The sequence below is a fragment of the Poecilia mexicana genome, unplaced genomic scaffold (genome assembly GCF_051168715.1).
Source record: "Poecilia mexicana isolate PSO_F unplaced genomic scaffold, ASM5116871v1 scaffold_3, whole genome shotgun sequence".
Taxonomy (NCBI): domain Eukaryota; kingdom Metazoa; phylum Chordata; class Actinopteri; order Cyprinodontiformes; family Poeciliidae; genus Poecilia; species Poecilia mexicana.
This window is the reverse complement of record NW_028263372.1, coordinates 10,010,914-10,082,633: the sequence shown is the minus strand read 5'-3', so window position 1 is coordinate 10,082,633 and position 71,720 is coordinate 10,010,914. Positions and strand designations below refer to the sequence as shown.

At 40.1% G+C, this 71,720-nt stretch overlaps 3 protein-coding genes across 4 annotated transcripts; 2 read left to right on the top strand and 1 right to left on the bottom strand.

The window, feature by feature from the left end:
• The first annotated feature begins 32,263 nt into the window (after window positions 1-32,263).
• Window positions 32,264-53,320, top strand: LOC106931418 (uncharacterized). Its single transcript, XM_088004139.1, has 5 exons — window positions 32,264-32,458; window positions 47,148-48,725; window positions 50,191-50,382; window positions 50,545-50,716; window positions 52,257-53,320. Exons 2-5 carry the CDS (start codon window positions 47,190-47,192, stop codon window positions 52,436-52,438), a joined length of 2,082 nt encoding a protein of 693 aa, XP_087860265.1. The 5' UTR covers window positions 32,264-32,458; window positions 47,148-47,189; the 3' UTR covers window positions 52,439-53,320.
• Window positions 53,321-55,555: 2,235 nt separating this feature from the next.
• Window positions 55,556-62,285, bottom strand: LOC106931419 (isocitrate dehydrogenase [NADP], mitochondrial-like). Its single transcript, XM_015009545.2, has 12 exons — window positions 62,198-62,285; window positions 61,340-61,617; window positions 59,373-59,464; window positions 59,085-59,250; window positions 58,398-58,558; window positions 58,138-58,281; window positions 57,902-58,038; window positions 57,626-57,777; window positions 57,422-57,534; window positions 56,235-56,332; window positions 56,062-56,154; window positions 55,556-55,973 (listed from the first exon to the last, which is right to left on the bottom strand). Exons 2-12 carry the CDS (start codon window positions 61,458-61,460, stop codon window positions 55,889-55,891), a joined length of 1,362 nt encoding a protein of 453 aa, XP_014865031.2. The 5' UTR covers window positions 61,461-61,617; window positions 62,198-62,285; the 3' UTR covers window positions 55,556-55,888.
• Window positions 62,286-62,988: 703 nt separating this feature from the next.
• mrpl46 (mitochondrial ribosomal protein L46) lies at window positions 62,989-67,911 on the top strand. 2 transcript variants are annotated; one of them, XM_088004138.1, is made up of 4 exons: window positions 62,989-63,279; window positions 63,548-63,743; window positions 64,020-64,181; window positions 67,556-67,911. In XM_088004138.1, the coding sequence occupies exons 1-4, from the start codon at window positions 63,019-63,021 to the stop codon at window positions 67,801-67,803; spliced, it is 867 nt and encodes a 288-aa protein (XP_087860264.1). In that variant the 5' UTR covers window positions 62,989-63,018; the 3' UTR covers window positions 67,804-67,911. The 2 variants fall into 2 exon arrangements, with proteins under 2 accessions (XP_087860264.1, XP_014865033.2); XM_015009547.2 differs by having other exon boundaries at window positions 62,992-63,279; window positions 64,011-64,181.
• The last annotated feature ends 3,809 nt before the right edge of the window (window positions 67,912-71,720 follow it).

The window sequence follows — 71,720 nt, the reverse complement described above, 5'->3', positions numbered from 1 at the left end:
TCATGTTCGGTTATCCCGGAGTGTTTTCCTTCAAGGTCCTTGGTTCCTGTAACTAATCATCCCCTCTTCTTCACGCAGAAAGCGGTCTCAGTGGAAGACTTCAGAGCAAATAAAGCATCCTCGTTTCACTGTTATGGCAGCACAGTGGGTCAGATTTGATGATGGAACCAACTGTTTGTTCTTCCAGCTTGTAGGAAAGGTCCAAAAATAAAATAAATACTCACTATTATCTGAGGAATCAATGATTCTGACGATGAATCGATTAATCGGATGGAAAAAAAATTTGGCTTTTTTAATACAAGATTAGAAACTCATTAAAATACGCCAACATACAATTAATTCAATTCCATTTCTTAATAAGAAAATAAAAATCTTATTACCTGAAATGCAAAAACATAGCATTGCAGAGTGGATGAAGCTAAAACTGTAGCATTTCAGGAGTTCTGGGTAAAACATATTTACAGACAAAGATGTTTTTATCTTTAAATGCAATGAATCTGCACAGTTTTGGGTTAACTGCGGCTCCAACTGTGTTGGTTTGTTTCAGCTAATTGCTTTTTATTTTGAGACTGTATGCTCAATTATTATTTCAATAATAGATTTGTGATGATCAATCCGATTAATTGTGTCAGTCTTAAAAAAAGTACCCAGCATCAATGTTCGAACGGGGAAGATAAGAATCAGAAAAAAACAAAAACAAGCAGGTGTCTGTAGATTATCCAGCTTCTCCTTCTGAGGTCAGGAATCAGTAAAACAAGCACGAGGAAACACTGACATGCAGCAAGACGGACTTCTGCACACCTCTTCGTCTCCCCTGATGAATGAAAGGCTCTCTGTTCTGGGGGAAGGGCTGAGATGTGGTGATGATGTGAACTCTGCAAGCGGTTATGAGATTAATGCGGCTAAATCTGGTCCCATTTTCCCCCCTGAGAGTTTGGCGGTGACGTCTGACGGCCCGCGCCGCTTAAATGAAGACGTTTGTCAGTGGTGTGTTTGCACAGACAATGTTGTTCACCAGTGTCTTTCTTTATGTTTTTTTTTTTTTTTTTGAAGACGGGAGGCTGTGGGCTACCCAGCAGGAGACCATAGGTGAAGGTCCGACACAGCTGCAGAGCAGGAGGAGGGGGAGGAGGGCTTTGAGGAAACGCCTCAGGCGGCGAGGAGGAAATAATGAATTTAGCCCTTTCCAGTGCAAATAAACTCAGTTAATCCACATATTGAGCAGTGCAGAGCGTCAAAAGAAAGAGTGCATCAAACTGAATGCACTCTATGAACGCATTCTTGCCTTTGAATTTCTTGCAAGCCGTTGCAGTTCTTTGCAACGGCCCTGAAAATCAGAACCTGTTGGGTTCCACTTGAAGGTCAGTTTGTGGATCAGAAACAGAATGGCGGTTATTCTTAGCTCCTCGTCTCTTACATGCACTCAGATCCCTGCCTCTGCTCCCAAAACACAGAGTTATTCATCTGCTACGACAGAATGGATTCCTAAAGCTCACGTACAGTTACAATAAATGAATAAATTATTCAACAATATGACATATAAATAGCGATTCAGAGCTTTTTTCTTTCTCGGACACATCTTTTGTTTGTACAGACATGATGCTGACATGGTGCATTAAACATTTTCAGCTGTGCTAAAGGAAGAAAAAGAAAGCTGGCGAGCTATAATCTGACTTTTTATAGGTGTTCTAGTTCGGTTTAGCTAGTTTTAACTCTACAAAAAAAGCCTCCTTGTCTTAATCTGGATTTGAGCATATTTACAGACTTTTATTAATAAATATCTATGAAACTTTGTGCAGATTTTGAGAGTATTATGAAAAAAATCATCATGTTTTAATGTTATTCCCTCATCAAAACACACCTGGAGCACTGCTTTAATTCTTTCATGCATATCCATGGCAACCGTTCAGCTACACAAAACACCTGAGTAGAACTAACTCAGCCTTCAAGACACAGCTCCGCCTCTGAGCCGCCATTTCCAAGCTTCTGCCTCACAGAGCAGCCCTCCACCACATCTCCCTCACTCAGCTCCTTCAGACTAGCCAGGAGAAATTAGCAAACACCTGGTGGAACACCTGAGCTCATTATAGGAGCCACTTCTCGGTGAAACGCTGGTAAAAACGTTGTTGAAGGGTTAATAGAGGAGCCATGCTGTGATGACTTCCTGAAGGTGGAGTTTCAGAAAAAGCAGACATTTTTAAAAAGACAGAGGCCCAATTTCAAGGAATTAAATTGGGAAGTAAGATTTCTTTTAAGTTATATTTGATTTTTATAACAACTTAGGGTAACATAATTACATGATTATGCTATAAAATGGCCCTAATAGTCCCCCATTAAAATAGTTTATTAAAGGCTGTTTAGTAATTTATAATTCCAAAACAGAAACTGAAATTGGCTAAAATGGGTATCGGCTTCACAAAATCTGCAATTAGCTCATCCAAAGTTAAATGTGATGTAATTTAAATAAAAAATAAAAATAAAAAAAAAGAACTCAGCGCACTTGAATGTGGTGGAGATATTTTTTTCCCTTTGACAGTATTTTATGAAAACAAAGATGAATGAGCTTTGGAGAAAAAGGACTTTTTATAGAACGCCACTTGGGAATGGAAGCACCAGGCAAACGCAGAGGCCTCGCAATCTCTGCACGTTCTTTTCTCTTGGAGACGTTCTGATGAGGGTCAGAGCCGAGGTCAGGTGGAAGGAAGCGATTAAATCTTTAGATAAAATGAGGAGAAATAAGCAGCTGATATGGAAGAAGAGCCTGCACAGACTGGGTCCTGATTTGAAATATAATCTGTCTTTTCCATTTGTAAGTCTGTCAAGACTTCATTGCGAGTCTGTTCATGTTCATTTAAACAAAAAACAAAACAAAACATGGCTCTTACATCACTTCAGGGCAGACCCAATCATTTCATTTAGCAAGAGACGGGTACCAAACGCAGCCCTGCAGACACGAGACTCAGATTTTATGTAAAATCAAGTAAACCAACAGCAAATGAGTTTAACATGAGATTCTGGAGTCACTTTTAAAGGTTTGTGGGGCGGAAAGGCGACACTGCTGTCTGTTGTCAGATGTAATGAGGTTGAAACAGCAAGAAATCAATAAACTATCTTAGTATGACCACTCGCTATCCCTCTAAAATGCCCAAGCGCTGCCCAAACAGCCAATTGGAGCTGAAGATGTAGCTCCTCTTCCTCATTGCCTGTTGCTTTATTAGCTTTTGTTTTGTTGAGGCCACAATCATAATTATTCTCCATTTACGGCCACAGAGTCCATTTCAGAGTTAAATAGCCTCCAGGAAGAGTCTTTTCGTGTGCTAGTCATTGATTTGGAAAAAAAAAAAAAATCAACACACATATTTGCTCACACAGTTTCATGAGGGGCCTTATTCAAATCAGGCCCGCTGAGTCTGAAGACCTCTAATTAAGGGGGGTGGGGATGCCGGACGGTTATAACAGCTGTCCCAATAAATAACGAGTTTGTTGAAAGGCATAGCAGAGCTGATTGGTTTATTGAGTAATGAAAGAAATGGCACGCAGATGATGGAGGGTGAGATGTGTGTTTGCTTTTGTGCCGCCTGCAGCCAGTGAGTTGGTGGCGTCTCGTGGATTCGCGCTGCTGCCGTTCATGGCTTTGTTTATTTGTTGTTTCAGCGATTACAAATCTAGAACGTGTGGTGTGCATACATATTCAGGACCTTGACTGTGATGCCCCTGAATAATGTGAGGTGAAATGATGTTTTCACTTCATATTGTGCTGTGGGGATAGATTTAATGGCATATGGAGCGACCTAAATACAGCACAATCCTGAAGGAAAAGCTGTTTTGTTTCAAGGCCGCGCAAAACGTGCGTTCCAACAGGACGATCTACGACGTAGACGTGGAGACATGAACTCAACCCTGGTCCTCAGTGATCCCTGTCCTAGATGTTTGTGTGTTTTCCTGCGGCTCGACACCTGACAGAGCTTCGAATGAGGCGTGATGGACACAACCAAAACCAGAACCAGCCGGGTTTAGATCAAAGCGTATTTATGTGTCCAATCAAAGTCCAGAATCAAACAACTGAGAATCTGGGTCAAATCTTACACTTGCAGAACAATCCCATGAATTTCACATGTGAAAACCGTGTGCTTGCATGTGGATTTGAAACGAAAATAAAAAGAAAGCAAAGAAAAAAAACGTGTTATTCCCATGTTTCACATGGCCATGTTCGCAAATGTGCATCGCATACACCTCCACGTCTGCACATGTAATCACAGGTCGGATGGAAAATGGAAGACATGAACAAAATACCTGATCATGTGTGAGAAATGGGAACCACGTTCGAAAACGTGAATTTTATGGGATTTTTTATGTTGGGGTAAAAATCGCTGTTTCACATAAGCATTCCATCAAATCTGACTATTTTGCAATCAAAATAATCAGCAAGTTTAGTCTGTAGACGTGAATCCATGACTGCAGAGAATTACAGTACATTGACATTTAGACAAACGCTTCGGTTGGCACGAAGGAATGAATTATTAGTTCAAACAGTCTGGCAGATCGCTCATAATCTTCAAAATCTATTGATTTAACGACTTGATATAACCCAACTATATTAAAATATCTTACTAGATATGGCTTTATGAATTTTCTATGAGTTTGTTTGCTAAACTTGCAACTGTAAATGAAATCATATAAAAATATCCCCCAAGCACGTGAAGCCCTGGGCTAAATATCTCTGAAAGCCCTTTTTAAAGTCTGGCCCAGTGCAGAAGAACTGAGAGCAAATTCAAGTCACACTTTTCAAACTTTAATTTGTAAAAAAAAAAAAAAAAAAAAAAAAAAGAAAAGAAAAAGAAAAGTATCAAAACAGACAGAAGTTTGCGTTTGTAACATGAATCCATGCAAACAGCTTTCATGTATAAATAATCTTGCAAAGCACTTCTAAGCAGGACTTTAAAACAAATCTAATCAAAGAAAATGGAAACGCATTACAATGAAATCATTAAGGGAGCTTCCAAATGTCAAGTGAAGTAGCGTAGAGCCACCGTTTTAAAATATTAACATTTCATCGCACAAATGTTTCAAATTGGTCAGAATGAGCAGAGAGAGAAAGAGCGAGAGAGGGAGAGAAATGGACCAGTGATTTCCTTTCGCCCACTTCCATTATCATTAATGTGTCATTCAGCAGTGAAAAGCCGAGGCGATAATAGAATTACTTTTCCTATTATGCTCAGTGTCACCGAGTCCCACAGTAAAAGAGCGGAGCGCACATAATAAGAAAAGAAGAGAGAGAGAGAGAGAGAGAGAGAGAGAGAGAGAGAGAGAGCCGCGGGAGAGACCAAATGTCACCGGTTCACACCACATGTACACACCCTGTTTCTTAAGGCAACGTAACGGGACTGTCAGACATTTATCCGAGCCGGTCCAAAAAACACACTGCAGCAAGCAACTTCACGCCGCCGCAGCTCTTTTCTTCCCCTCCTTACCTCTACAGCAAGGTGACTGACACCTCACTCAACACCCTGGAGGACATTGTAGCTTCCCATTTCGGCCGGAATGTGCAAAGCAGTTTCTCACCTCACGCACGTGCACCCCGGCGTTCCTTTCCTGCTCGGATACATCCGCGGAGCCGTACAACCCCGAGCAACGCACTGCCACGGCACAGAGCGCCGAGATGACCGGTATCTGTAGTAACTGAGCGGCTTCCCCCCAACCTCCCTCCACCTCACGCCAATTCGTAACTCCTAGGATGCAGCAGCCGCGATGAAAAAAATCAGCATCTTCTCATCGTTTTTCTTTTCGTCTTTTACTGAGAACCACAATCACCTGCTGTCTGAAAGGGAAGAAGGATGCACTCACCGTGTTTTTTTTTTTTTTTCTTCTGCGAGAGCCAGGTGGAGACTTGAGCAGAGGCTGCAGTGGCGGAGGAATCCCCCGTTTGCTAGTGTATGTGTAAATGTGTGTGTGCGTGTGCAAAGGAGTCAGAGCTGATCCAGCAGATGCAGACGAAAGCAACCAATCGAAAGAAGGGGAAGGAAGGAGAGGAGAGGAGTGTGTGAAAGATGGAGGGAGAGGATGGGGGTGTGTGCTAGCATTACATCATGGACCTGGGAATGGCAGGTTTTGCAGAGGGTGAGCTACGGGTGGGGGAAGGTGAGTGTGTGTGTCCCTATGCAGCAGACCACCGGATGAATTCAGATCCGCACACCTATAAACTACGAATATTGCACAGAAAAAAAATAAAGAAGAAAAAACTACCAGGGTATACGTGTTGTGCACCTAAACCATAAGGTCTCTCTATGAATAAGTTCTCATACATCTTTCAAGTGCAAAGATGATAGAAGACGCACTCAAAACATCACAAGCCCAACCATTTTCATCCCATTACACACACTCTGAGCTGGGCTAATGGCTCCCCTGTCACTTTGAAAACTCAGTGATGGACAGCCTGTTAGGACATTACAGGTGAGTTATCCCAAACACTTTCTGCTGGCTTTTCAGAAAAAAACAAAACAAAAATTGAAGATGTGGTACCTGCACTTATGGTTAAAAATAAATAAATAAAAATCACCCAATGTATGCTGCCCGACATCCCTGAGGACGAACAAGGAGGGAGAGGGAAGGAGTTTGCAGGAAAACAATGACAGCTCGGGGTCATATCCTCACATCACTGGTCTGTGCGTACCAACCCGGGCGAGAGGAAACAAGGCAGCAGGGAAAATGATGTCGGGAATACAAGGATGAAGGAGACTCCTTTGTGACCTCGCTTGGTTACATTTCAGAAGTTAAGCTAGTCTCCAGCTCTTCAGTGTGTTTGTTTCTGTCGCTAACCTCCTCGTATTTACTGTCATGGTAAGTGTGGGGGTGTTGGATCGGCCAATAACAGACTCTGCCTGGCCAGAAGGCGGAATGGCGAATTCTGACAAGTTGGACTCTAAACCTTGTAGTTTATTTTGCAGCATGTCCAAGCATACGTCAAAATCCACGTAAGAATAACATCTTAACATGACAATACAAGCTTTAGCTAGGACTTTAGTTAGGACACAATGCCATATAGCTAGATCAAATTCAGTCATTGGGTTCATCTGTGGACAAAAGATATTCTCCCAAGTTGATCTGGAGTACAATGTGTCACCAAGTCAAGATGTGGGCTGCCAATAGACTCCTGCTAAAGCAAACTGAGGGCGTTCAGTTACATCTTAGGGTGCATTCACACCAGCCCAGCTTAGTCCGTTTTAGTTTAACTTTAGTCCGTTTGCCTAGAAAGTCTGACTCGTTTGGGGATGTGTGAATGCTCAACCAAACTCTGATGCCCAAAAAAATTTTACTCTGGTCCTTTACAAACCAAGGTCTCAGTTCGGGTTGAACTGAACTCTTGCACGGTTTGAATACGGATGCCAACCTAACCGGAGACTGCTCCTAATGCATGAAGCAGATCAAAGCATTCTGGGTAAATACAACCAAAACAAACTCTTTTGTTAGTGCTAAAATCTGTTGTTGTTTTTTTTACAGTTGTTTACATTTTGCAAAGAAGGAAGTTGGGCTCATGTCTTTTTCAGAGGTTTTGGTGTAGTTTCCTTCAGTCATTCTTGGTGTGGCGCCACTCCAGGCGAGGGGAGGAACAGGTTTTTCAAAGAGTTTGGTTTGTTTGACACAGTGCCGTGTGAAAGAGAACTGCAGCAGCTGGAAATTAACATATGTTGCGATTTTGGTCCCAAATCAAACCGAGTCTACCGGACTGTCAGGTGTGAAAACACCCTTAGTTGAAATGTGTTATGCGACCCAGTTACTGCACTTTTAAATTTTCCAGTGTGACAGCTTTGCTTTTTTCAGTTGGACGGATGCAACATATATTGATATCACCAAATCCTGGCATTTTAACATCATTATGAATCAGAATCAGAAGAATTTAATTGTCATTGTCAGAAAGACAACAAAATTGCAGTTCCAGTACTCTTTGCTCTTTATTTACCATTTCCTATTTCATTGGGACCTTAAAGTTTTTGTCAAAGTGTTAATTCTACTCAGAGAAGCCTAAAATGAAGCATTTCCTCATTTTTTAAAACATATCTTGTTTTGCTGAAATGCATGAATCATTGATTTAGCACTTCCTACTCTGTTACCTTTCCTTAATTGCTGTGATCTTTCACTTGTCAGAAACCACAATAAATCATTTCATAACGGAATATGAAATGTGATAAAGATAAACGGTCCTGTCGAGTTGGATGATTTAGGAAGCAAAATGTTCTGATCCACTTCCTGTTCTGGTGCCTTAAGAATGAAAGTGACATCAAATTCGTTATTGCAACATTACAAATGAGAGATGGGGGGAGGGGGGGTGGAGGAGATGATGCAATCAGAGTGCAAGTATCAGGATATCAGCCTGCTGGATCAGACGTACGGGACGTATCGGCACAGCAGTTTACTTAGTGTTTTGGATCTTTGTGGAGCGTCTAGTGAAGCTAATTGAACCTTCAGGACATATTGAGTCCTAAAGGCTGAAACACAAATCAGCAGGACATTGCGGAAGATCTGATGGAAAACCAAGGACAGCGCCTTGAAATATTGAGGTCATATAAACTTTTTTCCACTTTTTTTTTTATGGTATAACAAGAAAGTTTGAAGTCCGAACAACAACCCCAAACTTGAACCGAGAGCACATTGGTGTGCTAAGATGGTCGAGTCAATCTCCAGGCGTTGGTCCAATTGAGAATCTGTGGCAAAACATGTAGACTGGTTGACGTCCGCAGACGTCCGCCATCGAATCAGTAGAAAAGAGACGGAGAAAATGTCAGCGTCTCTGTAAAACTGTTGGGAGATCAGGCGCAGACGTTAGCTCCACAAATAGTTGAATAATGAGGGGCAAAAACAATTTTACACACACACACACACACACACACACACACACACACGCACACACACACACACACACACACAAAATAAAAATCTGGATATATAACTATCCACTAGGCTGTTTTGGTCTATCACATAACACCCTAATGAGGTACATGGAAGTTTGCAGACGTAGCACAACAAAAAGCTGAAGGATGTGAATACTCACGTGTGTCGCCACAGCAAATAAAAACACAGTTTTAGAAGAACAGCGCTTATTGGCTCGTCCAAACAAAAGCAGAAAAGAGAAAGCTACAGGAAGCGTTTCGCCTGGGACAATGGTTGCAGAATAAAAGCAAAGCTGAAGTACTGGTTTTTACAAAAGGTGCAAAAATAGCTACAGAACTAATAGCTTGAATCAGAAAATAAAAGTACTGCACGAGAACAAGCTCTTTCCTTTTGTACTAAACAATCTTCGTGAGATTTACCTTTACATTTTCAATACAAAGACAAGTAGAAAGCCCGCAAAACATCTCCTGTGACTGCGTCTGATTTTTTTTTGTTTTGTTTTTAAGCAGTTTAACTTTCTCTCAGCCCATAAACCCACAATATTAGGTGCAGTTTTGAGACCAAGAATTTCCTCCATAAAAGAAGAAATACATGTGTATATGAAAACAACTAAAACAGCAGCCGGAAGCTGTTTCTGCTGCTTCACTTGCCTTAACTCTGTCTGACCAGCACGTTGCCACCAAGTCCCAGTGGAGCTGCTTCTTCCACGCAGCCGTGCTCCGACGGGAAGCGACCGCATCTAAAGTCAACATGGCGGCCGCGTTCCCAGGCTGTGGAAATTAAAGGAGTAATTAGGACTGCTGACATCAGATGGCCGAGCTGCAGGACGGAATATCAATATGGCAGCGTGGTATGTACTAATTAGAAAAAGTCCCACTGGCTTTAATAAGTGTTACAGATATGTTTGCGGCCTTGTGTTTTTTTCTCGTTTCTAATTAAATCCGTAATTATGGGAAATGTTTGTTGTGATTGTGGTTGAATCTGAAAGAGAAACAAGAATTTGTCCTCGAAATGTAACGTACCGTGTTGCCTTGACTTTTGCGTTCTGGTTCTTGTGTTGTTGTTGTTTTATTTAGTTCCATTCATTTATTTTTAGTTGTACTAATTCATTTTATGTTTATTATTATTATCCCGAGTCGGTATGTGTTGTTGTAATTGCTCTCTGTCATTCATCCATAAATATGCATATGCTTTGATCATGTCTCACATCTGCCATTTATTCTGTTAATTTACTCGCCCAGTTTCCACTCCTCCCTGGTGCTGAAGCACTAGAAGTTTTGATCATTCATTTTAAATCTTTTTTTTTTATTTCATTCACTCAATAAATATGAGTAGCTCATGTAAAGGCCAAATAAATAATTTATGAAAAGGAGCAGAAAGAATCTTAGAACATCTCTATCCATATAAAGAGAATATTAGCTGTTCAACTCAGAAGCCTGGATCTGCTGTTCATTCTTGGTGAAAAACCTGCTCAGATTGACTTTTTGAAGTTTTCTCACAGACTGGCCTGGATTGAGGTCTGAACTTTGACTGGGCCTTTAAATATGCATATGCTTTTATCAGGGTGTCTTTTTTCATTTCAAATCAAAATTATGTATCATATTTGTTGCACTTTTTGTAGAACTTTGTGTTGGTCTAGAAAACGTGTCAAACTAAAGGCCCAGGGGCCAAATCTGGCCCCCCAGTGCTTTTTATGTGGCCACCTAGAGTCCGGAGGCCCACATAACAAGAGCCTATTGTGTGCTTAAATACTATTTTATCAATCAAATCAAATCAGTTTTTATCTGTATACTGCCAAATTACATCAATGTGAAAGATGTTCAATATTATTTCATTTTAAAGGGGCAGTATTATGTGAAATTGGCTTTTTTGAACTTTGTGTCACATTATAATGTTATTCCTTAGTCTGGATTGTTGCTTCGATTCTTTCATGCATGTTTGAGAAATCCTTTAGTCTCCCATGGCAACCATTCAGCTCTGAAAAACACTTGGTTCAACTGAGTGCCAAGACAAAGCTCCTCCTCTGAGCTATGATTTCCTCCATTCAGCTCCTTCAGACTAGCCAGCATCAATTAGCAAACACCCGGTGGAACTGCAGACCTGCTGAGCTCATTATAGGAGCTACTTCTCAGTGGAAAATGTTGTTAAAGGGCAAATAGAGGAGTCATGTGCTGACTTCCTGAAGGTTTCAGAAAGAGGGGGAGCTCTTTAAAGTGACAGAGGCGTTAAATTATAAAGTCAAATTTCTTTTGAGTAATACTTAATATATGCAGCATTTTTATAGCAACTGAACGTCACATAGTTATTGATTGTGCTATAAAATTGCACTATGTGCCTGGAAAACACATAACACTGGCCCTTTAAGATGTACTTATTGAATGCAGCAGCTATTTATTCATATTTTAAGTTTGTTAATGGGTTATATCAATACTTTCTGGCACAACTGGCCCTTTGAGAACATTAAATGTCTTGGTTCGGCCTAATCCAAACTGAAAACGAGTTAGACACCCCTGGTTTAGAAAATCCCTGCGAAACATGTTTGAGTTTGCAACAAGACTTGATTTTGGGAGGAAACAAGGGGACGGATGTGTTTTGACAAAGCGCTGTAGTTGGTATCTTTTTCAGCTTTTCCTTTCAAGCACCATGTTAAACAGGAAACAGACGTCTCCGACGGGCTGCACAAAGACGGCGCTTTTGGTCCCCTGGAAAGAGAAAAATCAGCTGATCTATTTATTTATTTCTTTTCAGCTGCTGGTTGCAGGTGCTCCCTGTGGACTCGTTGTCAAAGAAATGGGGCCTTATGTATCTCCGCTTAGTTCCTCCGCATTCCCCATCCAGCACCACTTTCAGGGATCCTCTCGCCCTTGACACACATTCATCCTCGCGTTCATTCATCTTTCTTAAAATGCACTTTACCATTTGGGCATGTTTTCCCCAGGTCGTAACATGCCATGCAGAAAGAAAGAAGAAAAAAAAAAAACCAAGAAACCATCAAAGAAGCCATTTATTGCTGTTTGGCCACTGTAAAAACATTTTGACGCTCCCATGATGTGGTGTCCCTTAAAGAAAGAGAGCGTTAATTGTGGTTTGATTTAGTGTTTTGCTATCTTTTTTTCTTTTTTTCCCCCCCTCCTTCAAACTGGAGCGTTTGTATCTTAATTCACAAAAGGTGTCCGCTGGCGTCTCCGTTATCCCAATCAGCCAAGACCAACCCCTCCGCTCTGCTGCCACCACAAAGCCTCCCCTCTTTTTTCACAACTATGCCTGCAATGTTCACTGTTGCTGTGGCAACCTTACGGCCAGCCAGGCATCTCTCTCGCTCGCTGCCTCGCTCTCTGGGATACACAGTGACTTCTGTCCCCACCTCACGCAGCTGATGGAGGATTCACTGCTAGGTGCTGCAGAGTAGAAAGGTGCATGCACACGCACCCCCCACTTTTCTTTTCTCTTTTAACTTTCCTACCCCAGCAGTGATCCACTCGCACTGACAGGAAAGTAGCTGCACTCTCCAACAGAGAAGAAGCTGTGCTGACCTCACTCTGCATGCAGAGTAGGAGGTGAAAACAGAACTCTGTGGAGGTTCAACTGGGTTTTTTTTTTTTTGGTCTGAAAGAGAAAATCATGCCCAACAACAAGAGGGCTTTTTTTAAATGGAAGTAGCTGTGTCCTGTGTTGAGTGCAATAGGTTGCCAGCACAGTGTGACAATGCAGCTCCAGTCAGCGACGTTAGTCGTTTTCTGGGATGAACGATCTGGTCCGGTCCGGTACTGCAAACCAGGTGGAATTTATAGGCTGAGGAGGATAGATTTAGTTTCTGTTGTAATATACTTACTTCTAATGTTGTTCAGACATTTCTGTTTCCAGTAGATTGAGAAAATGAGCTGGAATTAACTGGAAAATGAACTGATAATTATTCCACCCTGGGATTCCAGAGTGGAATAATTGCTTTTGACAAGTTAAACATTTGTTTCTTACATTTTAATTAAAAAAAAAAAAAAAAAAAAATATATATATATTATAAATCATCAGCTAAACAAACACAATAAGGTTTGATTATGATTTTAATAGTTTGTCTCCTGTAGTTTGTACTTCATAAAGGATGTGCAGTCTACAATGTGAGGATCGTCTCAGGTGGGTTAGATTGGACTTTTTCTACCCTTTTAATAAATGAAACATTTGTTTAAAAATCTGCATTGTTTTTCCTTCATTTGACGATCCACAGCATTTAAGAGTGCAGAGGAAAACAGGAGGACTCTGTGGAGAATGCTCTGGTATTTTGGGAAGGTTTGCATAACAAAATGCAACTGCATTATCTTCTTCGCTCAATCTGCAGCCGCTGTCGGTGCTTCGCAGGCAGGAGAAGCTGAGTGTTTGGGTTCGGTGAAAATACATTTAACCTAGTTTATCCCCCCCCACCCCCTACACGGGCTGCAGCACCTTCTATTCCTGTGAGCGTTTTTATTCTGCGTGAAGCTGAACCTCTGAGCGAGTGTTTATCAGTGAAGGTGAGGGAGCAGATAACCCCTTGCTAGTTTTTCATTCGTCTTGAGGCTTCAGTCGCCTAAGACTGAGATTACTTCTCTTTGAAAAAACAAACAAAACATGATGCTGGGCAAAATCTCTGAAACTGTAACATTACCGTACATGAATCACGTCTGTTAGAAATATGGATCTCGTTTACGTCAGACTGGTGAACAAATGAGATTTAGTTTATTTGTGCAGCGCGTCTCAGCGACAAGGCAGCTCAGAATGTTTTAGACCATAACAACATCATACAGTCACCAACTGTGAAACCAGCGATAAACGTTACATTTTGTCAAAATCAACATATTTGATGTATCAAATATCCCCCCATCCATTTTCTGTACACGCTTCTCCCTAGTGGGGTCGGGAGGTGCTATTGCCTATCTCCAGCTAACGTTTCAGGCGAGAGGCGGGGTACACACTGGGCAGGTCGCCAGTCTGTCGCAGGGCAACATAGAGACAAACAGGACATACAACCATGCACACACACACTCACACCTAGGGACAATTTAGAGAGACCAATTAATCTAACAGTCATGTTTTTGGACTGTGGGTGGAAGCCGGAGTACCCGGAGAGAACCCACCATGCACAGGGAGAACATGCAAACTCCATGCAGAAAGACCCCAGACCGGGAATCGAACCCAGAACCTTCTTGCTGCAAGGCAACTGCGCCACTGTGCAGCCCTGTAGCATATATATCATGTTTGGACCTGAGAGGTCTGGAAGGTTGCATCAACAACAGCAGCATCTTTAACTAAGCCGTTCAGTGATTTATAAACTAACAAAAGTATTTTAAAGTCTGTTCTCTGAGCTACAGGGAGCCAGTGGAAGGACTTTAGAACTGGGTGATCTGGTCTATCTGCCTGGTTTTAGTGAGAACATGACCTACTGCAGTAATCAATGTGATTAAAGATAAACACATGAACGAGTTTCTCTAGATCTTACTGAGACATTTCATTCCTGGAAATGTTCTTCAGGTGACAGAAGACTGACTTTGTATCTGTCTTTATGTGACTGAATGTTCAGGTCTGAGTCTGCATGCAGATTTTGGGCCCGATCTCTAGTTTCTAACCCTATACCTAACATAATTACATGCTGGCACAGATTTTTTAATTTTTATTTTTTACTGTCCTAAACCACAAAAAATAAAAAAATAAAAAAACAGGGAGTTTGAAGGGTCAAAGAGATATTTATGCACACTGATTTTGAAATTCATCCGGTTTTTTGGTAACACTTTATTTGAAGGGGTTTGCATAAGATGACATGACATGACATAACAGTCATGAACATGACAAAGTCTTTATGAATGTCTATGACTGTTCTCATGAAGTGTCATTTGGTTAATAATGACACTTTTAAAGCAAAGTTGCACTGAAAGTTGCATTAAAAGTCCATTAAAAGTGTCAACTTTGTGTTAAAAATGTTATTTACCAAATGACACTTAATGACAACAGTCATAAATATTAATGAGAACTCCTTCACGTTCATAACAGGTGTTATGTTTTTGACAGTGTCTGTCTTATGCACACGCCCCTTCAAATAAGGTGTTACTGGTTTTTCTGATTATCAAGCTCTTCGCTGGTACTCAGACGTTGACAAAATTTATTAGCAGTGCTGTCACAGATGTGCAAAAAAATCCGTAAAATGAATATATTTTATTCTGGCAGCCCAATTTAGAATCAACCAGGATGCAACGAGGAGCTCCATCATTTGGGGAAATGGCGATATTACACCTATAACTATACGTGTAATTATAACGCACTTATAAATGCATTATAGTTACACATAAAACTGATTACATGTTACGTTGTACAGCACAGCTGTACAACACACCCATATTATGACAAACAGATATTATTACCTGTTATAAGGTGTTCATAACTCATAATTCCTCCATCAGAAGTGGCAGGAATCAAGAGGGAAAAAAAGCGAGTTTTGTTAGCTTTGAAGCAAATGTGTTTTTATCTCCACAGCTGTTGTTTGGGGCTCCTTGTTCCCATTCACCTTTAACATCAACACACTGATGATGCGACCAGACCAAGAGGGCCTGCTATCTCACGCTCTGCTTTAATCACAGCGCGGGGGAAGCGGTCATCACTTTGTCACGTCGGCTGAAGCTCATCAGCTTTAATTGCCCGGTTCTGTCTTACAGGAGACGGTTCTCAGAGCGCAAATGTTTGGCTTTCACTTTGCCGGGACGAAATGTTCCGTTCCTTAACGAGATCTCCTTGACTCTCCGGTCAAGGGCCTCTTCAGACTTGCAGGAGGAAGAAGAATAAGAAAAAGCAGGTGCAGTCTGAAGTTCTTGCTTCTCGGGAAACAAACAGCTTAGTGCTGAAAGGGGTTTGTAATAAACTTCGACTACGAACATTTTTTCTGATTAATCGCTTTTCAAAACTGGTGCTGTTTGGAGATTGACATGAAGATTATTTTGTTTGTTTAAATCACCACTGATAAAGGAGACTGAACTACGGGGAAACGTTGGTTTTGCATTCCAGACACAAATCATCCTGACAGCCAAATAAAAACAGCTATTTAATCATAATTCAGAAAAAGTGCTTCATTTAGGTTTTATGAGGACAGGGAAATCTTCTCCCTCGGGTCTTCTTTCGTCCGCTTCCATCTGGCTGACAGATCTTTTAAAAACAACAGAAGCCTCTCCACGCTTTAAAAAGTCTACAGGTGACGAGTCAATGCTACTTGCGAGGGATTCCTGTTTAAGTCAAAGTCTCGTAAACAGAAGCTTTGCAGATATTTATACTGCATGTATTTATTTACTTTATTTTTCCTCTTACATCATTGAAATTCAGCGTTTTATTGGGATTTGACATGAATACAAAAATAAGTGTGTAGCAACTGGAAAGTGAGAGGAAACAAACAATGCAGTGTTGTAGATAAAAATCTTTTTTTTTCTCTTTTTTTTTTATCGTGTCCCGGCAGTGTGGGACACGATTTGGCATCAGAATTGTCGTCTGCAAGTCAAGACGACTCTTGACGGCGAAAGCCATGACGCTCAAATTTAATATCTGTATGAGACTTTACTAGGAATTGGTTCAGCTTTTCTTTCAAATGCAATTCACACAGAGGCAAAAAAGAAAGGGGAAAAGGTTTAAATGGAAAGGAGACAAATCTGCAAAGAGATAGTCAACAGCCTAGAGGTCTGCCTCTAAACCTGCAGAAAGAGAGAAAACTAAACAAAACAGAGAAACCACAAACGACATATGCCTGTATAATAATAATAACAGCTATAATAATATCATTGAAAAGTACACGGTAATACAAGATGGATTTAGCGAACTTAACTACACACCCCTACGACCTGTTAGACTCACAGATACAAATTATCTTCATGGAAAAACCAAATGTTTATCAGCATATTTGCCTAAAGCTACAGTTTGTTTTACACTTTTTTTCTGGGCATTTATTCATCAACAACAGTTCCACGTCAAATTTCATTTCAAAACCGCGAACACGTAGATCTCCATTTTCCAGGAGACATATGGAAGACGAGCAAGGTGCAGAATGCCTCGTTATTTAAGACGCTCGTCGACGCAACGGCCTAAATCAATCCGCGAACACACCGGCCGGCCGATCACCTGGGTCAGAGGTCAGCTAAACAGTACATTCATTCCTGAAGCGACAGCGAGTGCAGCCTGCGCCGTCCCTCTTCAGAAAGCACTCCGGCCAGCCAACCAACCAGCCAATTAATCAGCTTGGCAGCCCGCCATTCGCAAGACTGATGGCATGATGGGAACATAAGGGAAACGGGGGCTGTTGGGGGGAAAAGCTGACGAAAGCATTCCTTTCGGTGACAGCTAATATTGTCGTAGACGCGGAGCACTTTACACAGTTCAGCAGGGCTGCAGAGGGGCACGAATCGACCGCTTTTAAATCAGAGTGACTGAACGAATCAATTTTGAGTGCTGATTAATTCCTCTTTGGTTAAAAAGTGCCGGAAAATCTGAACTCATTTTCCCTTCTGTGGATTTTCTTCCTCTTTACTGACAAACAAGAAGAAGGATGCTAGTCAACCACCACGAAGAATTCACTGTTCTCCTCATTTCGTTGATGGTTAGGGGTTTTTCTCTTATCGGGCTGGGCCTTTAAAGGTGCAGTGTGTAACTTTTACAAAAATATGTTTTTTTCCCACGTTTGTTAAAACTGTTACCATGTCATAGGAGTACGGCATGAGGCAGATAATCAGTGGAAAGAATGTGTTAGCACCTGTTTTTTGCAAGGCACCGTCAAGCTTTATGTATCAGATCGGGGGAAGATCGCCTCCCTGCACACACACACACACACACGCACACATGTTTGTTTTGCTATCTTTGTGGGGACTTTCCATTGACTTCCATTCATTTCTACAGCCTAAACCTTACCTTTACCCTTTTCCTAACCCTAATCATCACATACCTAACCCTAACCAAAACTCAATTCATACCTTAGCCCTAACTCTGACCCCTGACCCATAAACAGGGTTTCCCCTCGTGGGGACCAGGCTCCGGTCCCCACAACGTAGTATATGTCAGGAAAATCGTCCCCACAAGGTATTACAAACAAACGCACACACACACACACACACACACACACACACACACACACACACACACACACACACACGCACACGCACACACACACACATGCACACTAGCCACACACTAGCAAAGGGAGGGGGTGACGAAGCTTTTTCCAGGGTCATCGTTAGTGCCACGGATGGCATCCCTGTGATGTCAGCCATCTTTTCTTTGATGAGGCCAGCTTCCTGGGAACAGATTGTGAACATTGTTGCTGTTCTAGATTGCATGTGCTCAGGCAAAGTTTTTACAATCAGTATTTATGTTCTGTTCTGTTTCAAAAAAAAAAAATACTCAAAGAGTTTGACCCTGGAGACATATTATTTCTCAATATGTCTCAATATGAATTTGTGTTTGACAGGAAGTGGATGTTCTTTGAGCTGTTCTCATTATTTCCACGTTAAAAAACAAGTCTTTCTGCAAACCTGAACACATGAAGAACACAGTTTATCTGGCATCGGCCTTTGATAGCAGGGAATTTTTACAACCGTGTTCCTCAAGATGCTCCAACAATGTTTTAAATGATAAAAAGGAAACCTATTTGTGAGCTTAAACAGAGTATAATTTTTTTAAGGTACAGGAATAGAGAGGCTGAATTGTGATTTTATTAATGGGAAGGGATTTTCACTCAAGGTTCAGCTCGAGAAACCTGGAATTTTGACAGAAAGTCAAACTGTGTAGGGTTTTATTCATCTCCAGATCTTTGTTGTTGGTATATTTTTGAAGTTATTTAAAGGAATCTGCAGAAAGGTTTTGGGTAGTCAGTATCTCAATATGTGATAACTTGGCCAGTGTCTTTACCTCAATGTAACATGAAAAAACTCCATGGATGATCAGACTTTCCATCACTATAGAAAAACTATTTCTATATTGTGCCACATTCTTTCCATTGTTGGATGAGAGATCGAACAACAATTATAATGTTGTAATTTTACCAAATACGAAAAAGTTCAAAGGGCATGAAGGCTCCATATTTTGATGTCATACTTTTTTTTTTTTTTTTTTTTTTCAAATTTTCGTCAAACAGTAAGGCAGAAAAACAAAAGCAAACACAAAACATATTACACTCAGGCATCAGGCATTGCAACATTTTAGGCAACTTATAAAATCAGCTGCAACATTGTCCGCTGGGACTCTGCAGATTGTAAAACTGGCCGACATGAGAGTCGGAGCGATCCTTTTGGACGCATTTCACCTCCTTTCCCACAACTCCCTGAGAAGAACCACACTCTGAAGCTAAAGGTGGAACATGAATTGAAAACAGCATATCGGAAGAACATGTGCTGTGGGAGCGTGAAGCTGTGCTGCAGTGATTCACTTATCTGTTTGGCTTACAAGTTTCTGAGAACTGAGAGCGGCCCCAGGAGAACGTTTCCTCCCAACCGGGAGGATCGGGTCATTTTTCCAGGAAGCGTTGGATTCAGGACCACCGGCTGCTTAGAGCTCTGATGCGTCTTGTGATGAGTTCCAGAAAGGAAAGTCACATTTTTAATTCTACGTCATTCTTGAGAAAGCTTCATTCTTCTATAATTATCTTGACTTTCAAGTTTGTTGAGTGTATTTCTTTTTCATCGGGAATTGGAGTGACTTAAACAAAATTAGAGTTGTGTTTAATAGTAAGGCAATTTAATAAAACTACAATAAAACTACCTCACCACACATGAGGTAGTCGAGGTACAAATCCTTTCAAAGGCAGCCTTCTCGGAGCTGCAGTTTCCAAGTTTCTGAGCTTCCGCCTGACAGAGCAGCCCTCCACTTTCCCCCTCAGCTCCTTCAGACTAGCCAGCAGCAATTAGCAAACACCTGGTGGGACTGAGCATCTGCTGAACTCATGATATGAGCTACTTCTCAGTGCAATGCTGGTAGAAATGTTAAAGGGTTGATAGAGGAGCCATGTTGTGCTGACTTCCTGAAGGTGGAGTTTCAGAAACAGCAGGAGTTTTAAAGAGACAGAGGCCCGATTTCAAGGCATTATCTTGCAAAGTCAAAATTTAAAAGTCATATTTGATGTATATATCATTTTTACAATAACTGAAGGTAAAATAGTTACTTGCTAGTGCTATAAAATTACACTATGTGGCTGGAAAATACATAATTCTGCTCCTTTAAGTATTTATACATGTATACCAAATTTTTTTTTCATATTTTAATTTGTTAAAAACATGTAAAAAAAAAAAAAGAGAAGAGGTTCTATTCCTTCCACTTCAAAATCCTGTGTTCATCCATCACTTAAATTTGTAAATGCAGAAACATTTCCAGGGGTGTGAATACTTCAGAGGAAACTGTAGTGTCACATTCAGATTTTCATAGAATGAAATTTAAATTTCCCAGAGCTCAGACATTTCGTAATGACAATCTTTCGTCATTTCAGACTAAAACATTTTACTGTCTGCTGTCCTATAAACGATTTCTTTGTTGCTTCTTTGGACTCAAAGGTTACAGTCCGATCCAGAATCTGTGCTGGTGTCTATGCAGACCCATGCAGATCTGTTGTGCTTGAAGGAGAAAAACTTTCTGCAAGCATAATCTCCGCTTCAAACCAAGAGCCAAGGCCAAACAAGCGGAGAGATGCCGCGGCTAAGCCGGTGCCGAGGGTATATGGACCCGCTCGTTTTCCATGATGTGTCACCGTGGGCACTGAGTGTTAGCGGAAAAGCTCTGAGGTCTGTTGCTAAGGAAGATAAACGTATTTATGCAGTCTTCCCTCACCTTTGGCTTTCAGAAAACGCTGATCCATTGGTAGCAGTGAAATGCAGTTTTGCTTGTTTGGGAAGATGCATAATTGTGCCCGTTGAGGCTGCTGCTCCCACGTCGACAATAGACAATGGAGGGCGAGAGCAGATGCAGCTTCTGCAGTACAATGGGCCCTGACAACATGGAATTACAGCCTCTGCAGCTAAAAAGTAGCTTTTTTATTCCCGTGCTCCGGGGAACGGCAATAAAGGGTGGGGCACGCCGAATGAAAGCACCGATTCTCATACAAAATAGCATCTGGACTGATCTGTCACTCCGAAACCTTCCCTCTACCCGTAACAAAAGACACAAGCATACAGAGGAAGAAATTTAGTAGAAAGAAAAACACTGGATGCAGATGAAACAGGTTTTGGACTTTAAGAAAAACAACAAAACAGAAAAACCACACAGCTCCAACGTCACAAGACCGCGAGCGGGCCTGGTGCCGAGCTCGCCGAGCAGCTGTGAGACAGGCTGCAGGTGAAAGATGAGTCAAGTCCTGCGGGGAAGACATCAATCATTGATGGACTGACGCATCCGAGAGGGGAGAAGCAGGAGGAGAGCCAGGAGAGAGGAGACAACAAATGCACCCTCCCACCGCTGAGTCCTGACCTTGCTGAGAAGTGACAGAGTCATCAGCGCCGGGCCGGCCCGGCTCAGCCCGGCCCAACCCGGCCCATGAAGGATATGAGGGAATTCATGACATTAAGCACACTCTTTGTCCAGAGACATTGATTACATCCTGTCTTCTGCAGTCACTTCCCTCCACTTTCATTTCTGACAACTCCTGCTCTCTACGGAGAATCAGAGCGAAGATTTAGCGGCCGCAGCGTTTCTCCTTTTGCCCGTTTACCATCACCAAAGCAAGCAAGATGTCATCAAATATGCCATAAAAAAGACATTTGGAGGGTTTAAAATATTACCCATTACAATTATTTTTTATTTAAATCCAGCATGGTTTTAAGTATAGCTTTCAATAATGGCTAAATTCTAGCATTTTTTTCTTTTGTCCATTTTTTGTTCTGTAACATGGCTTATATTAGCTGTATTATGACTGAAATGATTAAGTTAGTAAAAAATTAATAAAAGTTTCACCGTTATAACGAAAATTTACATTTCTTTTGTCCCATTTTCACTGGATTAGTGACAGCACTGACGCTACCATAAAACGGGCTAGCTAGATGAGCTTTGTGATGCTAACGTGGTAAATATTGCCCATTGTATTACATTTTGAAACAGCCAAATAGTCGTAAATGTGTGCAGAGCTCACCTAAAGCAGAGCCTGAACAGCAGCGCTCCCATTAGACCAGCAAATTCCCCTTCAGCTAAAGTGACTTTTAAAGAACTGTGACCTCACACAGCCTCTCAGATCAAATGCTCGTCTCACTTCTCCTACAACCACTTCTCCTAAAAAAAAAAAAGAAAGAAAAAAAACCTCAGAGCACCTTTGAGGGAAGAGTGATAGCCTAACAAGTAGACACAGTAAAGTCGGAGAATTGTGACCAACAAGGCCTGGAGGACTTGTTTTTCTCCCTTTTGTTTTACTTCTCTCTCATGATGCACTACAATCAGGTCTTTGAGAGTTTAAGTGACTTTGTGGTAGCAGGATGTGTGGAAGAACACGGGATAAGAGGAAACCTTCAACTGGCTGGATTTAATTGGTGCATGAAAGCATGTGGGAAACTACATGGCAGACATGTTTCGCAGTCATATACTATATGAGTGAGAGCGTGACTCGTGTGACTCTCGTGAGTTTCCGTCTTGTTCTGACTTATTACATATTAAAGACTGAGAAGGAAATCCACTCTCAGTACTTGGTAAGTGGAGCTTTACGGACACTTTACCACCAAGATGCAGTCTTTTACTGTTATTTCTTTTCACACCACTGAAAAGAATAAATGCACGTTTTTTGTGTTGTCCAAACTGTTTTCCAGGTATGTGAGAAAGAGACAAGGATGTGAGGTCATGGATATCATGTTGTCAAAATGTATTTGCCCCTTATGGATTTTTTTTCTGTCACTCAGTTATAAGCGGAGGAAATGCAAAATGTAGTATTTAAAATGTGATTTAACGTCTTAAAGGGGCAGTATTATGTATTTTTCAGGCTCATTGTGCCATTTAATAGCACAATCAAGGAACTATGTTACCTTCAGTTGTTGTAAAAATGTATTTATATACTGCATTTATCAAATATGATTCAAAAGAAATTTGACTTCGTAATTTAACACCATGACAGTGTCACTTTTAGAAACTCCTGCTCTTTCTGAGGGCTGCACAGTGGTGCAGTTGGTAGAGCTGTTGCCTTGCAACAAGAAGGTTCTGGGTTCAATTCCCAGTCTGGGGTCTTTCTGCATGGAGTTTGCATGTTCTCCCTGTGCATGTGTGGGTTTTCTCCAGGTACTCTGGTTTCCTCCCACAGTCCAAAAACATGACTGTCAGGTTAATTGGTGTGTGTGTGTACATGGTTGTCTGTCTCTGTGTTGCCCTGCAACAGACTGGTGACCTGTCCAGGGTGACCCTGCCTCTCACCCAGAACATTAGCTGGAGATGGGCACCAGCAACTCTCCCAACCCCACCAAGGGACAAGGGTGTAAAGAAAATGGATGGATGCTCTTTCTGAAACTCTGCCTTCATGACATGGCTCCTCTATTAATAGAGGAGCCATGTCATGGTGATTTCCTGATGGTGGATTTTCAGAAAAAGCAGGAGCTTTTGAAGAGCCAGAGGCCCAATTTCAAGATATTAAATCAGGACGTAATAATTATTTCAAGTCATATTTGGTACGAAAAGCACTTTTACAGCAACTGAAGGTGACATGGTTTTTTGATTGAACTAAAAAAAAATGGCACTATGTGACTGAAAAACACATTACAGTTCACCTTTAAATTTAGCTTAGAGTGCATGTGAAAAATAAATTTTTCATGCTGTAATCAAACCCAATTGCCGTTTTGACCAAGAGGGACTTCTAATCCATGAGCTCTGAGCAACTCTAATTCATAGTCGCTAAGGACAGCCTCGGGTTAACATCCTCGCTTTAAAGTTCAAGTCTCCATCTTCTCTGTCATGTGCCAAACCTTCATCCTTTATGTCTGCTAGGGGGGAAAAAACCACACTGTAGATTCAAAGAAGTGGGGGAGTTTTAGAAAAAATGCAGGATGGATACAGGTGGGTGGATTTTCCCCGTGTTGGAGCATCTACATCAAACACAGCCAGCACCTGTGCTGGCCTCTTCACCCCGAGGCAACAAAATGCCCCATTTCAGGGTAGGACAGAGAAAGTCCGAACAGGTGCATCCCTCACATTCTTCCTTCTACTGGATCTACAAGCTTTTACAGAGTTTTTTCCTTTTTTTTAACCAAATGCAGAGGTGTAGTCTTCTCATCCCCCGTCTGAAAATGGAAAGATGACGGAGCTCCTGCATACACACCCAGACATGGCCGCCCACCTACTCTGACAGCCTTCACAGCCCTGGAGTCATTTTTACCTTTGATCCAGGTGAACAAAAACAAAAGCAACGTAAAATGAATGAGCTTATCTGAGCAACAAACAAATAATTTAGGATATTTGCTTTGAATTAGACACTGCAAAAACACAAAGTCTTACCGACTATTTTTAGGCTATAGTTTCTACTGCACTTATCGTGGTACACTTAAAATAAGACCAAACTAACTCACAAGTAACTTTTCAGCAAAAATTAGGTTTTGTTTTAAGTCAGTAATCCCCAATGTTGATGAAAAAGCACTAGTTTCACTGGGAGATTATTTCACCGATAACATCCGGAAAATGTCTTGGTATAAGTTATACAATTCACCAGTGGAACTAGTACTTTTTTCTTGTCAATATTAAGGAATTATTTACTTTAAAAAGGTCATTTTTCTTGCTATAAACGTACCTGTAAGTTAGTTTTGTGTTGTTTCAAGTGTGTTAAGATGTTTGTATTAAAAACTCGACCAAAAATTAAGATTTTTGTGTTTTTTCTATGTAACTTGAAAAACAATTTTATTTCTGTTTAAAGGCTTTAAAATCAAGAGAACCACCAAACGTTTCACATAAAGAGGATGAATACATTTTCTTCAAAGGTACATTCCATTTTTGATGGACAGTGATATAAAAAAAAAACTTTTCTATTTTAATTTAACGGCCACTATTTTTGTAGAGTCCAGTTTTCACTTTAAGATTAAAGATGTTATCTTTTATTATTATTTTTGTTTATTTCCAAAAAGCCAAATTTAGTTGATTGTGATTGATTTGTCATTGCATTAAAAAGACTAAAACATCCAAGTTGGAGTTTTTTTGGGGCACTATAGATAAAGCCTGTTTTTACTTGTTTAATGTTTTTGTCTCTCAATATAACTGTAAGTTACAGTTGATGAAATAGATCACCAAAACGTATGCACAACAGGACAGGACTTGATGTAAACAAATAAGAAAGAAAGAGACGAAGAAATGAAGAAAGGAAGAAGAAAAGAAAGAAAATGAAAGTTTCTCAGTTCATATTTTCAACAGGAGCAGATAAAAAAAAAAAAACAAGATTTCATTTCATCTACACTCTGTATTATTTAGATATGAAACAAACAGGATCCATCTAAATGGAGATAACCTGAAAATGAAAGAAGAACATGAAACAGTCACAAAAAGAAAAAGCTTCAGCGGCCAGCCGGTGTCTGGTCTGTCAGGTGTAGCACTCCTGCACCGTGACGCTCAGCCAGCGTCCGTTACTGTGTGTTTGTAAAGATATTAATCTTAACTCCCAAACAAGCAGAAAACTGGATGTGCCACAAAAACTTTGAAAAGCATTGAGAAATACAATTGAGAAACACAACCTGGTGAGTCATGGGTGTCTGAAAACGTACAGCTTGCAGAAAAACCCAACCAGTAGGTTGTTAAAGTTCAGCTCTGTTTTTCTGTCGGCTCACAGGTCCGGACCTGTGCTGTTTAGCAATTCATGAGAATCATCAGATTGATTTATTTTTTTTCTTTTTGAACAATAAACCCTCAGCATTAGGTTTGCTGCAGGATTGTTCATGATCCACATGGGTTGAACTCTTGGCCCAGTTTGACCGCAGAGGGTTTGGTATCCAACAGTTTCTGTTTTTCTTTTCAAGCTTCCATTCCAGTGACATTCGAGTGTTGTTTGTTTAGTAATCGATGAAGATGTCCAAATTGTGAAATATTTGCAATGCTGAGCAAAACCTCACCATCATCACCTGTCCTGATATAGACAGAGTTCTGGCCCAGTGGACAGTGACGATGATTACAGCTTTTTGAAATACCTTGCAGGTGTGGGAACATTTTCCTGTTTGTTTGTGTCCCAAACACAAAACTTGATTTATTACGATGACGTATTATGACCACCGTGTTTCACATTAGGGATAATGCGTTGGTGGCTGATGGGCAGTTTTTGTTATTCTCCACACATATTGTTTTGCGTGAAGTCCCAAAAGTCTCATCTCTGTTTGCTCATTTCTTGTAACTGGACATTTTTCATATTCTTTTTTTTTTTTTTTGTGCACAAGTTCTTACATAACTCTTAGTGTTTTTGAGAAGGGACATGTGAAGATCATAACTCCAGACACACCCTGCTCGTGCATCCCTGGAAAGCCGGCCTTTGGAGAACAGATGAAGTAATACAGTTACACCCCAGCAGAAAAATGAGCAAAAACAAACAGGAAATAATAATAATAATTTAAAAAAAAAAAAGACAATGGAGTGTAACTCTGTCTGGAGTGAGCAGCAAATTAAAAACCCTTCCTCGTAACAAACGGCGAGAACTTGTGAAATAAAAACGACTGCGGATCATTTAATCAACGCCGACTTCTTCTAAATGCTCACGGAGACGGATGGCGTCTCTAACGCGATTCCAGCTAATGGGATACTAACAACAACATTAAAAAAACTGCAATGCTGACTCCAATTCATGTTTCTCCTCTTTATTTTCTCTCTCTCTCTCTCCTGGATTTGTTACGCAAGTCTCACTGATGACCTCAGCGCTGGCTCTGCGTGCAGATTCAGAACCAAATTGTACTTGATTACAGAACAAGTCCCTGCCAGCTGAGGCCAATTCTTCCCCAGATGTAAGTTTTTTTTTTTTGTTTCTCCATTTAAAAGATTGCCTGTTTCACATTATAGTCATTGTGTAATCCATCTCTCTCATCCTGAGAAACAAAGAAGTGGTCATAAACTCTGAACTCATCACAGGGCTCTTCCATTTGTCTGTAGGGTAATGGGCATGATAAACACTGTATTAGTCATGATTGCCCCATGAGAACGGGAGGAGGGTAATAGATCTTTTTTTTTTATTAGGATTTTGTGTGGCCGTTTATGTGAGGCAGAGAGAGAGAGATAGAGACAGAGATGCAAACAGTGGACGGTCCTGAACGATGAAGAAGATGGTAATCACAGTCTGAGCGGAGCGAGGAGATGGTGGACCTTGCTAGCTAAATAACCGTCCACACAGGTACAACATCTCGGAGCCTCTCTGACAGACCACGGCCGAGCAGAAAGTGATTGTCACCGTGGCATCGAATCTAAATAACCATAATGTTTCTCCAGTGATTCTCTCCACTAACAGATGACGGGAATTTCATATGCTGTGACAAAAGCTGAGAGAGACCCTCAGAGCTCTCCCCCGCTCGCCGATGAACAAGTTTAGCTTTCCAAACACCTCTCTGCATCGTGTGCCTATCACTGCACTCAGGAAGAAAAGCATAGATGCAGTGCTGTTTGTATCTGTAATTGTCACACCAAATGGGTTTTCCAAAAATATTCACGCCCTTTGAACTTTTTCACGTTTTCTCACGTTTTGATCATAAACCTCGGTTTTTTTTCTTCTTCTCTTTTGATATTTCAAGAGACAAATCAAAGAGGCGGTGTTATGTGTTTTCCTGTCACAGAGTGCCACTTTATAGCACAATCAAGTAACTACGTCACATTCAGTTGTAATATTAACGCCTTGAAACTGGACCTCTGTGTCTTTGAAAACTCCCGCTCTTTCTGAAACTCCGCCTTCAGGAAGTCGTCACAGCATGGCTCCTCTGTTATCATTTTACCACCACATCAGAGAGAAGTAGCTCGTACAATGAGCTTAGCAGACTCCTGTTTCCGTCAGGGGTTTGCTAATTGCTGCTAGCTAGTCTGAAGGAGGTGAGTGGGAGGAGTCCGTGAGGCTGAAGCTTAAAAACCAGGTGTTTTGTACAGCTGAATGGTTGCCACAGGAGATTGAAAGATTTCTCAGACATGTATGAAAAATCTAAGCAACACTCTATGTATGGTTTTGGTGAGGGAATAACATTATAACATGATGTAAAGTTAAAAAGAAAGTCACTATGACATAATACTGCCCTTTAACAAAGTAGCGTGTATCTGTGAAGTTGAAGGTAATGATACATGTTTTGTACTTGTGTTTAGTACAACCATCCTTGGCTGACATAACAGCTGCGGTTATATCAGGGTATACCTATCGAGTTGTCTGAGGGGACATGAAAGGATCTGTGGATATCAGTTTTTAAATCTTTAAGATGGACATGGACTAGACCATTTAATTCTCTGGATTCGGGTGAATCTCCTGCCAGAAGGTGAACTTTAGTTCATTTCCACCCACTAACAGCATGATGCTGCCAGTACCATGCATCACTGTAACCTTAACAGTCCAAAGAGCCATTTTTGCCCTCACTCCAACTTTAAAACTAATTTAAAGCAGAAAATGTTAAATTAAGTTTTCTTTCTTTTAAAAAATAAACACAGGTTTCATGTTTGATAAATATTTACTATGGGAAATTCGTTACAATTAAAAAAAATTATATTTGTAGATTTTAAAACTAGTTAAAACTATAACTACAACTACTATCAAAATATAACAATGTGGGGGGCGGGGGGACCCTGAAAAAAACAACAACAACAAAACAAAACAAAACTGTTTCCAACCTAATGACAAGAAAAAATATAACAATGCAATCATTCCTTGAAAAAAATTGAAAAATTACTAGAATATGCATTTGTTAATATATCTATATTTATTAGTTTAGTTCTTTATCATTTTAAGCTAAAGCTTTAAAGAGCCGTTGTAGAACGTTCAAAGAACCACTTGTGGCCACAAAATTCAGTTTTGGTTTCCTCTGACCAGAGTGCCTCGTCCTCCATGTTTGTCGTGTTTCCTGTAAGGATTGTGTCAAACTGCAAACTGGACTTCGTCTGGCCAGATCTGTGCAGCGCCCAGCCACATGCTGCCCTGTCACCTGCACATGCAGCGATTTAATAAAACAACGTTTATCAAATTAGATGTGAACCAGCAGAACACAGAAAGGCAATTGATTCTCAATCTCTTTATTGGAAGGATGGCGCCCTCTAGTGTCAAACATCTGTTTCTTAATATAAACTAGATTAACAAGTTTTTTTAAAAAATCATATTAAAGATAATTAAGGTTCAGGTTTTGATCAAATGTGGGCTTCTGCTGTTCGCTGTTCCTTCATTTGACCTCTAAAATGGCACAGCAAACTCTGCAGATAGAAAGTAACGTTAGAAACATGAAGCTGGTTTACAAACCAGAAGACTCTCTTTAACATAATTTGTAGGTGTGTGAATGGTGCATTTTCAGTACAAACATTCGTTCTTCATTCAGGAAGTTACTCGAAGCATGTACTCAAATAAGAGTATAATGATAATACTCCAATAAAAATAACAAGTATGGTGCAATAACACAACTCAAAATGTAGCTAGCTACATTTCAATATATTGATCAAAACTGATTTTTCATTTCAGAAAATGGTTTAAATTAGATTGTAACTGGAGTAAGGGTAAAATTATTATTATTATTATTATTATTATTATTATTATTATTATTATTATTGTTATTATTGTTATTATTATTGAAAAAGAGCCATTTTACTGTCCCTGGTAAACCTCATGAGGAGTTAATTGTTATGCTTCCATAATCTGATAACATTGGAATATAATTAGACATTCCTACAGGTTAAAATCAGCTGAGAAATATAATTTCCCTTTATGCAGTTTTATACATAAAACTGCATAAAGACTGGAAGATTAAACGTCTGAATAAGGAATCAGTGTTTGTTTATGGATAAAAGAAGGATTTCATTGTTCTTTTTATTTTCTTGCACTAAACATTCCCTTCAAGGAGGATGCAAATGATAACAGTACAGCATAACAGAAACCAACATATAGCCCTTATAAAGCAAGTGATGCTCAAATAGGCAATGTGTGGCGTGGGGAATTTAAATAAACTGAGACATAATTCTTCAATTTTCTTCAATAATCATCCAAAACTGCTAGACAATGAATAAGTAATATAAGTAATAGTGCATACCTGGTCATATCTGAACCTAGGAAACTGACTGAAGACACTGTGTGGAACACCAGAAAACATTGCTTGGCTATGATGAGTTTTGCTGGCTTGACATCTTCGACCCATGACTTTGCTAGACCCCTGAATGCAGCATGGTGCCTTCATAGATCAGATTTAAATGTTCAGCACGTCCCTCATACGTGATCTGGTTTGAGATCTCGGGAAGTTGAAGGCTATGTCAACACCTCAAAGATCTCTTGCTCCTCAAACCATTCCTGAACCACTTTGGTGTTGTGGTATAGAGGCAGGGGCCGTTTTTGAGATGAGAAATATATATTTCTGCCCAGGACAAAGGGGGAAGAATGTTGTGTCTGTGTTTAGTTATGTGAGGCAAGAGAAGAAGGAACTTGTTAGGGCCACAGACATCAGGGAATACAGTTTTTCATGAAACAGTGTGCATGCTTACAGTGTGTGAGAATGAAGTGCTGTGTGAGTAACAGGTGGTCAGCAGCACAGGAGCTCCCCGGGGGACTGTACTTTCACTATTCATTTTCACTTGGTGTACTTCAGACTTCCTGTACAAGACAGACCTGTCAGCTTCAGAAATACGCAGAGGACTCTGCGGTGGTCAGGTGTATCAGAGACGAATAAGAGACTGAGTACAGAGACTGCTTGGTGGCATGGTTTATAAATAAGAACGTTAACCTGAATGTAAACAAACTACATGAGATGACTGTAGGTTTTAAGAGACACATGAATAGGTCAAGCATTATTTCAATCGTAGGAGAAAATGTTCAGGTGGTGGAGGAGTGTAACTACCTTGGCGTTCACCTGAACAACAGACACAACAATTAAAGCCATCTACAAGAAGGGACAGAACAGACTGTACTTCTTCAGGGAGTTGCAGCAAGATGTTGCAAATCTTCTATAAGTCTGTTGTGGAGCGTGACATTATCTATTGGGGTTGCAGTACCAGAGCGACTGACTTAAAAAAGCTCAACAAGCTGGTGAAGAAGACTGGCTCTGTTCATGGGACTGTTCTGGAACCTCTGGAGATGCAAATAAAGATTACACATAAAATTACAAAATGAGTAACATTATGGACAACCCTGAACATCCTCTTCATGAGACTGTTATACAACAACAGCGTCTTCAGTCAAAGGCTTCTCCAGATGTGCTGTAACTCAAACCACTACAAGAGATCCTCTCTGCCCACAGCCATCGGCATCTACAACACTGTTTGAAGAGACTCTCATAACAATGAGTTACAACGTTCAATTTTTGTTTGGGATTAACAAAAGTGTTGTTGTTGAACAATGCGTATGTGGGTGGGACGTGTGAAAGTGATGTCCACTTGGAAGTCACAACTTAAGGTCTCCCACAAAACAGTGCTCAAAGCATTAAACCTTTACTATAGTACAACCTGGTGCCAAATGTTTCCCAGATAATGGACACACACAGCAATCAACATGATTTAAAAGAAAACCTTCGACCTTCTTTGAAAGCCGCAACAAAACTGCAATGAACTGTACATTGTTACTCCTTACCAGCAGGACCAGGGTTAACTTTTTCACCAATTTAAAGTAGACTGTCTGTTGAATTGGACCAAGGTCAGCCTTCGCACTGGCCATTCCTGAGCCCAGTCCTGCTGGAGGAGGTGGTTACTTTCAACTGTCATCACATGATTGGTCAAGACAATTGGTGACTGTTTGCCAATTGGGCTTATAACCTTATTTTACCTGCTTACAATGAGATAAAATTTAATTTGTTTATTTGGTTTACTTTGTACATGTATTTATTACGAACACGAATCGGTTTGGACTGCATGTCTTGTATACATAGTGCCCTGAGATGACCTTTGTTATACAGAAACACTCTGAATTAAGTAATCGGTGTTATTCACGCCACCTATCAGTAGTCATTTAATGTTACTCTTGAACAGAATGTATTGATTACTTTGCTGTCAGGATGCAAGCACACTGCCATCTAGTGGATTTTAATGATAATGCAAAAATCATATTTTTAGCATTTAAAAAAAAGATTTGATATAATTTTATCGGATGAAACTGAAGTAGAAATTTTACAGGATGATTGTATTGAAGATTATCAGTAATTTTATATTAATAAATACAATTTCATATATTATAAAAGCTGGGATGTTGAATGAAGAGAAAGTAAATACTTGTAAAACTAAAGAGGTTTTTTATTAAACAAAAAAATGATGTAATTAGTTGTGGGCAACACCGCTAAAGAGAGCCACATCGGGCTTCTACTTGTGGCGCTGAGGAGGAGCTCGCTTGTTTATTCATTCACGTCAGCCCCTTTTCCCTTCCCTTCCCTCCTTCCTGCTACACAACGGGGACCCAGCGTTCAATGTTTTTTCCCATTTTGATGCTCACCACAGACACGTCGCCACCATAAACCGCTTTTGGAATCAGGTGAGTTGTGCTTTTTCTCTGGTTTTCTCCCTTGTTGTGGCGGTGTTACGGAGCGGAGGGCAGCGCGAATTTCTACCGCTGATAGCGTTCACTTATCCGGGCCGGCGAGGCAGCAGCAGCAGCAGGAGGAGGAGGAGTGTTTCAACCATAACTTATCAAATTCCTCCCGGTCAACCCACATAAATATTTGCACCTTTATTTAAAATTTTATTTGCTTTCCCGCCTCTGCGCTTCGAACGGCTCGTCTTTTCGGTGCGGCTTTTCCTCGTCGTCGCGAGCGCAAACACGGCGATGTAGGTCAGCAACTACAGTCAAAATGTCGTCTTTTCTTTTCTCTCTCTCTCCCTCTCTCTCTTTTTGTACTTCCACATTCTCTCCTGCCACAAACAGATGGCGTCGACAGAGCAGGGGGGGATGGAGAGAGTGGGGAAACAGCCGCAGAAAGGAAGAGGGGTGACACCGGGCTACGGTAGCCCATCACTAATCTGTACGTTCACACAGCCTGCTCCTCATGCCGACACACCGGAGGCTAGGCTGTCTCTGCTAGGCCTGCCTTCAAGAAAGTTTTTGCTCTTGACTTGTCGCGTATTTCTTTTCCAAGAAGTTGTTTTGTTGCTGTTTTTTGTGGCTTTGAGCAGACCAAGATATCTCTTATCTGAGGTAGCACAGCTGTGCTTCGGCTCTGAGGCCACAATTTCGGCTTGAAGCCCCGGTCAGAGCTGATATTTTGGACACCTGGAAGATGTACTGCAGCAGATGACCTGTAGCCCGGCCTGCTTGCTGCTGCAGCAGCATGCTGTCCTCCATGCTGCTGCTGCAGCATGGAGGACAGCCTTCCACCAGCTGGCTGAATCCCCCAGTGCTGTGCGAGATCATTGATAGGCCACGCAGGTATCCTCCACGGCACTAATGAGGCCAGTGCATTTCAAACACAGCCTTGCCAGTGGGGCATTAGGGTCCTTGCGTTTGCATCCTCAGTTCTGCCCAATGTAATGTGCTGCAAAGGAGGAGAGCGAATAATCACCCTGCTGACCCTTTGCATACACACATACCTGCCATGCAGTAATGAGGATGGTGCACTGCATGCAGCAAGCCAGCTGCAAACCTAGCGTAGCAGTTGGCAGGCTGGAGGGGCTTAAAGATATGCTCTGATGCAGTTCATTGGATTGCAGTAATTAAAAAAAAAATCTTCCTCCCCCTTGTGGCCTTCAGGTCATTTGATAGATGTCATTTGGATGGATATAGCCGAGGTGTTTATGAAGTCATGTTGCACAAGGTGACTCATTTGTGTCATTTAACATCCCGAAGACGATGAAAATGATGTTTGTTCCAACACCTGAGGGTAAAGTGTGTTGTTACTGTAACGCGAGTTGCTTTCGTTTTCAGACTTTTGGAGTTCTCACACACCGCTGTGGATTTGATATTTTTGTCTGTGCGTGTACCAGAGATGCACCAGTGAGATTGGAAACGGTCAATTCTTCTACGATCGGTGATAAGAAGGTCGGATACTGAAAAATCGCACGTCTTCCCCTCCGTAGCTCATACATCTTTACTTCAAACCTTCTGCAACATGTATGCTTTAAGGCTGCAGCTAACGACTATTTTAGTGATCAGTTATTCTGACAATTAATCGAATAAGAAAAAGTTGTCACTTTCTGCAGATTTTTTTCTTGAAGGGCTTAAGCTATTTTGTACAATATTAGAAATACCATACGTAAGAAAATGCAAATAAATATTTCAATTCCTTCTCTTTTTAATTTAGAAAATAAGCATTTTTCCAAATAAAATTCAATACCAAGGCCTTCCTTTAGTGAACGCTTGATCATTTGTTGCAAAGGATGCATCTGGAGCTAAACAGATACTTCTAACGTCAACATGTGAAAAGCTTCCTGTTTATTTTTTGACCAATTAATAACTGGACAGCAGGTACTTAATAGAATTTGTTTTAACCAGGTAAAGCTAAACTATGCCACTTGAAGAGTTCTAGATAGAAAGTATTTACATACAAATAAGTTTTTTTTATTATTCTTAAATGGAAATTGTACTTTTTTTTTGTACAGTTTTGGCTTAATTACTGCTCCGATGGTGTTGTTCTTTCAGCAGATAGCCTTTTTAAGACTTTGTATACTCTCAGTAACAATTAATTGCTTTTCTACATTAGTTGACAATTATTTCAGTAATTGATCAATCACAATAAATATGATTAATCACAATTAATGTCATTAATTGCAATTAGTACTAGCACTAATATAATATGCTCCTTCCCTTTGTGACTATGTGCTTGCACTCACTCAGGCATTAAAAAAAAAAAAAAAATTCCATGACGTTTAAAAGATCGCTTAAAAATGGTCGTCGCTTCGCGGTAGAACAGTGCTGCGATTTCACCAGCTATCGATGGTCCAACTGTGGAGCTCAACAAGGTTGGACCCTGATCCGTTTTCAGTTTCAGGATTTACACCTTCGTTTTTTTGAACTTTTTCTTTTTTTTAATTTACCACGAGGAAAAATGAAATCACCCCAGTTTGGATCAATAGTATGTTATTACACTGCTGCTGCTGGTATACAATCTGTATTCTGCTCAGAGAGGCCTAAGCCATTCGCTCATGGATTATAGTCAGCAAAAGAGTGCTGCACAGGAACTGATTTTATATTTAAAAAAAAAAAAAATAACAATGTGAGAGATTTTTATGACTTGCGACTCTTTTGTTCATGTAAATTGAATTAAATAAAAATGGCCTCTTTTTCGCATTATTCTTTATCAGGAAGTGGGAATGAAGCTGAAAAGGGTTTAGAAAAAGCTGGTGATGGTGTCAGCACATTGCAGTGCATGGCTGTGCTGCAGGCAGGCTTTAAAAAAAAAAGGGGAAAAAAAAAGAAAAGCTGGTGTTTCTCAAAGCACAAAGGCCTAATGTGTGCTGCCTGCTGGATACAGTCATGCTGAACAATATCCAGCATGCACCGCCGGTTTGTTTGTGTTTTAAAAGAGCACCGTGTGGCCACGGCGATAAATCCTTCAGACTAGAACGTGGGTCGGGTTGCAAACGGGAGATTTTTTTTTATTTTTTTTATTTTTCTCCATAGTTTACTCTCGCTTTTAAACTCAGAAACGAGCCGACGGGTTCCTCTGCATGGTTTTAATAATTTAATGTGCTGTTTTGAATTGCGCCACGGTTCTGCTAATGGTTGAATGTTTCTCGGTTTTGCAGACATGACCGCCGGGCCGGTAATCTAAACGGCTCCGGTCACGTGGCTTAAAGTGAGAGTTTATTAGAACAAAAACAACAGTCTCGTCAACTGTTGTCCTCATCACAAGAGGCTTCGCCACACTGTTGGACTGCTTCCATGTAGATAGATATGCATTTGTATTTTTAGAGGCACACAAGCAAAGTGTGCTGTAAATTTAGCATCCAGACTGACGGTGCCAGGATTGCAGGTTTTTTTTTTTTTTTTTTTTCTTGGCTCAAGACTCATCAGAGGTCTCTAATTGTTGGCATTTGACAATCTCTTGATACTGGGTCTTTGAAAGTGGCCTACGAGGTAAGAAAACCTGTGTGGTAGTTTAATGCTGACAAAACAAACATCGTCGTTCAAATCTAGCTTTTGTGGCAGATTGACATGATAGAAAACTTTGTCACCGTTCTCTGGTCAGATACAACTGAATGTTCAAGCCCACGTAGAAGATTGTGTAGGGAAAAACTAAAATATGCTGATCCTGAACACCTATTCACCGTAGGGAAACATAATGGTGGCTGCATTATGCTGAGGGCATGCTTAACATGCTCAACAATAAACCAAACGGGTAAATAACATCAAGAGTTTTGCGGTCCTTGTGGATGCTAAACAGCTTTTTAAAAGAAAGGCGTGGCATGTCTTAAGTTTTTAGTCCCAGTTTTTATACATTTCTTCTATTCTCATCAACAACAATGGGATATGGGTAACTCATTTTTGAAGAAGGCAAATTAAATTAGAATGAAAGCAAATGCTGACAAATATTTGTAACCCATCTGAGACATTTCTTTTTAAGAGGGCTATAATTTGCTTGCTCATTGATCAAGGAAAGTATCAAAAGCTCTTTCTTTTTAGACATCCGTTTCCATAAACCACCTGTTCTGGTGGTTTAAATTTGTATCAGTCATTTCGAGGGCCTTTAAGGGACACAAAAGTCACCATATTTAATGACTTCTCTGACAGAAAAAATAAATAAATAAAAAAATTGCATCAGCCAAAATCGGAATCACCAGGTCAGGCTTTTTAAAAATTGGCGATCGGCCAGAAAACTGCAATCGGTGCATCCCTAAGTAGAATATTTTGTCCAGGTCACCAAACATGTCATTTATACACAAATCATTTTAGAGCTTATTAAAGCTTTTTAAAACTCTTAGATATAAATACATCTACCTTGTTTTTTCTTACTGATCACACACCAAGAAATTGGCCCTATCAGTCATCACCGCTCTATGCAGCAGTAATTGTTGGCCTTTGACTTTGGATTCGCTGCAACCCTCCACTAAGTCAGCTGACTACCAGCTCCCAGCACAATGCAGAGCCGTGGCCTAGTTCATGCCCTCTTCGGTGTAATTTTAGCCGTGTGTCATAAAGTGCGTGCATTGTGGTTGCGTCGCTGCTTCCCCTCTCCGTCCTGTCCCCACGTCTCCGTCTCTCTGGGTGAGGCTGGTGCAGTCCTCACACTGTCCAGTCGGCGCTCCGGTCGGTACTACTGAGCCGCTTGTCTCAGTTTTGCACCTGACAACGCATTTTGTTGCTTCGCTACTTTTACGTTGATCGAAAGATGACATCTCGTCTCTGAACCCTAAAAGTCTCCTCCGAACTTAATGACAACACCACAAGACAAATGTCAAAAATATCAAAATCTATGGGTACAACCTGAATAAATTGTTAAAATATATTCAGTTTCTTTTTGATGTGACGAGAGATTTTGTTAAAATGCCTCTTCATTAATTGGAGAACGAACGTTATCTTTTTTACTGAAGTACTTCCTTAAACATCACTCTACAAGTCTAAGTTTGATGTCTAGGGGCGCTGTTGGGTCGCAGATGTCTCTGTCTGGTGAAGAACAAGATGAGGAAAAAACCCCACAAAAAACTCAGATTTTACTCTGAGTAAAATCCCTCAATGCACAAAGCACAAATTTGTCAATGTGAACAAATGTTGTAAGTTTCTGTCAGTGGATTCAGCGAGGTCCCGACCCCACCGTACGGTTTGTGCATTAAAAAAACAACTGTGGAAGAGTAAGCGGTGATGAAGTCAGAGTAGGGATAGTACAGGAAGTGGGGAAAGATAAAACATGGGGAAAGGAATGGAGTATCCATGGAAACGTAAAGAAAGAGGGATGGGAGTGAAAGAAGAGACAAATGAACAAAATGGAGGGCTTTCAAAAGATCAGGAGAGACGGCATTTGTGGAGACGTTAGATGTTAACTGATTACTTTGAGTTCAGTGTAACTATGTAGTCGCATGGCTAGAATGAAATTTAATATGGCATACATTTCTCATTTAAAATAAAGAAAAGGCAGGGATTCCTCTCTGACATTAATCCTGAGAAGTTTTTGGAAATCCAGAGCGGAGTCGCTGAACTCCAGGTTAGAGTAGTTGGACTCTTCGCCAGCAGGGCAGGGCTTCAGCTCTCATCACATCGATTTCTGGGATCTTTTTAATGGACGTAATTAGGCTGCTTATGCCGGATGACGGCTGCAACTCGCCTCTGATTACTTTGGAGGGCCCAGGGTTACTTGGGCTGTTTGTGTGGGTGCAGAGAAGCTTTTCTGTGGGGTCAAGTACTTAATATTTATTAATAATATGTTGTTGATTATCGGGCGATGAAGCGCAACCGCGATCAGATTAGACATAAACTCTGACTCCTACAAACGTCTAGTAAAAGCTTTAATGCACTAGAACGGCATTTCTCATATTTATCTTGTCTGATTGAAATTTATGATTTCCGTCCATGATGGCTGTACCTTTTCACATGAAACAATCTGCTATGTTAATTTAATTAGACACGTTCATCTGAAGGCGTGTTGTGATTAAAATGTATTGATCATTATTTCAATTTTGACACAGACTAGCAAAAACATAAGCTATACCTTATATTTCAGTTCATGTGCGTATTGCTCAGAGTATTAGGCCTTTGTAGGGTAACACTGTTGTGGTCCTTTAGTTTTTTTATCCAATTTATAGCAAAAACAGCAGGTTTGGTATGTATGGGGTAACAAACACACTGTCACTCTGGGTTGTTCACAGTGAACCCAAAGGAATCGTTTTCGTTTTAACATAGTGTGAGTCAGGGCCAGTGAACATGCTCGGTGTAATGTCATTTATCATTATTTTTTTAAGCTCAGTCTGATTCATTATGATCGGATTGCTGTACTTTTTTTGTGCATTTGATGGTTCATCACTGGATCAGTTAGTCTAAGTTAGAACAAACCGTCCGCTGCCCTCTGGTGAACAAAGAATATAATGTCAGAAGATGTACGTATAAACCCTTCTGTTCCTCTCAACATTTTATAATTCACTATCCTTCAGGGCTCCATGCAGGAAGCCTTCACTGATGCTCAGTTTACAGGTTTTCAGGTTTGAAACGGTGCTTTTAATCACAAATGCAGAGTCTTCCCGTCTCTCCTTTTTACACATCTTCAAATCTTCTTTGATGCAAAAATAACATTTTTCGCCTTTTTAATTTTAAAGTTTGTTGCCTTTTAATTTTTTTAAGATTTAATAATAAAAATGTCCAAATGATTAAACAACCATTTGATTACCTAAAGTCCAAAAAGCAGTTCAGTGTTAGATACTTTCAGGAAGATAATGATGCTTTAATAGAAGTTTTAACTAGGGATGCACTGATCCATGTTTTTCACTTCCAATACCGACATCTGAAGGTTATCGACCGATATCAATCCGATATAGAAAAACAGTGCTGGACTGATTTTAAAATTGTTCTTTCATTACAAAGTCGCAATACTTGATTTAGAATTATTTTCAATATTGGGCTGATACAGATTTTGAAATGAGATCGGTGCATCTCTAGTCTTATCTACAGTGTGTGTACATTTTTGCAGTAGAAGTGTTCAAATTGTGGTAACTATTAGAAGACACTGCGGTTAAGAAAGCTGTCTGAGCATTTGGGGTGTTTGTTAAAGGAGAAGGAATTGCAGAACAGGAAAAACACTTCAACTCCAGCTGCACTAGTCGGGTGTGAAAAAATGCAAATGTCTAACACTTTTCTGGTGTTATTTGAGGTCTGCCCTGCTAATTCTGACTTTGAATGATCTGGACTTTTTGTTTCCCAAGTATTAAAGGCACAAAAGTAAATTTTTATAGAGGTAGTCGTTTTAACTCCAACAGGAATGAAGGAATGAATAAAAGGTCTTCTTTATTTAAAGACCAGTCCTGTAAACAAACCAAACAATTAACTCAATGGATAGATGTATAAAGCTAACAAGCAATATTTTGACAAATCGTCATGTTTGGTTGTAACCGATTGATGTTTTAAGTCAATGGTAATATTCATGGTGCAGAAAACCTACTATTGTCTCTTTTTTTTTTTTATGTAGTCTGTTCAGGCTAAAACATTGCCCAGGGGGCCTGGACACTTTTTAAAGGTTCTGTCCATTTCATTTCTTGAGAAAGGAAAGGATGGGGATGGAAAAGTTTCCACTATGATTTTCAATCTTAAATTTGATCTCTTTTGTGCCGTCGTTGTTCCGACTACTAATTAAATGAGACTGAAATATTTGTGAACAAAACGTTTTGCGACCTGCTTTCGCAGAAGTAGAAGCCAGACAGTAACGAACTGTAATAATAAGTAATAATAATGCATGACAAAAGTTTATGAATTGATTTAACATTGTTGAGCAATGGGTGTCGGAAACCTTCCATTGAAAAGTTCTATCCATCGTGTCGACACTGCTTCCTTCTGCAGTTGTTTACCGAGCCTTGTTCGTTTGGGATCTGTTCCATCATTTGATGTCTATTGCTGTTAATATTGCTGATGATTTTGGTAAAAATTGGCCGGTTCCGGTCTGGAGCAGATTGATCGGTGCACCTTTTTGAGCCTGGTTCTCCCACATAAAGCCCTGAAATGTCTCTCGCCGTCTCTGCAGTGTCTGGTCAGCATGTCATGGCCTCCTCTCTCTTATGGGCCCAGTTTGTGAACTCCTATCATGTACCAAAAGCAGTCCAGATAGTAGCCTGTGTTTGAGCTGCTTTTGCAGGACAGAAGAAGAAGAAGACCACTGTACTACAATGTACGTGGAAGTCTTCAAAATGAAGACTTCCACTCTTCTTTTTCCTCTTCGGCTGCAGCCATGTTTGTAAAACCTCAAAAACAAAAAGCGAGGGGTTCTGTGCTCTCTTCCTCCCTCACTTGCTCCTGTTTTTTTTTTTGTACCTCTTTATTTTTCTCTTCCCCTCCCCCTCTTTCTGTTCCTCCTCTCTTCCTCTTTCACTCTCCCTCCCTTCGTGTTTCTCTTTTCTTTTCCTCCTCTCGGTTTCCATCATATTTTACCCCTCCCTGTCCTCTCTTTCTCTCTCACGTTGCACGCTGCCCCTCCCTGCATCTGTCTCGCTTTCACGTCGCTCCCCGTCTCACCTCTCTCTCTCTTTCTCTCTCTCTCCTTTTTTCTTTCTTTTTTCTCTCGCTCTCAGTCTCTTTGCTCTCACTCTGCATCCTCCCATCCCCCACTGCAGCCTCTCATTTTCTCTTTCCCTCTTTCTCTCTCAGTCCTCTCCCGCCTCCCCGTCCTGCTCCCTTTATCTCCTCCTCTCCCTCCCCCCTTTCAATCCCTCTTTCATTTCATGCAATCATCTGTTCTCTCCCTCTTTCTCTCTGCTTGCTCCATTACGCCCCCCATTTTGTCTTCTGCCAGTTCCCTCTCTTTTTCCCTTTCCTCCATGTTCTTTCCATCTGGTTGTTTAGCCATACTTCTCCCTGGGATTTCTGACACAAACTTTTATTAAACGTTTACATCATAAAAATCCAAACTCACCAGAACCAAAACATCCATACATCCAGATTTAAAGCTGAAATTTGCACCAAAGCAGATTTGCTTTTTTTAATTTAACCTGTCCGTTCATGGTGCCATTCAAGTCACCCATCCTATTCACATTGTTCTAAATAAAACGTGTATCTCGACCAGTGTTGATGCCTTAAACATGTGGTTTCTCATAATGTCGCAGCTGCTTTGTTTGGATATGTTCAGCAAGAGGCCAGCTTTCTAGGCTGCAACATAAAGTTTTGTTCAATGTGGTTTGAGAAAAAGGGAAAACACAAAGGATGTGGTTTTATTAGAATGAAAAACTGGAATACTGCAGGTTAGGCCTTTTACAAATGCTTAGTAATTGAGTAATCTATTGATTATTCTGACATGAATTGAACAATCGAAGAAAAAAATTGATTAGTCGTTCTGTAGTAGCTACTTAAGTTAGCTAAAGAAAAGTGTAAAATGAAAGAGAAAATGTGAGTCAAAACAATTTGGTTCCTTTTTTTAAATAAGAAAATATGAAAATTCGATTCAAACATCACTTAGTGTCATGTTTGAAGTATGAAAAAACTTATGAAATAGATATTTCTAATCAATCAGCAAGTTCATGTAGTGTTAATCCAAGTGACTCTCTGTCCACGTTGGGAGTTGGTGAATTGTGCCAGAAACATGAACTCTGCAAACGTCTTCCCCCACGGTGGTGGCAGCATCCTGCTGTGGGGATACTGTCATAGTAGTGAGTCCAGACCTACCTGTGTCTTGCTGTTGGAAAGATGCAAAATAAATAATCAGTGATTAATAGAGTTTTTAAATTAAATTTTAAAATATGTATTCAATAATTCTTTCAATAAATTTTAACATTTTACATCAGACTTGTCACGATAACAAATTTTGCTGGACGATAAATTGTCACACTAATTATTGCCATAAATGATAGTGTTGTTGTTTTGAGACCATTTTCGAGTAATGCATCGAATACGGCAAAAAAAATTAAAGCTTGCCTTCTCAAAAACTAATAACCACATAAAACACAACTAAAAACAACAAATAAAGATTAAATAAAAGCCACACACAACTGAAATCATAAATAAAATGTGTTGTGCAGTTTCTAAACAAAATTTCCCTTTAAATGTTATACTGAATATAATTATTTTTATTTAAATAACAGAACTCAATAGGTAAAATAAGTATTGAACACCACAACTTTCCAAATTATATGCTTAAAGATGTAAATGACTACAACACAAAGAAATCAGACTACAACTATACATAACTAAGGTTTCCCTTTAGGAAAGTGTCACACAAGGAATATCTGATAAGGTAGGGTTTGCTCAACAAAGTTGTGATATGGCTGTGAAATCATGGGAGAACATAATCTGCTCATTTTTGGAGGTTTAAAACCCCCCGCAGTGAAGCTTAGAGGTTTGAGCATGTCTGGTTAACAAAGTCACCCCGCAGCTGCTAACTTGGTGACTTTTCAGGCAAGAGAAATTGATATTAAGAGGTTGTTTCTAAAGATCTCGATCGGCCAGAAATGATGTCCAACCACATCAATTAAGCTTAAATGAAATGAGAAACTGATTTGGTCAATCCCAATCCAGATGAGCCCAGAGCATTTGGCTTCAAAATGCTCTGGGCATTCCAGAGGAACTTGGTTTAGACTCTAATATTTCTAATAGGACTGGGCAATAAATCAGTTTTGGCGATTAATTGAATTTTTGGTATTTGAAGATACATTTTTTGGAAAATCAGGAGTTTTGTTTTTGTTACCAATGCACTGCTTGGGTCTCCATAATTCACAGCGATGGCAGGCGCCATCTTGACTGACGAGCGCATTTTACAACTTCAATTTTTTTGGAATTTGAATTCAGGTCAACTCTACGGGGGAGTTCAGCTAACACGTGAATAAAGTCCTAATATTACCAGAATAAAGTCATAACATTAGGAGAACAAAGTAGTAAATTTTGTGAAGACAACCACACAAAAAATAGCAGAAAATTGAAATGAGGAATGCATTCAAAACAGCTCGTTGAATGCTTGCGTTGTCTAGAAATGTGACTTGTTTGACGCTGGTCGGCCCTGGGGCCGCGTTCTCACCTGCTCACGGGTTTCTGCTTCCTCCCTAATTCTGCTGGAGGAGTCGAGCTAAAAAGAGATGGAAAGTTCATCACTGTAGAATTGAAGTTGACGTAGCATAAAGACAAGAGGAAAAAAAAACATCTTCTGCTTTGTCATTTAACTCTGTTGTCCATGTCGCATTCTTCTCCCATCCCCCTCCGTCTCTTTCGCTTGTTCTGTCTCTTCCCTCCCCTCTTTTTTTCTTGAGTATTCTTTCCATCCACTCATCTCCCTTCTCTCTCTCTCTTTCTCTCTTATTCCATTTGCTCATCCCCTTGTCAGTCACCTTTCATCTCTTTCATTCTCATCCTCTTTCCGTCGTCTTCGTCCTCTAACCCTGACAGACGCTTCTGTGCAAGTCTGTCCTTGACACAGTCTCGCAACTATTTGGTTTTATCTTGTAAAAATCACTTAATGAAGGAGATAAAAGATGGAGGTGAAGAAAAAAGAGAAACATTAGTAGAAAAACGACTGCAATGGAGGAGTAGTTGGAGAGTATAATCTCAGACAGATATGATTTTATTGTTCTCGCGAGCGTCTTGAGCTCGTATGTTGGGACTTTGAAGTGACTTGGCTCATTTATCCTCAGCCACTTGCTCGCTCGGTGGAAGAACGTTGGTGTTTGTTTCTGCCGTATGTCGTTAGCGCTGCTGCGATCACTTTTAAAACTGTGCATGCAATGGGGGGAGGAGGGGGAAGAGGAGGATGGGTTAGTGCTCGTGCCCGCCTCCCCTCCGTCCCTCACGCTTAAAAAGAGAGGCAGACGGAGCCGACTGTCACTCACGCTGAAGAATGAGGTCCTTAAAGCACCTGAAACTTCACAGCAGGAGGAGCGTGGTGAGTTCGCTGGCTGCCGTATTCAGCATGGTGGAAAGACGCGGTCGGTGGTTGTCTTCAGGGATCCGGTGATGCTGTTCTGATTTTATTTGTTTGGAAAGTTGCTTCACATGATTGTCAGTCATGTAGGTTTCTTTCTGTTTGCTTGTTACCACCTTCCTTCGTTAGAGCTCTTTCCTTTTTGCTCCCTTTCTCCGAATTGCTTTACCTGACATTTTTCTATTCAGTCTGGCTTTCATTTTGGATTCTTTTTTTTCCCCTTCCTCTGTCTCCAGGTTACTCATCGCCTCTCCCTCCCATCCTTTTCTCTGTCTGTACACATCTTTCGTTCTCTCTCTTCTTCTTTCTCTCTTTTAGCCGCTGCTTCCTACTTTCTTCCTCCAATACCTTCCTGCCTCTCCGTCCCTCGACCTTTCATTTATCTTTTTCTCTCTCCCGTCCTGCCCCTGCGTTAGACTTATGTCTGCTCTAAGTTTCCCCTCCCTCTTTCCTTCTTCCTCTTCTTCTACTGTTCTTCCCTGCTCTCTTGCTGTTTTCCACTTTTTTTATTCCTTAGTCTTGCTCAGGTCTTCCCTCCCCGCCCCTACAGCCTCCTCTGCACTTCACTGTGTGTGTGGAGATCAGTAGGCCATCTGATCCTCAACACTCACACCATACATAGTTATCGTGGTGGATTGAGATGCTGTCTTTCATACTTCCACGTCTCAGGGTTTCCTTCATTCACAACAGAGAAAATCAAGATGCAGATATCAGAGATTTTGTGGCTTATTGCCTATACCGATTTCTGCTGGCATCGATTTTAGCCCTTTTCTACCTTTAGGAAAACCTACCTAAACAAATACCAAAACAGTATATGTTCCTTGCTCTTTTACCAGATTATAGCTTGCCTCAGTCTGCCCTATATCAGAAGATCATGGCAAAATAAAAAGATTATACCAGTCTGTTTAGCTTGATACTTGAGTGGAAAAGCTCAGTGGAGTTCAGTGTTTCGGCAGTTTTGTGGTTTTCTGGAAGTTTGTTCCAGAGAGTGTTGACACTTGGCACTGACATGCTCCCCTAGAAATCAGTTTATAGCTGGGCGTTTTTTAAATGTACAGGGTTACTGGTACGCACTCTTAAAAAATCTGGATTAGTAGGAAAAATTAAAATTGAGCTTAGAAAGATGTTAAAATTTCCAGAATTTATTTCATATCATTTAAAAGATAGAAATTGGTTTACATTTCAATTCCGACTTTTCCTGTTTATTTGCTACATTTCACCTTAAGTCTTAGTCCAACTTATTTATCACTTTGGCTTTGGAGTTACTAGCAGTTCACCCATTCACTGATAAACTTAATAAAAGGCTCTTTGGCCAGGAGCGAGTGTAGTAGTCTTTGTTGGCCCTTTTACTTCCAAGTTTTAAACAAATCATTGATGTTCCCATGTGTCAGGGATTTTGGGAAAGTAAGTTATTATGGATTACTTGAACCAGTATACATTTAGCAATATGAAAGTAGCACTTCCTGGGACTCCTTCGTTAAGACCTGACAGTTTATGGTACCCCAGAAAAAGCAAATAAAAAAAATACTTTAGACCATATATTAAAAGTTTTACTTGATGAAATCTAGAGCTGGCAATATCACATTTGCCAAGGATTGCCAATGCATTGTGTCATGCATTCATGTTTCTGCAGGCCAATAATATCGTTGGCTATTATGTAGCCAACGATATATATATATATATATATGTAGGAGCAGTTCTCCCAACTGCTCCTACATATATTTTTAGGATACTTAAAAATATATTTTTAAGTATATTTTTAGCAGCTGAGATGCTGTAGCTCAAGGATAATGGTAGGGATGTGAGAATGGAAAAAAATTAGGAAAACCTGTGTAAATTTGAACTGATGTTACCATCACAATGTTGAACATTAATAATGTAATTATATTAAATTAGCAATTAGCACTACCGTTCTCTGTGTGTACACCTTGGGTGGCCAGTAGATTGTACCTTAACTGAGGGTTTCAAAACACCGCAAACCAAGTCCAGCAGAGAGTCTTGAGTTATTATTAGTTATTTGTGGGAAATCTAAAAACATTGGTGTAATACAAATGTATTACATTTGTATTACACAAATACAAATGTATTTGTGTAATACATTTACACAAATACATGTGTAACCCATACGGTTGGTCCTGTATGGGAGGACCAACCGACGTTGGTCCTCCCATACAGATTTTAAGTGGCATTCTGAATGAACGGCTGACATGCATCTATAGAAAATGGATTCAGTACCACTCTGATACTGAAACCAGCTCACTGAGTCTACTTCAGTCATTCAACCCAAAGATTGTTATTTTCAGTGCAACCTGTAAGTCCTTATGTGTGGTCCAATTGCTGATTTAAAAAAAAAAAAACAATCTGGTCAAGCAAAACCTCGTCTGATTCCAGTCACAGGCTAGCTTTGGGGATTAGTTGATCTCGGTAGAAGGGGCGGGGCAGTGAATCTTGAGTTGTTTTATGCTAACAACTCACTTGTGAATAAAGTTGCTTCTTACTGAATGGGATTTAGTAGTATGGTTTTCTTCCTTAATAAGTCGGGGTACCTATGTCATTCTGTTGTTTCTGCAACTTTTTTGTTTATTGTCCAGTATGGACTTACAAATGTTGACCATAGAGATTCATAAAGAACTTTGCTTCTATGTGGTTAGACTATGCAAACAATGTCTAAAGATGAACTGTCCCTTTCTGTTCCAGGAGGAGGCGAGCCGGCGCCTGGGTAGATGTGAGCCCAAGGTAATGGCCAGGCTGGTGGACATAAGCACACAGACAGATCCCGTAGTTGTGCTGTCCTTGGCCCAGGCCGCCGTGCTAGGTCTCATCTCCCAGAATGAAGTGTTTGGAGCTACCATCGCACCCAATGGCTTCTACACCGGCGAACCCAAAGAGTCCCCTGCACCGCCAGTAGACGGAGTCGACTACGAGTACGCAGACCAGCTTATCGGCGCCAACGGAGATTACCTCGGAGACAACTTAGGAGAAGACGGCCAGATGCAACCCAGCTGCAGCCAGAGGCGGTGGCAACAGGCGGCACCGCCGCCGCAACACGTGGACACCAAAATGGTCCTCCCTGACCGTCACGCCCTCCAAGGCGGTGACGTGAACTCCTCCCTCGTGAAAGGGGAAGGGGTGACCTCTGCTATGCCCTCTTGCGTCCACATGCTGAACAATATGGCGCCCAGAGGGGGATTAATTCAGGTAGATCCAGCTACTCTCAGAGGCCCCAACAAGAACTGTGCAGAGTGCGAGCGCGAAGTCACCAACCAGCAGCAAGCAAACACTCACGTCCATCCTCCGCCTGCCCAAGTGGTACATAGAGGCACAGAGCAGGGTCACAGGGGACTCCAGCCCCAGCGCCCAATGGGGGGCCACTGTCGAGGAGCTAGAGAGGATGAAGAGGAGGTAGAACACCAGGGCAACGCTATGATGAAGCCCAATCAGCAGGAGGAAGCTATCAGCAGCTACTTTCAGACCAGTGAGGTGGGCAGCTATGACTCTACAGAAATGGGCATGGGCGGCGAGTACGAAGATGGGGGCCAGAGCATGATGTGGACGGACGGGAGCAGCGGAGCGCAGCATCAGCAGCCCCCGCACCCTCAGCCTCCCCGGCGACATGGGGGCCGCAGAGTGGACCGGCTGGACATAAACATCCAGATTGACGAGTCGTACTGCGTGGATGTTGGAGACGGCCTCAAGCGCTGGAAGTGTCGCATGTGTGACAAGTCTTACACGTCCAAGTACAACCTGGTCACGCACATCCTGGGCCACAACGGCATCAAACCACACGCCTGCCCGCACTGCGGGAAGCTCTTCAAGCAGCCCAGTCACCTCCAGACCCATCTGCTGACCCACCAAGGAACGCGGCCCCACAAGTGCACCGTCTGCAAGAAGGGCTTCACCCAGACTAGCCACCTGAAGCGACACATGCTCCAGCACACCGACGTCAAGCCATACAGCTGCCGGTTCTGCCGCCGGGGCTTCGCCTATCCCAGCGAGCTGCGGGCGCACGAGGTGAAGCACGAGCGCGGCCGCTGCCACGTCTGCTCACAGTGCGGCATGGAGTTCCCCACCTACGCCCATCTCAAGCGGCACCAGACCAGCCACCAGGGCCCACACACCTTCCAGTGCACTGAGTGCAACAAGTCTTTTGCATACCGGAGCCAGCTCCAGAACCATCTGCTGAAGCACCAGAGCCCGCGGCCTTACACCTGCTCCCAGTGCGGCCTGGAGTTTGTGCAGCTCCACCACTTACGTCAGCACTCGCTAACTCATAAGGTACTCCTACCAGTCGCTTCCCACCTTATGTGACCTTTAGGTTTTCCTGCAAACAATTATCCTGTCCACTATTCTATGGGATGAACGTGCTTTGAAAGGGCAGAATTATGTTTTTCCAGGCACATAGTTCCAATTTATAACACAATCAATTAATCAACACAATTGCTTGCTCTCTATATATCAAATATGACTTAAAAAAATTTGACTTTGTAATTTAATTTCTTGAAATTGGGTCTCATTAAAATGCTTTAAAAACTCTTTCTTAAACTCCACCTTCAGTATCATCCCCAGCAACATTTAATTTCCCTTTGGGATAAAAAAAAAAGGATCTTTTTTAACTCAAATGAATTAAAACCGGCATTATACCACGGGCAGCGTTTGATAACTTCTAGACATGCTCTTTAGTATCAGTGTGCTGCAGGACTTGAGGCCTGGAAACCAACAATTAATTTGCTGATTGATTTGTAGTTCTTTTTTTTAATTGCATTACTTCCTGCAACCAATAAAAATGTTGCTTTTGTTGTCAGTAGCTCATCTTCAGGGATGTACAGAAAACTTTTGCTGGAATATTTTCTCAGTTGTAAGGATTTCGCATGCTTACATTTTATGTACATTTTAACAGCCATTCAGAAGAATGGTGTGTTATCACTCATGGGCTGCATGTGGTCCACCAGGGTGGGCAAAATTAGATACACTGTGGGCCAAAGTCATGGGCAAGCCTGGGTATTTATTGAGAAAATGTCTGCAAATCAGGAAGATATAATGATATAAAGAGAAATATTTTCACATGTGAACAAGCAAAGTTTCAGATATTAATTTAAAATAAACAATGTTATGCCTCTTCTCTTGTTGTAACTTTCAGAGTTTTACTTAAGTGGGAACTTCGTTATAGTCTAACAACAACCACAACAATAATGATAATAATTGTAATAATTTCCTTCAATAACATTTCAACCACTCAGGTCCATGCCTTTATCAAAGCTCAATGCTAAACTCATGAGGTCGCTAATCAGCAGAGACCCTTCTGTATCACCATCAGAGCATTCTGGGATTTGTAGTATGTGCTGTTTACCGGCAGGGAATTTGGAGCCCATGTGGGCCAAATGCAATTACACTGCGAGTTTGACACGTATGGTCTATTTGTAGTGTCTTAAGCCACAAACATACATTTGTTTTATTGGACTTTATTAGATAAACAAGGTTTTACACAGCTAGAATCTGGAGGAAAAGCCTATGTTGGAGGGTTTGTGTCAAAGCGTATTCAAGAAAAATTGTAATCACCTGCAAGGTGTTTTTTTTTTTTGTGTTTTTTTTTAATCCAAGACAAGCATAATAATTAGCATTGTTGTGAATTCGAATAATCTGCAGATCACCGAAAATGAGTTGAAAACTTTCTTTTTTCTTTTTTTTCTTTTTCCATTCCCTGCTGCCTTCGCCGCGTGTTGATGTCGCTTGTGTCCTGCAGGGAATGAAGGGCCACAAGTGCGAGGTGTGTTCCCGGGAGTTCACCCTGTCCGCCAACCTCAAGAGGCACATGCTCATCCACAACAGCGTCCGGCCCTTCCAGTGTCACGTCTGCTTCAAGAGCTTCATCCAGAAGCAGACCCTGAAGACCCACATGATCGTCCATCTGCCTGTGAAGCCTTTCAAATGCAAGGTGAGCCTTTTGGATGGCTGTCGTCACCGTGGGAGGTCGAGGAGATTCCAGTGACACAAATTTAATGCAAAGAGAATGAGACACCTAATCGTATATTTTCATTTAGTACATGTCAACTTTTCTAAATTGGTATGTTTTTTTTTTTTTTTTTTTGTGGGCCAGGTCTGTGGGAAGTCCTTCAATAGAATGTACAACCTGCTGGGCCACATGCATCTCCATGCTGGCAATAAGCCCTTTAAGTGTCCTTACTGCACCAGTAAGTTCAACCTGAAGGGGAACCTCAGCAGGCACATGAAGGTCAAACATGGCATGGACGTCTCACCAGAAGGTCAAGGTCAGGGCTGCTTTTTCATTTCAATGTAGAGTCTGTCCTTTAGCATCATGTCATCTTAGGTTAATAGATTCTACTTAATGTTTGTTTAAATCTTTATCTTGGATTTGTGATTTTGCTAAGCTACAAAATGATACTTTCAGGGAAACTTTATTGATTTCACCAAAGGCAGCAATCATAGCTGCAGTCATGTTTTTGTTAAAGAAGACCATTCTGTCTCAATAATAAGTAATTACAGGGCCAGCAAACCTAACATGCTGGGCAATGATCATTAAAATGCCAGTTTATCCGCAAATATCCACCTACGGTCAGGCTGTCAACCAGAACACAGTACTAAGAAGACAAATGGGAACAAGTTGTAAATTCCACCTACTGAACAGTTCATCAGACGTTAAGAAGTAACAAAGGTACAATAACCTTCACTTTGACTCCAGAAACCCAACACGATTGCTTGTCCTTCTGCACAACATAACTTCAAAAATCAGCCAGCAAATTTAGATGGAGCTGTTCGGTCTGGTCTGAGGAACGTGAGGGTTGCATTTCAACAATGTGTCTAACATTACACCAAATACCGGTTTTTACAATTGTTTCTTTAGCTTGAATAATGTTTAAAAGTGTAAATGCTAACTTTGACATGATGATTATCCACACTTTTGTTAATGACATCTATAACCTAATTAAGACTTGGACATCAACTCAGAATCTCAGTGAAGACTTCTTATCCAGACGAGCCTTTAGTGATGCATTTTAATTTTTTATATAACCTTTGGACATTTATTATTTTTAGGTTTATATTTGTAATTTTGCTTTTTGTTTTTGTATTTATATTTTATTCCAAAGCTCTTTGTAATTTGCATCTCTGGAATGAGCTACAACAATGCCAAATTTGCTTACTTGTAGTTTTGTAAGTCCATCTCTCTTGATCTTACTGTATCTCAGTTCTACATTTGACACTGTTGATCAAAACCTACTGATTGGTGGCCTGGAAATGTGCATGGCACTGTCTGTGACTGAGCTAGGTCGGTTCAGGTAATACTTGTCAGATGGACTACTTTTTTGTTCTAAATCTCAGTGATAAAAGATTATATTGGGAGTTCCTCAAAGCTCCGTTCTCGGGCCACTTTCATTCAAAAGCCTGCAGCTTTTGATGATCCCTGCAGCTTTTGGTCTTCAAAGCCTGGATTTGAGGACCTGTAGGCAAGTTTGAGATGTGACAATGGAGACAGAGCTGAGGAGTTGCTGGGTTACAGTTGTCCCCAGGTTAATGCAGAGAAGAGCACATTCCTTGTTTTTGGTCCCGAAGTTGGAAATCAGGACGGAACCAGAAATCAGCTAAAAGCAACAGAAACCTCTGTGTGGTTAAGAGATTGAAATTTATCTTAAACCTAAATATATTTCAGACTTGAAATTGTTCTAATAACCTTTTATAACGGCTTTGTTTGTATTCCTTCACTTGATTTTGTGTATTAATCGTGGCATATAAATAAGCTTGTCTTCCCTTTGTCATTAAACTCTCCTTTCCTTTCTACTTTTGAACGTGCAGAAACTCTTCCAGAAATGGAGAGCCAGGGCGAATACGAAGGCCAGAACTTTAACTTTACATCACCAGACAATATGGACAACAGCGGTTCCCAAAACCTCACAAAACTCACCACGGCGAACATGGAGGACATGGAGGAATATTACAATTTCGGGAAGGATACGAGCAGCTACACCACACCATGAGTGTTAATGGACCAGAGAAGATGCTGTTTCCCTTCTTCCTCTGAAAGCTGATGGAAATTACAGAGTTGTTTTCACAGACTCTGGGGGAACTTTTTTTTTTCTTTCTTTTTCTTCTTCTTCTTCCTCTTCTTCTTCTTCTACATCCCTTTCTAGCTCGGGCCTCCTTCCAGAATCTGACGGACGATGATGGGAGGCCTGGAAGGAGGCGCGCTTCAAAGGAGCCGTTTCAACCCTCCGGCCGCCTTCAGCAGAGACTCTGAAGCTGCTGATTGTGGTCTGGAAGCTCCTTTCACATAATAACTAGACTTACTGACTCACAAACTGTCACTGATGGACAGTCAAAAACCTCTATGTTGTGTGTATGTATCAGTTACTTAAAAAGAAGAAAACACTGCAGATGTGATTAAAAAAAAAAAAAAAAAGAGAGAGAGTCATCGTTCGCCATCTTCGTTCACACGTCCAACACACGGCATCGTATTCTGGACTGAAAGTGCCAGCTAGAAACATTTTACGGCTCATCTTCCACCCTGTCCACCTGTTGCTCATTAAATACTGAAGTTTTGATAAATAGTCACCGCATATTTATAGATTTCAGGTCAAAAACTGCTGGCATGTAAAAGCCCTTTCACTGTACAGAGGTTTTCTGCGACATGCAGCGTGTCTACCACCGTTTCTATTCCACATGGTCTAGCTTTACATGAATAATCTATCCTGTGTAGTGAATATATCACTCTAGTTTTTGAATTACTGGGTAAATGATACGAAGCACTTTTTTTTTTTGGGTTGAAACTTTTTTTTTGTTTGTTTGTTGGGGAATTAAGATTGTAAAATCTTTCAACTCCCAAATATGGCAATATTATTAAACTATATTATTAAACAACAGATTTTGCTTCACTGGTAGGGTTATTTTAACGCGCCGATGTTTCGTGGATGTCCTTTGAGATGCAAGAATTAGTTTCAGGACTCTGTAATTCTACGGCTGCGTTCATTTTCTTTTCAGTTTGGATATTTTGGGAAAATGTTCAGAAAAAAATAAAAACAAAGTAAGCCGCCGACTATCAGATCCAGTTTATATAGAGCTATCAATATAATATCTAACTAAAGCAGCATGAAAACCTGGAAGAATATTTAAATTTAACCAACTACCAACAGGATAGTAACTTCGCTCTTATATACACACATGTGAGAATAGTGTTGAATTTTGTGACATTTCTGACTTAAGTACATTGTTCCAAAACATTTTTGTCTAAATTCTATAGTTTTTCATACTTTTTTTTAGAGTTTAGTAGATTTTTAGAGTATTTATATAGAACTTCACATTGAATTTATTACATCTATTTCTAAAGAGATTAGGTTTTAAATAATAATAAGAAATATATATCAGAATTGAAATTTCCCTGTCCGATGGCAAGTTTAAGTTTACTCCAATGTAAAGTATTGGTCCCTATTTTTCATGAGATTTCTTTAGTAACTCAGTAAAAGGTAAAGTACATGCGCTTACAGAGCAAAAATTATGGGAATTCTTAATTTTGATTCATTTAGTGCAGTGGTGTCCAAACTATCTCCTACAAAAGACCAAAAATTGTCACATTTAAAATGATTTCTAGCCACAAAAACTAAACAAATGTCCAACTAAAAACAAAAATAAGTTTAACGTGATCTCTATTTGTACGTCTTGTAATGACGATGGATATTATATTAGAAAAGTGCTCTCTAAACTTTTGCAGAGCCAAAACGAAAGAAAGCCATATTTTCTGTTTTCCTGTTTTGGAAAAAAAAAATAAAAATCATATATGCTTTTCTTATTCAAATGGACAAGAAAAGCATCAGTGAAAATGGATTGATCTAAGTTTAACAAATGTGTGAACCCAGGTCTAAACGCTCCTTACTTTGAAATTACAATGAAAACCAAAAGCTTGATTCATAAAATATGAATACTTTGTGGTTCACTTCAAATTTTCTATTCAAGAAAAATAAATTGATGAAAATCTCAAGCAAAATAATAACTTTCTATCTGCTTTAACTTGTGCCATTCTTGACATGTAGTCAAGGGCAACACAAAATCCTTCCAAGGACTACAAATGACCACATTTTAGAGACCTACAGCTTATAGAGCAAGGAAAAAATATATATAATTTTGTCAACGTTAACAGAGCTAGTCAATAGAAAATTGGTTAATTCCTGACTATTTCTGATCATCAGTGTTCTATTTAAAAAAAAAAACTTGTTCTGGACAACAGTCCAATAATGAATATGGAATAATGTCTGATAATAAAAATATTTTTCATATTCTTCTAGTCTCTAAATACAATTCCATATTTTTCCAGACTGCATGGAAACTTCAACTTCGGTTCTCTGTTTTTATCCCCAGTGTTTCGGCAGGTTGGATGATGAATGATGAAACTTTGTGATGCGCCTTGCCATCTCCGTAATTTACTGTTTATGTCCTCTTCCAGGTTGGTTTTGATCTTTTTAATGGAGGCTTTGTGTTCTCAGAGATTACTCTATCCTTCCTGAGAAAGTATTTTCCAAGAGAGGATTGATCATTCATCTCAAAATTGCCCTTAAAGGTTGTAAATGATGGGATGGAGTTCAGGGGCGGGGGGCATTCTGGGAGGAGGAGGAAATTAAACATTTGGAAATGAAAGTCGTCTAAATGCTAATTTCTATTCATTTTTGATACAGGCGTTTCATTTTCTTTGACATCTAATTTAAAACAAGGAGACCGTCCGAACTCCGAGTCAGCAGTTGTTTTGAACTTTTAGAGATGCGTCGGCTCCAAATGACTAAAAAATGAACTGAAATGAAAAAAAAAAAAGTTGGTTTCATATCTGAGAAGTGCGCTGGCCTTACATTTGGAAGTCTGTTGAGACGGCCTTGAAGGAACTTCATCTATTTCAAATTATAATAAGATCAGGCAAGAGTCAGAGATTAAAGGTAACCATGTATTCTGCTTCACCAGCAGTGGCCTCAACCCGCTTCTGAAAGTTCACCAGCTTCGTAATGTCGACATCTGCTGGTGAAACACTGCATCTGCAATTTGTCAAATTTTCTGTATATGTCTGTGATATTTTTGCCCCGATAATCTGGATCAGAGAAAAAGGAGACGTAACACCATTTTGTTCTTAACATTTTTTTTATATTAATGTTGATACTGCATACATAGTTCAGACTTGCACTCTGTTCTGACACTACCGCTGGTTAAATAAGCCTGAAACTTTCCTGTCAAAGTCAGTATAAGTTAACATTAACCTTCATTTCTATTGTGGCCTTATCTGCTTTATAGGCTATAAAGGCATTTAAAGCTGGAAGAGTGCTGGCACTGAGCAGGAAGTAAAATAAAAGGCACAATTGTTTATCAAAAATATACAATCCATTCATATACAAGGGGTCATTCAGGCAAAAGGTAAAAACATGGAGAATTCTTCAAAATCTGATGACGTCCTCGGTTTACTTTCCCAGAGCTTTGTCCAGGTTGTTTTTAAGGGCATCCAGGAAATCGGTTGTGTTGATGTAGTGTTCATTCAGCTTGACACTATATTTTTTTAAAAACGTGATCATGGGGACAATAAATAAAATTTACCAACACACACTCTGGAAAGAAAATGAAAATTCAAACTCACTTAGCCAAGCCGTGGATGCAGCCTGCAAGGTCTTTGGTCATCACTCCGCTCTCCACCGTTTCCACACACACCTTCTCTAATGTCTGACAGAACCTTAGGAGCAAAGATGTGGTTTATAGAAAATGCTGAGGCGCACAATTACATGAAGACGAGCATGGGGGAAAACAGCATACTGTATTAAATCTTTGTTTCCGTCCAGTTTTCCTCTGTGTTCTAGTCCTCTAGTCCAGGCAAAGATGCTAGCGATGGGATTGGTACTGGTCGGTTTGCCCTACAAAGAAAAACAATCTGTTAAAAGAGAGCATTAGCTTAAGAAACCATGTGTTTACATACTATAGTAAAACACACTAAACGTTTTCTCCCACTCCTACTGTTGTGACATGACATGAATGTCTGCAAAAGTTTCCTTCAACGTTTATGACTTGGGTCAAAAATTCAGGGTTTCCTTCCACAAGCTTCCTCCTGAACTGAACCAGATTGGTTGGCCACCTTGTTCACATGTTTTCAATGAGATTGATATCCGGACTTTGCGATGGCCACTCCAGCAGCTGATTTCATTGTCCTTAAGCCACATTGTAACTAACCAAGGGGCATATGACTAGTTACCCACTTAATCCCAAGTCACACACCGATCTGTGTATCGGTGGATAAATGTGTGTGTGAATGGGTGAACGTGACTCTAGTGTAAAGGGCTTTGAGTGGTTAAAATTATTGGAAAAACACTAGATGAGTTCAGTTCATTTACCCTTTATCTGTTGCTTTCAAACACCAAGAGGTGCTGCATCGAGAGAGACCTACAAGAACATCCTAAGGGTTTGATGTCCGAGTTCTTGGGAAATGTCTTGGTAAGAAAAGAAATAAACCTTTGTTCTTGCAACTCAAGAGAACAAATGTCTCTTTCTTTGCCAAGTATGTATTGGTCTTCAATATTTCCACAGAATGCACATTCCTCGTGACGTCATCCATCTTACGAAGTGTACCAGACCCTCTACACGTGTTTTCGAGTTTCCGTTTCCTCCAAATGTAGCAGTGTTCATCATGGCCAAACACGTTAAATATCTCTCTCATCATTCCAGGGTTTGGACAAATTATTGGCACAATTTTGGCTAGCCCTAAAACAGGAAATGTTTATTTTGACCACAGTAAAGAAAAAGGGTTATGTTTCTTTTTTTTATACTTTGTATGGAAGTCTCTGGTCTCCTTTTTAAGAAAATGTCATTTAATGCAACGTGTTTTTGTCCCATCTTTATCATAAACCTCTGATTGACTCAAAACAAGATCTGAATGGAAATAAAAAATAGTACAATTTTCTTCTCCCCCACGGTAAAGCCCGTCCTTCATACTGATCTGGAAGCCTTACTATTTGGTGATCTCGGTAGTGCCTGGTGACGGTGCCATGAGCAGCTTCTGCCTCTATTGTCTTGCCATCAGGACATACCAGCACCGACGTCATCAGACCCAGAGAGCCAAAGCCTGCGTACGTCACGCACAGAGAAATAAACGTCATCGTGAGGAATAAGAAACGGCGCTGCCTGACTTCATGGTCTTGTTGTAGAGCACTGACCCTGAGCCAGAATGTCTGACTGCACATCTCCATCATAATTTTTGCAGGCCCAAACAAATCCTCCGCTGGACTTCAGAACCTGGGCCACCATGTCGTCAATGAGTCGGTGCTCGTACCAGATCTTCAGCTTGTCAAACTCGGGCTTGTACGACCTGAAGGAGGACGTGGCAAAAAAAACGATCAGATGCAAAGTGGTTTGGAAAGAAATACAGGATTTGTACCGACAGAATACTGTCTGTGTGAAATGCAGAAAGTCAGAGAAACTGCTTCTTTTACTTTTCATATATATCCTGGAAGATGTCTTTGAAACGGCCGTCGTAGGCCTTGAGGATGGTGTTCTTGGTGCTCAGGTACAGAGGCCACCTCTTCTGGATGGAGTACTGGAAGCAGCTGTGAGCAAAGCCACTGATAGACTGTGTGATGAAGATATCAAAATCAGCATAAATCAACAATCGAATACCAAATATAGAGATGAGATTGGCCACATTTCAGATCCTGTAATGTGCTCTGACCTCATCCGTGTTGTACATTCCCATTCCACAGCCTCCAGCCTGGAAGTCGTAGACCTCCCACTCCCGGGGGTCACTTCCATCCGCTGGAGTGAAAACCATTTTGAACTTCCCCGGTTTGTCCACAACAAAGTCTGTTGCCCTGTACTGAGAGCATTTCAACATTTTAAGCATTTAGCTGCTATCCTCCTGAGAAGAAATAATACAAATATATATATATATATATATATATATATATATATATTTTTTTTTTTTTCAAACACCTGATCTCCAAAGGCATGCCTGCCAATAGTTATGGGCTGTGTCCAACCAGGAACGAGACGAGGAATGTTTTTACACAGGATTGGCTCACGGAAAACCGTGCCACCCAAGATGTTCCTGATGGTGCCGTTGGGACTCTTCCACATCTTCTTAAGGCGAAACTCTAAAATAGGAAAATGCAGCATGTGTTTGAGAATTTAAACCACAAAACTTTATCAGAAGCTGCGTTTCCATTACACATGTGCACAAAGCTTTGTCAATATTCCGCTGTCGAAAATACAAGATTTCACAATTGCAGTGTTTCCATTAAATACAAAACGCAGTTAAAAATCAGACTTGAATACGTTTGTTTATCGGATAAGTCATTAAAAAACATCATCCTCCTACCACTGTTTGTCGTCATCTTTTCCAGCAGCAGTAACATCCGGTTGTGGATTACAAGACTCTTGTAATGAGAGAAGTGTTTCCATTGCGGTTTTTGCAAAATACGCTAATTTAGATACAACCAAAAAACCACTTCATCCTAGCACAAAATCTTTTTCATCAAATAAGTTTTTTCTTTAAATCGCCGTGTCTTCACTAAGCAAATTTATTTTGTAATTTCGGTCATATATCGTCAGTGGAAATGCAGCTGCACACGTATCAAATCTGGCGTTGACTCAACAACTTAATAACATGTTCAGATTCACCTTCAACTCTGGCCTCGTCAGGCGTGATTGTGGCACACTTGATGGCCACGCTGTATTTCTTCGTAGCCAGAGCCGAGTCGATGGTGACCTGGTCGTCCGTCTGGTCGCGATAGGGCAGACCCAGGTCAAAATATTTCAGCTCCACCTCCACATTTGGTAGGATGAGCTAAACAAAGGGTTGGTTTCCCCAGATTGGAGTCAAAAGCAACACAGAAAACTCAAAGTCACGCAGCTTTTAAACAGATTTAATCGAAAAGGTTTGACATCAGTCACTACAACAGGCTCTACCTTCTCTTTTATGAACTCCCATATGATGCGGGTCATCTCATCTCCGTCCATCTCCACCACCGGCTGGTCCACTTTGATGCGCTTTGTTGAATCTGAAAAATAGAAATTAAAAGCTAACGAGGTTTCTCTTAAAGTTAAGCTGGTAAAATTTTAGACTTTTAAAGTTGAAATTTCTATTTAAGACCAACTCTTAAAGACCAACAGATCAGAATGGGACTATTTTGTCTTGATTGGTTGCTAATCTGCAGGTCAGACACTTAAACAAACTAACAAATAAACAAAACTAAGAACTTCCACCAGCTCCAGATCTATTTGCCCCAATATGCCACCATTTCAACCCTTTCTGCATTTCCTATCTGTAGGCACACCATTTAATACACATGTACTTAAACCATTAAACCGTGGCATATCAAATTATCTTAGGTCAAGTATTTTTACCACTTTGAATTGCGTTGTTGCTGAAAATGTGCTATATAAATAAAATTACCTTACCTTACCTTTATGAATTACGGACATAAAGAGTCAAAAGAAAGTCTCAAATCTCATTCAATTGCATATTATTATTTTCTTTAAATTTTGTTATACTACATTGAAATTAAAATACAATGCAACTCCGTAGTTTTTGGAGTTGACTATTTTAAAATAAATAATTACAACTCCACTTTTTTTTTCCCTAAATGTATTTATTTTCAGTTTTATTTAATCATATATTTAGTAGCTTATTCCATGTTTAATTATTTATTTTGAATTTGATTTCCTCATTTACGTGCTTGTTTACAGTTTTATTTTCTCTTTTACTTATTTACTTATTGTCAATTTTGGCAGGATCAGTCCTCCATAACAATGTCTTCCCACTGACCATTTTCACTCCATAAATGTATCAATGCTGTGACTTTGATAAGCTCAGATAAAGGTTTGCTTTCATTAATAAATATGGATAATCTTAATCTGCAGTCCTATTTTTAATGTCACTAGGGAAAGGAAAAATCGGTCGAAACTGGAATTGGAGAAAAAGTATGATCAGTGATTTCCTCATCATGAGCCTTATATTTTGTCACGTTGTATTAACACCCCAATTCTTTAACCAAAGCAATAACACAGGGATACAATTATCACATCATCACAATTGTGAAAAGTCAATTTAATACTATAAGGTCTACAAATCAAACAATCTTAGCCATCGATAATGTAAGTTTTTTAAAGCTACACAAGGACATAGGAAGGGTAAATGGTAGCAAAGGTCAAAGTTTGCACACAGTCAACACCGTCACTGAAGATTTATTAGCAAGAGGGAAACTCTGAAAATCATAAATCCTCCCTGCCTTTGGAGAGTCCAAAGATTCCTAATGCAGAGAAATGTAGGAAACATCCTGTGACACCTGTTGGAAATACCGAACAAAAGATAATGACACTTCATTTCTTTTTAAATAACTCAAATGCAACTCTCAGGGTGTGTACGACAGGTTTTATATATGAAGCTATGAATGCGGTCAAGCTATCTCACCCTGTGACCTCAAGGCTATATGAGGGCTATAATAGCCTTTATTACATGAGTGGATGAAAAGACAAGGCAGGTTGCACTTAATCTATGAAAAAATTATCTTTTACATTGAATAAAAATGTTCTATAGTTTCACTGTTTCTAAGCACCTGACAGGTTAGTTTTGGTATTTTCTTCCTTTTTTTTCCTTTTTCTTAAACAAGCAATGAATGAACTCATTCATTGTTGGTGTGTTAGCAGTCTTTTATATGTGATTCATCAATGGCTGGTCGCCAAACAGAAGAAACTTTCTTTTTCTTTTTTCAGAGTCACATTGGGACCGTTTAAATAATAATAATAATAATAAAAATCACACAACTGGCACAAATATGTCCAAGTGCACTGTAATGCTATGAACCTAAGCAACAAGAGCAAACAGCAGCAGTGTATTTTCGAAATATTGGAGTTTCAGTAGGAAGCTGACTTACAGTCCCTCTGCTGCTGTCTTTTAATGCAGACGGCAGATGGTGATAGCGCCGCGGGGCTCGATGACAGCGGAGCGGCCGCGCTCCTTAACACGGTGCTCAGAGCTCTCAGGTAACCCGCCATGTTTGGAAGAGGACAGATGTACGGTCACAGACGACGCAGCTCGATCAAAGAGTGTCTGCCTGCAATTACTAGAGCAGGGCCACGCGCACCTGGCGGCAGGCACAAGGACAGGTTCACGCGCACCTGCAGGCGACCTCACCGGCGGAGCTCCAGTGGTCTGCGGAAATAGCTTTGCGTCAAATAGGAAACGTCAAACCTCTAAAAACAAACAAACAAAAAGCAAATAAACAGCAGAGCTGACCCAAAATGAACTGCAAGGTATAACAGAAACAATGTAAGCAGGAAAGACTTTTTCAATAATAAAAAAGAAGTATAAGCATATAACCAAAAATTTAATTTCATTGTTTTATATAAACTCACAGAACATTGGATGTCCTTATGTAGCAGCACCTGCCCCTCTTTTTTTTCCTCTTTTTTTTTACCATATTGGATTTATGATCCACTTTAAAGTGTCAAAATAATTTTCAAGTAAAAATAAATATATAATTATTGCTGTTTGTTGTGCTGTCCTCACAACAACTGAGTAGACAGCAGAAGAAAAACAAATAATAAGGACTGTTAGGTTTGCATTTGAAGATGTTTTATAAATGGGCATTTTGCAACTACAACAAAATTTCTAGCTAATACACATATCTTAACGCAACGCTCACAGATCAGATTATGTGCATGTGCTCTACATTTTATCAACTAAAGAAAAAACAACACATCAAAGTGTCTTTCAACACATATATACTTACAAAGACTAAAGTTTTTCACGGTACAAAGTGGACAAAGTATTCAAAGTGTTCATGATGAGTTGTTAATTTTATGCTAACTGACTAGATTCTTGTTGACAAGGTTACCGGAGAAAAAGATAGCTTGCTGCTAAGAGCGCTCACTCCGTCACGTTTCTGCAAATGTTAAATGTCAATACAGATTAAACACTAATCAAATTTTAAATCCATAAAATTTTGTACATTCTTAGCATGAATTTAGTCATACATTTGCTTACAATTATGAGTCTACTTACTAACTAAATCAATATAATTTATTTCCGCTAATACAGTATTTGATCGACTGATTTAATTATTATTAATAGTCACCACATACGCCTATTTTTCCGTCTCTTTTTTCCTATGTCATCATTAGTTTTATGTCTTGAGTAGGTCCATAATAACTAATAATAAATAAATATAATAATTCATTTGAAAACCAGAGTTGACATTTTTTTTCCGATTTACTGAGGAGCTGCACTGATTTCCGCTTATCACTGGAGCTCCACCGTTTCTGCAGCTAGATGGCGCTTGGAATTGTGGGTAATTTTGAGAAACCACAACCTTCAGGTTCATAAAGAAGCCTCGGAAATATTAACATTTCATTGTTAATATTTACATAGAGTCAGAGAGCGCCATAAAACTATGACAGTGATGTACATTAATTGAGAGTATTTTATTTCAAGAAAAACACGACGAAGTTTTAGACTTTATTTTCAAAAGGCCAACATTTTAAATTCAGTGTTTTGTACCGCAACGCCTAACAACCCGTTTTTCCGAACACACATTGAACCCAACGAAAGAAGATGGCTGCGCCCTGTAGAAAGATGGCGAGTCGGTCCTTCTCTCAGCTTTTGTGTTATTTTAGTAGGACAGCTGTCGGAAGCGGGGCATGTCGCCGGTTTTCCGTCACTTCTATTGACAGAGCGACTCCTCGGGTCAGTACTGCAGTGGACAGAGCGACTTCTCCCTGGTCTCTGATGGCCGCGGTGTGTCTTCAGAGGTTACCCGTCATTACAGCGGACTGCAGTCCGATAGAGCAGCGCTTCAAGCAGATGTTGCAGCAGGTGAGCCGCTGGGGATCAAAAGACAAAGTTCTGCTTGAAAAAGTGTCCAGGGGATTCTGTGACCTGATGGATGGAGAACTGACATCTTGTGGAAGATAGGGAAACTACACTTTGAAAATATTCCGTCCACATGAAGTTTTTCCTCTTTTTGTAAGCTATTTCATACATCACATAGGCTTTTCGGAAATATGTGTCAGAGCTTGCACAGAAAAAAAATAGTAACATAAAATTTTAACAAAAGTAATCTTAAACACAATGTTCACCCTAGATGGAGCTGGAGAAAAGCATGCTGTCGGACCATGAGCTGCGGCTCATGGAGGACGCGGAGAGGATGAGTCGGAGGCAGGCTGACGACTATGACTCGGACGAGGACCTTGGTGACCAAGAGATTATGATGACTCAGGACTTGGAGGACAGCTGGGAGCAGAGGTTAAAGAACTTCCAGCCAGCTCCAAGGGTCAGAGGTCAGTGGAAGGTAGTACCGTTAAAAGTCAAGAAGTCACTTGGGTGTGCAGCGCTCTTGGAACATTCCTGAAAGAAAAAAAAAAGTTTGATAATTTATTAACGGAAAACAGGAAGAAAATTAGGTCAATTTTATGAGACGGATGAATTTTTTTCCCCCTTAATAAGAATTTTCCTTCTTGTGACATTCTGAAAGTTAGAGTACAATCTATTCTCACTGGCCCAGCGGACGTTCAGGTCTCCCATCTCTCTCCCTTATTTTTACTTAGCCGACATAGACGAGGACCTGACCTCTGTGCAACGCTGCCTGGCCGACTGTCTGGTGCTGCTGGCTGAGCAGCAGGTAGGAGCAGAGAAGCTGTGGCTGCTGCCTCAGGCTGCGTGGCAGGAGGGAGAAACGCTGCGACAGACGGCGGAGAGAGCGCTCAACTCCGTGACAGGTACCACAAGGCTACCACATCTTTGTTTTTAGTCTGTTTACACCGTCTTTAAAAAGCATTTTGAGTTTCTCTAACGCTAACATGTCCCCAAATTTAAAGGGTCAGTATTATTTGAAGTTAATTTTTTTTTAGCTTTACTTCATAATGTTATTCCCTTATCATGCATGTTCGAGAAGAAAAAAATAAATATTTAATCAACAAAACAGTTTATTAAAAACGGCAAATCAGTACATAAGATTTGACGAGAGTTAAAGTCCGGGTTTAAAGCGAATAAGCCAGTGTGAGCAGGTGTGTTTCAGAGCTGTGACTAAAATAAGGGGAGAGAATTTATATTCCTAATGACTGGAGGAAGTGAGGCGAGGAGCAGCCTGAAAGCGGCACTCCCCGTGGTGATAAGACGGGCGAAAGGAACAATAAGATGAGTGGCAGACGAAGATCTGAGAGAGCAGGAAGCAGTGGCAATGCGAAGCCGGTTACATACATAAAGAGGGCCAAGGTTATGAATGCACTTAAAACGTGAGCATTTACATTTTAAAGTTTATCCGTTAGCTTCCATGGGTAACCAGTGAAGCTGTTAAGGAACTGGAGTAAGGTATTTTCTTGAGGGACTTCAAGTTATGAACCAAGCTGAGCTCTGAAGGAGTGTGAGATCATGGAGGGACAAAGAAGGAGGAAGTAAAAGTATGCAGACCAAGTGATGTAATTAATGAGACTGAGCTGCGAGAGTACTCCCATGTATGACATCCTGAAGGGAAGTTATAAATATTAATGTAGAAACTGGGAAGATTAAATGTGTGTCACAGTGTAACATTTCTGTTGTATTCAAGTTAAGTTTGAGAAAATCAGCGGAGAACCAATCCAAATAGGAGGAAGGGAGGTGTTGGTTTTGGACGAAATGTAGAGCTGGGTGTCATCTGCAAAACCAAGAAAGTTAATATTACATTTCCAGAACTTGTGGCCAAGAGGCAGAAAGGAAATATTGAATAACAGGGGCCTTAATACACAACCCTGGGGCACACCTGCAGAAACAGAAAACACACATGCCATACTCTCTCCATTTTCAGATGATAAACAACACTCTCTGAAATGTTCATAGTTTTATAGTTTAACCTGATTTAAACTTCTCTCCCAGACATGTCTGCTGTATTTCTTGGTCTTGGTGATGTTTGATCTCTGACCTCTGAAGCCTTTATAGAGCAGAACAGGCAGAATCCGTTTACAATTGGTGAAGGCAATTGGCTGAACTACATTTTATTTATGGGTTTAAAAATAAAAGGGGCTGATTACAAATGTATCCCTTATGATTAAAGAGAATTAGCTGTAAAAAATTATACTTTACACATACAAAAAAATATATATATTTTTTTTATTTAAAAAAAATATACAATACAATTAGAACATTTTAGTCACTGAGAGCAAGCAGAATGTAAGTTACTGCATTCCTACTGCATTTATTTTTTTACAGCTTGATACAGTGGCCTTGTTTTACCAAGTGTGTTAAAGATTGACTATTTTTTAAACACCACAAACTTCAGGGTTTTTTTTCCCCTTCTTTAGGTGGCATTGTGTAAAACACTGATCAGCAGTCTAAGTTGCAGCAGGCAGTGGACTGCAGAATCTGAGAAGCTGGGAAAACTAATGTTAGCATTTCAAGTACATGATATATCGCCTTGGACAATCTTGCACCACTTCTGCATTAGTCCATTTTGCAAGCTACAGCTGCACAGAAACAGTTTAACCCTGATTTTATAGATATAACCTTGATCAAGGTTATATCATTCTCAGTTTAAAATATCTTGTGTGATTTATACATTTATAAATATAGTTATAAAATATAGTTATCTTGCTATGTAAGTATTATTTAGAAGCTAAATATTTAGTTTGCTGACTTTATTGCTAATAATTACTTGGCAATATTTTTTTTTTTGCTAATTTATTGCTTTATTGCTAACCAGACCTTATTAAGTAAATATTTATCTTGCTGACAATTTAGTAAACTAAATATTTAGCTCTAATCATTTTAGCTTTAGCTCCAAAGTTAGTTTGGAGCTAACTTTAACTATATTATTTACATTAGAGCTACTAAATATTTAGCTCAAAGCTAAGTATTTTGCTAGCTAAGCTAAATACTTAATTAGTTAGTTAGTTTTGGCTTAGTAGATAAGCCAAATTTAGTTTGCAAAGTAAATATTTAACATGGAGCTAAGTGCTTACTTAGCAACCTAAATATTAAATTGATAAACTAAAATTTCACTTGCTAAATAAATATGTAGGTCTCCAACTAAATATTTGTTTCCTAATGAAATATTTATTTAGAAACTGTGCCATTTATGAATGAATAAATCGCATGGTGAAAATATGACTTTGAAAAAAATTATTTAGCCTTATCGTAGGACATGTTATATAATCCAAATTACTACTGTTAATGTTTGACTGTGTAACTTTACAAACAGCAGCCCAAATTCATCACTGCTGCACCTCACAGTTCTTCCATGTGTTTGAACAGGTAGTGTGTAAATTTAGCGACAGTCAAGTAGAGAAATTAAGTTTCTCAAACTATTTTTTAGTATTTTATATGTCATGAAGAAAGGCATTGTTGCCCTGCAGTTCTTCAGCAAATTCAGTGTTTAGTTTATAACAATTCCTGAAAAGAAATTCAGAATCAGTTATAATTCATCTGTTATTACTCATTTTAAATTCTTAGTTCACGTTGACACTATGCTAAAAACTACACGTTTAGTTTTGTTTAATGTGCCTGAAGCTCGTCTTAGCACTACAAATCCTTTCTTCTCCTGCTAATACGCTGAATTTTACTTCACACACTCACGCTAAATATCCAGTCTGTTAACAGGATTAAATCCAGAATAAAGTTCCGGCTGCAAATATTTTCATTGACTTGGTAAAGATCTTTAACACAACAGAGATTTAAAACAAAGCTGCAGTTGTTGGCGTGCAGCTGGAGGAAGCCTCTAAGCTGCAAAGTCTACAAGCTAATCAAGCACTTGACTGACTGCTTTAAACTGCTGTGCAGCTTTTAGCAAGGGTTCGCTCCATCAAACACTTTCTATGAAGACCTTGATATTAGAATGTAGTGTTTAGTGGAGGGTTTTATTTAAAGTGTCTTTCAGTTGATCCATTTTTAATAAAGCTGGACTCATAGGGGAGCGGCGCATCTATAACAAGGCAGCGCTGGTGCTTTGCTCTCTTCTTGAGCCGTCTGGGGATTTGCATGATACGAGATTAGATTTTTAAAAAAATGTTGTGCAAATTCAAGCAGCAACCGAGAAAGAACGCAAACCAAGCACAGCGTAGAGCATGATTGACCCCCTTTGCCTCCCTGGTCAAACTCCACGTCCGTGTCCTCCCGTCCACAGCAGCCGGCGTCAAGGCGACTTTCCTCGGCAACGCTCCCTGCGGAGTTTACAAGTACAAACTGCCCAAGGCCGCTCGGACCGAGAACTCAGTCGGAGTAAAGGTGTTCTTCTTCAAAGCCATCCTGGCTGACGGCACTCCGGGAAGCGCTCCGACCGCGTCTCTGCTTTGGCTGAAGAAGGGCGAGCTGCAGAAATATCTGAAACCAGCATACATGATGAATGTCGGCCGCTTCATCCTCAACCTGTGACCAGGGACTTAGAGAATATGCATCAAGCTAACATTGTTACCGTTTGTCGCTGAACTGTTATTCACTGTCAGTAAATATTTTGTTGTTCAATAAAACATGATCTCGTAAGTCTCTGTCTGAAGTTTTGGATATAATCATTGCCCACAGCATTCAGTGGAACAGGTACTTTGAACTTTCTCCTTTTCAACTCAACTGAAATTTGAGGTCAAAGTTCAGGTGTTGAGGTTTTGTGATGCAAGCCTCTACCTGTTGTAAAAAAAAAAAAAGTACCTTGTTGCTACAGTTATGCACCATAACAACTGTTCGAAAGTTTAAAAAAAAAAAGTTAGACCAAAATCCAGAGGGAATAACTGACCAAACAAAACAAGAAATAAAAAGTTTTAGTGGGATTTCTCTGCAGTGGGACAATGACGGCTACTTCTGTCAGATGTATCTACAGCTTCATTCTCTAAGCAATAAATCAACCAGTTGTAAGCCTCTGGAAGTGATGCATCACTCATTACTCATCACTTTATCATACAGTTCAGTGTTAAGGTTGTCAGTCGTTCCCTCTTTCAGCAGCAGGTGTAAAAGATTCTATACCTGCATCAGTTTCATATTATATTAGGGCTCTTAATATTTCATTTGAGCCATTCTTTCTCCAGGGCCTTTTGTGGAAAACAACCCCGTTGGATTTTCAAACCGGGTAAACAAGTTTGAATTTAACTGTGTGTCAGCCAAAACTGCTCAAAATTATATATTCAAGCTCATGATGAACATTTTAAGATGAGAAGAAATGTACGTTAAAGTTTCTGTATCCGAGAAGAAATGAAGCAAGAAACAAAATAAATAGTGGCAAAATTCTTGAAAACTGAAATTTTTCAAAAGTTTATGTGAACAACCAGCTTCTTTAGCAACGACCTTTTGTGTCTTACGCTCTTTCTGGAAGGAATCAATAACTGTCTCCTGGACATCTGTCCAATCAGCAGTCTTCCTCATATGGACTCAGCTTGAGAGATCGTTTAGAGGCTCAGGAAACTTTCACAGGTGGTTTGAGTCAATTGTATTTGGTGTAATGTCAGTTAGCAAGCTACAGAGAAGCAACTTCAACCAACTTATGGTGCAATTCTTGTCAAGATATTTGTTCGCTCTTCTTGACAAAATTTGTAGAGCTTCCTGCTGTAAGCCCAGCTCCTAAGCAGAGTCCAAAGAGTTTCAGTGGGGACTAAAATGATGTGCCTGGCCTGTTCTGTCAACTTCAAATCCAGTCTTGTCGTTTGTTTGGGGTTATGTTTTCGCTGAAGCACCCAATTGTGTCCAAGTTTCAATCGACTGACCCAAACTGTCCTCTTTAATTGAGGAGACTTGGTACGGATGTTCATAAACACCACACCACAAACCTGCCAGAATCTGGACAATGACACAACACCAGTGTCGCTGCCCAGGGTGAGGTGGGTTTTACATCACTAACCAAGAAAGACTCCAAGACCTAAACCTCTGAGCTCGTTTATTAAAATTTGCAACTGCCAAATAAATAAGCCAAGTTCTTCTGGAGACAAGTTGTATGCTCACATAAATGCTGCTAAGACCCGGGAAAATGTTTGCAAACAGGTGAAACTGTTGAGCCTTGTGCTGGTTGTCATGCTGCGGGGCTGTTTTGTGCAGTTTCCACTAAAGGATTACTCAGAGCGGGTGGATTAATGGTGAAGGAGAATTTATGAAGAGCTTACAGCTAGATTAATGGCAGGAAACCAGTCAATTTAAATGAAGTCTGCTTTTTCGGATAAGAAAAGTGTTTGAATTTCCTTCCAGAACTACGTCAGATGTTAGTTAATTCTTACAATAATGGTCGAATGCAAGTTGGGGTAAGGCAGCTTGACATGTGTGTCAGGGTGTATGCCTATATTTAAACTTTTGTGTATAAGTTCAAACCTGTTGTGACTGTTGTAACTCCAAGCAACGTTATTAGCTGTTTTCTTATCTTTGAATACCAGGAGGACATTTCTGAACATTTTAGATGTGACACTGCTCCACATAAAAAGTAATTGCCTCTTCATTCGAACATCAAATTTGAACATTTATTAAAATCTTTATCTCTAATAAGCTTTTTGCTGTTAACAACGTCTGGTTTTAATTCAAATTCCTGGACTGATGTTGGTATTCATCGTTTGACTCTGCTGTCAGAAGAATAGTGATTCGACTTGACACAATATAAATCGCTTTTGTAGAAGTTGCACATATCTGACTTTTTTGTCTAAACTAAACAGAACATCTAAATATTCTGGACTAGCTGTGGTTATTTTTATGTTTAATAGTCGGAGTGGGTATGTGTTGCAGATTTAATTTAATTCTTCAGAGTGGGCGAACATTTTCAGATAACCACAGTGGCATTCTGTTCTTCCATTATGTGCTTGAAGTTTGTAATGTCAGATAACAGTAAATCCTTTTTTTTTTTTTTGATACTCAGAATGTAATGTGGATATCTGCAGATGAATTGCTTTCCAATCTACAAGTCAATTACTGCCAAACAAATGTTCACATCGGATACAAGCGAGTAACAAGTCCAGATACCTGCCATGCAATTTTAAATATCAAAAGATCTATAAAATATTCATTTGGGAAGTCCAGAGTGAGTAGCAACAATACAGTCACAGGCCAAACCGACAGAACCAGTACTGTGTCATACAGCTGTTAGAAGACATTTAAAACGACACCCTGGGGGGTCAAATGTGCTCCACGGACATCTGCAACTGGTCTTGTTATGCATGAATGTTCAATTAGAGGACAGAATAAGGACCATAAATATCAGGAGTCCTGGTGCGATGTGTGCACTTGGAAATATCTGAGAGTTCGCAATTTTAGTGGTGGATGTACCCACGATGAAAGTAGAGGAAGAAATAATGTCACTGACGATGTTTGACAAGAGGCTGGGAACTTTAATGAATTTATCATCTGTGGCTGAGGACGGTCTCTTGTGACAGCCCGTTTCATCACCTGCTGATTGTGTTATGAAGCTGTTTTAGAGAAATAATAAACGAGATCAAAGCTGTCAGAAAAGGAAAAAAAAACTTTCCTTAGGTTTTTTTTTTTACACTTCTTTGTTTATCAGTTTGTTCCCTATGTTTTTATGTCTGACGGACCCCGCAGCAGCATTTCAATCAGAATGAGGTGTTGATTTTGACTACTGTACGACCCATTTTGGATGAAGCTCCAGCCGTCGGGTTTATGTCCAATTACTTGACTCTAGAATCCTTTGCTATACTCTTCGTCACCTTATTGACTTCAAGGTGAATATGATATTGTACGACCGCAGAACAAACCCAAAATATGACCCAGCGTGCCTGGAAGTTGGTAAGAGGTATGTGTTAAAAATATGGGATGAATGTGGTTTACACCAAACTTAGTCCAGGGCAACAACTCCACTCTGCTGTCTTCTGCCCAGAGTTGAGATGCCTCTGTTCTCAGAGATAAGAGTCTTTGTCATGACAACCCTTCCTTACTTGTTCAGGCATTACCAATTGTACTTTAGTGATCATTAAAATTTGCCTGAGCATTGAGGTGATTTAGCTGGGGTCTTCAAAGAAGATTGTCAACTGTGAAGAATCTTTCTGACTGTAGAACAGTCAACTTCAAATTGCTCAAAGTTGCCCTCTAAATCCTTCTCAGATTGAGGGGTAGCAACAATTGCATCTCTCAGGCCATTGCTGATTCCACTTTGGTAAGTTGCTAATACAACATGCTAAAACTCTGACTTTTATAAGGGTGGTCACGCTTGTTGAACCAGTTAATCAAGTGCATTAGAAAAACTCTAGATTGGGTATCGATAACAATGTGCCTGACCCGCAAGGGCAGATCTATTCAATCTAATTCTATGCTTTGTACTCTGAGCGATGGCATGTTTTATTATTTATTCTGTATTGTATTTAGAATTCCTAATT

Bases quoted from the DNA above. Each gene is read 5' to 3' on its own strand.
- LOC106931418 (XM_088004139.1), top strand. From the start codon at position 47,190: ATGGCCAGGCTGGTGGACATAAGCACACAGACAGATCCCGTAGTTGTG. The intron at 50,383-50,544 runs GTGAGCCTTTTG...TTTGTGGGCCAG, and splicing joins TGAAGCCTTTCAAATGCAAG to GTCTGTGGGAAGTCCTTCAA. The intron at 50,717-52,256 runs GTCAGGGCTGCT...TTGAACGTGCAG, and splicing joins CGTCTCACCAGAAGGTCAAG to AAACTCTTCCAGAAATGGAG.
- LOC106931419 (XM_015009545.2), bottom strand. From the start codon at position 61,460: ATGGCGGGTTACCTGAGAGCTCTGAGCACCGTGTTAAGGAGCGCGGCC. The intron at 58,282-58,397 runs GTGTTTGAAAAA...AAATGCTCTCAG, and splicing joins GGCATGCCTTTGGAGATCAG to TACAGGGCAACAGACTTTGT. The intron at 57,535-57,625 runs GTCAGTGCTCTA...TGACGTACGCAG, and splicing joins GTCAGACATTCTGGCTCAGG to GCTTTGGCTCTCTGGGTCTG.
- mrpl46 (XM_015009547.2), top strand. From the start codon at position 63,019: ATGGCTGCGCCCTGTAGAAAGATGGCGAGTCGGTCCTTCTCTCAGCTT. The intron at 63,280-63,547 runs GTGAGCCGCTGG...TGTTCACCCTAG, and splicing joins TCAAGCAGATGTTGCAGCAG to ATGGAGCTGGAGAAAAGCAT. The intron at 63,744-64,010 runs GTCAGTGGAAGG...ATTTTTACTTAG, and splicing joins GCCAGCTCCAAGGGTCAGAG to CCGACATAGACGAGGACCTG.